We start from the raw sequence: 71,797 nt of genomic DNA on the forward strand, positions 1-71,797 counted from the left end.
TCCCCTACGCTGTTCCCACCCATCTTGCCCAGCAGCGAAACCCCTGGAATAGACTACATGCAACACCCACACTAGCAAGCATCAGAAGAGAAGTCTGGTATGCAGAACCTGAGGTAAAAATATTAATCTGATACTGTTGTTTTCCAACTTGCTTTCTCCTCCCCCTCCCAACCTTCACTCTTTGACTCCCATCATTCTTTCCCTCAAAATGGATCACAAACATGAATACTGAGAACATTCCACTTGTTGCAAGGTTCTTGCCTTTAACTCAGTGGGAATTCCTTCGTTCACTTTTGCATTGTCAGTTTTGCATTTGAAGGGCCAATTCTTAAACAGCTTACATACGTAATTCCATTGTTTATTTATAGCAGGCTGCTGCCAGTTTCTGCTTTTAAAATGTCAAGATTGATTCCCATTCCCTCTTTAAATCTTGTATCTAGGTTTGCAGAGACAGTCTGGATTTTAACCTGAGCTCTCTGTACAATCACCATGAAGACCTACTTAAAGACAAGAGCAAGGTAGTTCTCCATAGAGAGACCCTCTTTGATGAGCACAGGTAAGCATAAACCATTGATCTTCTAGATTTCAGCAAACAGCCTGAGTTTCGACAGAATTTATCTTAATCTCAGGTACCCGAAGGTGCAACACTTGTAGCTATGAGGCCAAGAGTGGGATGTGATTCAATATGCCACATGGCCACAAGCTTGGAAGCAATTGTTACCATATTTTCCTTAGAACCTACTGTTGTTACCATGTTTTCCTGAAAACCATATAATCTGCAGATGAGCCATATTTTCACGTTTCTCCTCAGATAACATTTGCACTGTTGTCTAGCTAGAATATATAACACAAGAATATAATGCAAGATGCGCTTCTACTTTGGTTGGGATTGCATGGATTATCTTGCTTGTTAAAACCTCCAACAGGAGTTTTGAAGTAATAGTTAAGTGCAAATTGTTAAGCAAGCAGCTTTCTGCTATGCATTGATGTCTCAGTCCATTGGATATTACTTGGGGTTCTACCTACTCAGCACCCTACAATGTCCAAGTATCAATATCACAGCCAACATGTGCACTTTACATTACTTGATTTCTTAAAGATACCAAAAGCTGTACCCCAATGCACAGAAAAATAAGGATTGTCTCTGACCAGGAGTTTATTTTATTTATTACATTTCTATACCGCCCAATAGCCGGAGCTCTCTGGGCAGTTCACAAAAAATAATATTTTCTTACATGGTTACACATGTCTCTCCTCTTATTTTTGAGTACTGCAGAGTATTGAAGGGTTTAGAGCCTATGAAGGAACACATTGTGCCTCCCATTCAGCATGCTACTCCCAAACGACACTTTGTCAGACACTGGGTCAACCCAGTAAAAGAGTCGATCCACAGCATTGAGGGAGCCATTGGTAAGCATTATTATTATTATATTTATTTATTTGTATCCTGCCTTTAGCCCAATACTGGGCCTCAAGGTGGCTTTACAAAATTTAAAACATATACGTTTTAAACCTATTTATTGTAAATGTACAATAATTTAAAAAATTGCAATATTAAAACATTAAACGTTTAAAATACACAACAATTTTACAAGTCCTTAACTTACATGGAGGACCATATTATTCTCCAAAGGCCTGCCGGAACAAACAAGTTTTTGCCTGCTTCCGAAAGCACATCAAGGAGGGAGCCAGCCTAGCTTCCCCAGGAAGAGAGTTCCAAAGCACTGGAGCAGCCACCGAGAAGGCCCTCTCCCATGTTCCCACCAAGCACGCCTGTGAAGATGGTGGGACTGAAAGAAGGGCTTCTCCAGAAGATCTCAAAGCATGGGCAGGTTCATAAGGGAGAATACGGTCTTTCAGATAACCTGGACCCGAGCCATAATAGGCACCCATTCCTATTGAAGAGGGACTAGCATAGGAGCTAGGGTTAGCTCCTGGTGCCCTCCAGATGTTTTGGCATAGTACTTCCATAGGCCCAGGATAATTTGGCCCATGGACAGGGATTGTGGAAGACATCAGATTGCCTATCCCTGACAAACTTTCCACAGGTGATGAACCCTAGCGTTTAGGGAAACAATTTTCCAGCACCAGACCTTATCAGGTTAGCACTTCTCTTGAATATCAGACTTCTCTATCAAATAGAGATTATCACATGCCCTTCATCCTAGTCCTGTGATAAAGCCTTATGCATTCAGAATGGATAGGCTTTTAATAACAAGGTGATATAACATTCCTTTATAGACGCCTAATATTCATAATCATAAGAACCATGCTGGATTAGACCAAGGGTCAATCTAGTCCATTATACTGTTCACACAGTGGCCAACCAGCTGCTCACAGGAAACCCATAAACAGGACAATTGTGCAACTGTACCCTTGCACAATTGCTTGCTCAGATAGCTTGTTCAATTGAAACATCCATTGAAATAATGGTGTGGCTCACACCTAAGAAACTATGATTGGTGAACAATTGGCAGTACTTGGAATGTAATGCTGTTGGGCAATTTTACATAAATGCTTTTTTAAGAGCAATTTTTACAATCCAAGCAGGTTTACTTAGACGTAACCTACTATTTTATGCCTACTCTATTATTTCTTTATTCCCTAAATACAGCCATTTTCTTCATTGTTGTGAAAAATGGGCAGTAAGTTTTATGAATTCTCTTACAACTCATTTTTATTGTTAATCTAGAAATGTTTCCAATGGATGGTTTTCTTAAATTGGTATGAGGCACTTAGAGCTCTGATTGAGAAATGTCTCAGTACCTGAATATTCAATAACAGTTGATGCCATGACTTTGTCTTTCACAGAGTCTCCACACACTGCAGCCACCAACAGTGGATACTCCCGCAAAGAGAATGGAGGGATCTTCTATCATTAAGGATTTTGCACAAACATCCTGCTGCTTTAATCCTTTCAGCTTGCATTCACTTACACCTTTCACTCTTTGTTGTTTGCTTTGCTTTTAGATCCTTCATTAAACCATCCAGCGTCAATAAATTCCAGTAAGAGCAAAGCTATACTGTACCCCAGTGCTTAAAGAAATGAGCTGTTTCTTGCCTATGGGCCAAGCCCAACATTTATCAGGCCTCATAAGTTCAGGGTTTTGGTTAGGGATTGATTCAGTCTGGGCTGAGGTTTGAAGAGACCATTTCAATTGAATCATCTATTCCCATTTAATTAAACTCTAATCTTACCTAAACCAATCTAATTTTGAACAAGCCTATCTACAGTAAAGTAGTTAAATAAAGGCCACATTTGTGGCTTACCTCAGTGAAATGTCCACCCAGTACTTTCTGAATATTTATTGTAATTTCCTGAAAAACCTGTTTTTGCTGTTCTGTATCAAAACAGAGATGTGAACTTCATTCCTACAGAACCTCACAAAGAGAGCACAAAGGGTTGGATCCAGGATCTGCCTTCCAGGAGAGGAATGGCTCCATTCGTAGAATGTTCATCCACCCAATTTGGGGGGGGGGGATTTTCCCTTTACCCCACACCACGACTCACCCCATTCAGCATGGTCCTCCAACCCTCTGAGTAGTATTTCCAGGAGGTTGGAGGGGCTGCTGTGGGGAGGAAGGAGTGGGGAAGTCCATTTCTGCCAGCACATTTGATCCAATGTGCATCTGAATCCAACCCAGTGTTTTCAGAAACTATGTAGTGTGTATGTGTTTGCCTTATACATTCAACTAAAAACTTGTGCAGCAGGAAGCAAGCATTATCCATGTTCTAGTCTGACAAGGGAACATACATACACACCAAAATTTAAAACACTTAGCTTACTGTAAATAGCAAATAACCCTTTCCATATTGCACATAATTCAGTGCATTTTTGTCCTTTGTCCTACAATTTTAAGACTGGCAGTTTCTGAAAATCCCAAAGATGACTCCTGAATTCCTAGTTCCTTGAGCACTATACTTAAGTGGAACACTTGACGGCAAAAGTTCCCACAAGAACAAAGAGCTCAGAGCCTCGGAAGATTGTAACCATTATATCAGGTTCACTGCCAAAAGGAACGTCAACCAGGAACAAGGATGAGCTGGATGCCAAGACAAACATAATTCTTGACATAAAATAAAACTTCTGCAAGAACAAAAAACAACACTGATCTGATCAACTGCCTAATTAACACAATAGCTATGTGCAGAATAGTACAATAGAACCAGTCTGCAGCCAAACTAAACCCTGGCTGATTCATATCAATCTGAAATTCAGCTCTGCCATCACTGCTTCCTGGCACCTATCACCATTACTGCACCAATTAGCCTTCCTCAACCTGGAGCTTTCCAGATGTTTGACTACTGACTGCCATCCTCCCAACTAATGGCCATGCTGGTTGGGGAGTATGGGCATTGCAGTCCAATACATTGGAAAGCACCTGGTTGGGGAACTAGGGAGCTCCAATACCTCTTTGACTCTTCCATGCCTGTCCACTTCCTTCCTATTCTCTGACTTCTCCTTTAAACCCCATGTCTCCACTACTTACCTCAAGTCCCTGCTTTTCAGGTCCTTGTCTACTTTGTCCCACTTCCTTCAGCCATCCTGTATCTTGATCAGCTGCCTCAGTAGTATTCCTTTCACCTCTACCAATAGAACTCCTTCTGACCTTATGCTGTAAACATTATTTAGAGCAGCCCCACCCTACTCTGAGCAGCCCCTTGTCTCAATTGTTTTCTGTTCCCCACTCCCAAATCTCATGCTTCAGCTAATCAGTGTCAGAGGCTTCATTGCGACAAGTTCACCTAGCAGGATTTTTCTAGGTGCTACTCTGGATCCAACCTATGGAAAAATTGCAGCCCCAAAGCAGATAAAATTGACTCAAATCTCAGCTTTCATTTATTTATCTATTGAATTTCTGGCAGTCATGGTTAGAGTGATAAAGATGAGCATACAATGCAGTGCAGTCCTTAAAATCTGAAATCAAACCAATCAGACAATTGACTAAAATCCAATTGTGAATATATTAATCTGTACTAGACTTAGAAAACGCCTGACTTTAAAGTTACAATTTTGAAACAAGCCAGAATATGTAATGTAGCTCATTCCTAGCTGGCCTGCATAAATACTAGCTTAAGTATAAGGGAGGCTTCTCCACTCACCCTAATGGAAATTGTTTTGAAAAGGAGAGTTTCAGGGTGAATCAAATATTAGCCATGCTGTCACTTAGACTTAACTGTACCTTCTCCTGAAGATAAAAATACTAGCCAGATTTATCTTCCATATATGGCAAGCTGAGTTCTTTAAACAATACCATCTGGCCCCAGGACCTATGAAAACAATTTGCAAACTCTCTAGTGAGATTGTCTAAATTCAGTTTATGTAGACCTCCTGTTAACAAAAACTGCACTTTAAACAAGCAGCATAATCTCATGTTTAATGAGAGGTAGGGGTGTTAACAGCTCTAAAAGCTTTTGCTCACTAATCCCAGAGGCTGGCTAGTTTCACTCTGGTTTAAAAAAGAAAAAAGAGGACACTCAGCACATGAGCAGAGATTCCAATATTACCACTTTGTCCAGAACAGGGAAACACAGATGTGACAGGAAGGAGGAATCATAATTGGGTCTTGCTCTATTTCAATAATTGAGTTTGAGATTTTGGAAACAGCCACTTTTTGTGATTTTAACACTTCAGGGAGGCACTTTTGTTTGCTACACAGCACTCACCATGTGATGGCAATATTCCAAGCAGCAGACCTGAGATATCAACCTGGCTCTAAAATTAGGTAGCTCCACACAAGGAACAGCACATGAACACTTATGTTCCTGGAGAGGTAGCATTGTTAGTCTATAGCAGCAAAAACAAAGAGGCTTGTAGAATCTTGAAAACTAGAATTATTGGGTCATCCACTTTCACGAACTAGTCTAGTTTCCTCAATTCATTAAATCTGATGAAGTGAACTCTAGTCCATAAATGTTTATGACATACTCAAGTTTTATTAGCTTTTACAGAAAAGCCCCTCCCCCCACCCACCCCCAAAAACAATAACAGCCCAGGGACACTGCTTAAGTTAAATCAGAAGTCGACTTTTGCAGAAGATGGGGAGGGGATGAGGGCTACTACCACAAAGGAATAGTTGGGGGGGGGGGGGGGGGGAGACAGGACAGAAACGAAGGAAGACCAGGGCTCCTCTTCACGCACGAGGTGCTGCGTTAAAGTCGGATCAGAATCGCCTCGATACACATTGGCCAAGAGGAGGAGAAATCCCAGCCTCCAGCCTCATCTATCTGATCAATTCATCATCTCCGACTAAACTGCCGCCTGCTCGGTAAACCTGCTTCACTGTACAGCGCCCCCAAGGGCTTCACAGGAAGGGGGTCTTCTCATTTCAGGCCGGGAAGGCGGCGACACCGCGGCCCGATCAAATAAGATCAACGTGTAACAGAAAATAAGTGTTGCAGCACAGGGACCCACTCACGCACCCCTCACAAAGCCTTACGTAACATGCACACACGACACGCGCCCCAAGCATCCCACACAGCCACTGAGAACCACCACCACCACCCTCCTCCATCCTCTCGCCCTGGCTACTAACGGAAGAACCAAGCAAGCTACGCCCTCTTTTCTACTCCTTCCCATTGCATTATGGGAAATCTCGTTCTCGTGGCCACTGCTCGCGTTATCCGTAGCTCCCGGTCTCTTCGAGTTACCCATAGCAACGTGGGCGTGTGCTGTTTAGACGCACGGGCAGGCTTCGTTTCCGGGTTCCCTCCGGAAGCCATTTTTGGGAGCTTTTCCGGCGTGGGGGGAGGGGTTAGTGGGGGGAGAGTGAGTGTCACTCATATGGAGGAAATTCAGGATGTTAACGTAACTGTGACTTGAACAGCGTGTGTTTTCGCCCTTCCCCCCGCACCCGCCAACAACTACTACAACAAAGGGAGTTCTTTTCACAGACTACCGGGGTGGGGGAGAACAGAACAGTTTGTTAAAGCAATCGAGAGGGAGGAATGAACTGCACTGAGCAGGGGGTTGGACTCGATGGCCTTATAGACCCCTTCCATCTCTACTATTCTATGAGCATTTCGGAATTCCAGTGGTGGAAGACAAGCCAGCGAGCCTCAGGTGCTCTTGCGTGCAGTTGTACTTAGAGAGTCTGGAACACCTTTTTTTAAAGAGATGTCCCGTCCCCCCCCCCCCCACCGCCCCATTCTTCCTTACCTCGAAGATATAAACCAAAGTCGATGGAGAAGCAAATTACACAAATCGCCCCGGGCCCCACACAAAATAAGGATAAATTGGAAGAGGTTTTCACGGAAGAAGCTAGTTGCGATCCATTGCCATTCTTTCTAATTTAGCTCTTATTTCGTGTGGATTTGGAACGAATGAGATTGACCTTGGCTGTAATCTGATACGTTTTGCTTTGGCTGGAAAGCAAACCAGCCTCGGTTCTCCCCTCTAACCAATAACAACAACAATGGACGATATCGAAGGGCTGTCGGAAGCCCACCTCTCTCAGGATTATCATACCCCACTCAGCAAATTGATAATGATAATTATGGTATGTATTTGTATGCCAGTTTTTAAATATATTTTTAAAAATTCATACACAAGACATCCTGCCTTTGTTTCCAGTACGTGCATATGAGAACGAGAGAGATGTTGCTGCCAAATCATAGTTATAATGAAGTCCTGGGTTCTTTACCATCAGCTTTAAACAGCTGTTTCTTTTGTCTTGTTAATAAAAGGAGGGAGATTCAGTAAAAGTAATCAGGAAGAAGGTCCCATGAAGTTCAAAGGGTTGATTCCCCAGTAAATGGACAAAGGACTGCAGCTTGAGTCTCTTCTTTTGCTTGACAAGTATTAGCAGCTCCAGTCATTTTCACAGCTGTTTCTGCAGTCTCAACTCAAAATGAGGGATGGAAAGGTGAACACTGCTGTGCTAAGAATTGAGGGGATTTTAAGTGACTGTGAACCACCCACAGATCTTTGGCTATTGGGTGGTATAGAAATATAAATCAATGTTTTAATAGCATGCACGGAAATTCTTAATTTGCTACATTATAAATTTTAAATTTACAGGTTAAGCATGCTCTTTTACTGCTTCTACGGTAGGAGATTACCGCCTACAATTTAAAGAGAAGACCATTCAAAGGAGGTGGACTTAGAACTTAGAAGTGTCATTAAAAATAAAGTACACAAACATAAATCTTTACCTTTAAAGTCTGTACACTTTCCAAAATATACAAGTTATGATCTTTAAATGTGACTTAAACATTTGAACATCTATTAACTTATGTAACAGCGTATGTCCTCATTGCTTTCTCCTACACATTCACATCCAAAAACTGTGGCTATGTTTGGATTGTTTGCAAGTCTTACTTATGAGCTAAGCAGTACAGAACATGCAGCATTTCATCTACTCTTAGACATTTGTAAGAGGTGGTAAGATTTAATTACTCCAAGGGAGATGTGAATATATCACCAAACAACATTTTGTTTCCTTTGTGATTCAGACTTTTCCCCATGAAGAGTAAGGAGCACATAATCAATTCTCTGAACTGTGTGAGGATTTTACTCTTCCACTAGCTATCTTATCATATTCAGTCACTCATTTTTATGATAATGTAGCCCCCAATCTTAAAAGTGCATTAATCAAAGAGAAGAGTTAATGAAAGGAAATCGCCCCTCCCTTGCTGTTCATTACTACATTTTTGGGGACTTGGAGAAATTCCCTTTAAAACACCAGGAATGAAAACCCTTTCCCCTTCCACACTGTGTCAAACTTTGGAAAAGCATTATCCATTCCTATTTGCCACAAAACTTGTGATGTTTTCATTGTGCAGACTATAATATGGATTTTAAAAATCTGCACATAAAAACAATAGTTGATTACGTTCAAGCTCTACTAGAAGCACAGAGGATGGCTGCTATTACAAAAGCGACCCCCTTGGTCTCAAACAATGCTTGGTCATAGGAGAATTTCCTCTTGACATCTGTGCAGGGTTCTGTGTGAAATCCACTAAGAGATATTGTCCTCTGAAGCAAAAGAAATATGCTTTCTTTAGCATCTTTGTTCAAACACTGTCCATCTGAGGTGCTGGGATTCATTTTATAAAGAGAACATAAAAAGCCATAACAATACAGGATATTGCCACTGCTGCATGGAGTCTGGTTCCAATCACTGCCGCTGCAAAATCAAAAGACATTTATCAGTTATAACTGTATAGCTTAGCCATTACAAGTCATAATTTTGTGAGAATTAGACAAAACACTAGATCTGCTTTATTGCTACATACATTAAGAGTGCAATACAAACACCCTAAATATTGATAGGTGGGTGGGATAAGAGTAGGGGGCACTCCACCATAGGTGGACGGAAAGCTGACATGGCCACTCCATTTGTCTAGATGGGCCCAATCTAGGACAGTCAGCTACACTAGCCTTGAAGCAGACATAGTCAATCCCTGCTCAATTGCTGTCAACTGACACCCCTACACACACACACACACTTCTGACATGGCCAGCATAAACTGACAGGGATGTAGTAGGAGATATGCCTTGTCACTTTCTATCAGCCCTACTTAAGATAGCTCTGTAAAACAGAGGTGTCAATCTCAAATAGGCGGGAGATTCAAGTCCTCCACCAAGCAGTTGCCCAGGGCCCATTTTTGTAATTGTTAACATAAAAATATGAATTCTGTCTGAGTTCATTATCAAACCTGAAGATCTACTTCAGTCACTAGAAGTTGGAAAAATGTTATTGCAGATTTAGCAATTTGTTTGCTCTTATTTATAGAAAGAATCAGAGATCAAGCTGTATTATGCATATTTATTTTTTATTATTATTTATTTACATAGCACCTTCAATGTACTATATAAATTTGTTTTGCTGTGTCCTAGAAATCCCAGGAAAAAGTGGTCCCACCCTTTAAAAATCAGCTATCAAAACTCATCAATGACCACTAGGGTGGCATATAGTAGCAGACATTAACGACTTAGACCTTTACCTTACAAAAGGCATTTGTTTCCTAGCCCTAAATATAATGAAATGGTTTTGTGGAGGAGGGGTGTTATAGGTCACATTGGAGGTCCCTTAACAGCACTCGTGTTTGACATCCATATACTAAAGAATAAAGAAGCTACAGAGTAATGATCAGCAGCAAAAGTTACATGACAGAATACAAAACTTAGTACAGAGATCTTTGCTCCTCCTGTCATTTGGAACTAGCAGGCTCTCAAACAATTCTCCAGAGTGCTTCATTTACAAATTTCACTGAACAGGGCAGAACTATAGATTATCTTGACAGACTTGGAACTCAATGGACAAACCAAAGGCTTATTTACACATTGACTATTTATTTATTTATTACATTTTTATACCACCCAATAGCCGAAGCTCTCTGGGCGGTTCACACAAATTAAAACCATGAAAAGCATAAAAACAACCAACAATTTAAAAACATGAATACAAAATACAATATAAAATATATAATATATAAATTTAAAAAACATTTAAATTAAAAAATCCTATTTTTAAATTTATTTGATAAAAAAATCATTGATTTTTCTCCACCCTGATGAAAATAATCCTTGCAGGATTGTCATTAGCTTGGGTATACAGAGACAGCTGGAGTTTAGCAATGACTGTAAATTCACAGTTGCTTGAGATAAAGAACTAACATCCCAATCCTATGGGGCGTTTGCTTAACAACACAGATTTTAGGGGTCTACTCTTAAGGCATGCTTGGCTCTACATAGAAATGATAGGAATGGACTGGATTTAAAGGTCCAAACTGGCAAACTTCTCACATATAAGTAAGGGCTGCCAATTCAGGATAAGTCAGTCCACCAACGCTCTTGTGAAATGACTGATTAGATTAACTAACTAGAAGTGATTTGTCCAAAGTCACAATAAAACAGGTAGCAGCTAAGTGAACTTAACTCAGTTCTTCCCAACTGTCAGGTCCATTTCACAAAATCATATCAAGGAGCTCGCAAGCATCACTAGCTGATGCTATGAATGATTCTATGACCTCCTGAGAAGGCAAAGAATTACTGGAAGCTGGTGGTGCCAACATTAGCAGGGTGGTGAATCTGCTCCCGGTTTCAGCCAGGACTTCTCGGATAACCCCTTTAGAGTTCTGACTAGCTCTGATTGAAACTCGGAGCGGATGCACCACCCCGCTGACGCCGGAGCCACCAGCCTCCACTGTCCCGAGCGTTCTCCTCTGCTCAGACCTGCCGCTCGGGGCGAGATTCTTACCTTTGTAGAACACCCCCCAGACCCCTCTCTTCTCCGAGAGCAGCCAGGTTTTCAGCCGAGGTACCTTCCGGAAGTAGGCGCAGGTACACACGAAGAGCAAGCCGAAGACCAACAGCCCGTCCAGGGAATACACTGTAAGGAGAGAGAGTCACTGCCGACTGTAGTCACGAACTCCCTCTGCTTGAGGTAGGGTGACCATATGAAAAGGACAGGGCTCTTGTATCTTTAACAGTTGTATTCCAAAAGGAATTTTAGCTGGTGTTATTTGTATGCATGCAACACCTGGTGAAATTCCCTCTTCGTCACAACACTTAAAGCTGTAGGAGTATAGCTAGAGTGACCAGATACAAAAGAGGGCTGGGCTCCTGCAGCTTTAACTGTTGTGATGATGAGGGAATTTCACCAGGTGCTGCAGGCATACAAATGACACCTGCTGAAAATCCCTTTTCTGTTCAACTGTTAAAGATACATGAGCCCTGTCCTCCTTTTCATTTGGTCACCCTACTGGAGGGCGACTGAGAATGAAGAGAACCGGGGCTGAAATGGGGTCGGAAGGGAGCCCCAGACGGGCTTCGGCCCCTTGACCCGAGGGCACCGCCCTGCTTGGGGGAGGGTAAGTAGCTAGCCGACTGCGTGAGGAACCGGGCCACGGAGCCCCAGCAAACAGGAGAGCCCTGCCCGTCAGGCAGCCCTACGTGAGGGAAGCAAGCCTCCCGCTTCCATCCCCCCACCCCCAACTCACCGTTAGCCATGACGGCAGCCCGCAAAGCCCAGACGAGGCCCCGTCACCGCATCTCCCGGAATGGACGGCCAGCGCGGCACCGGAACCACCAGGTGCCGCTAATCAAGCTCCGACGGGAAAGTGCTCTCTAGGCTTGCTTGGGCCTAGAAGAGCGCGCTTGCGCAGCAATGCTTCAGACAGTACTAGCCGAAGATCGACCGACGCGATGGGATTGGCGAGCCCCGACGGCTCTTGGGACTGAGGGCTGGATTCCTCGGCAATTTGGGGAGGAAACGTAGTTGTCTCTTGTTAAAAGTGGCAACGACGTCATCTGCTCTTAGATGTAGAAAGCGCCCGGGACTTTTCCGTTGCAGTGATTTGGCAGCTGCATATTTATTTATTTATTTATTTATTTATTTATTTATTAATTACATGTCTATACCGCCCAATAGCCGGAGCTCTCTGGGCGGTTCACAAAAATTAAAACCATTCAAAGTATAAAACAACAGTATAAAACCATAATATAAAATACAATATAAAAGCATAAATATATATAGTAGAAATTGGCAGAGGTTCAGGTGCTTTGAAACTCATGTCTTCTTGTGGGATGGGGGAAAATGAATGGATCCCGGTGTGTGTGTGTGTGTGTGTGCGTGTGTGTGTCTGTCTGTGTGTGTGTGTGTGTGTGTGTCTGTGTGTGTGTGTGTGTGTCTGTGTGTGTGTGTGTGTGTCTGTGTCTGTGTGTGTGTGTGTGTGTGTTTAAAATGCATTGCAAATGATCCTGCAGTAGGACAGGAGAAGAAAATTGCCCAATACCTACCCCTCCAATTACTGATGCTGTTGTTGAAGTTGTGCATATTTACTGTTTTATACTGTATGCTTTTATCTGTATGCCGCCCTGAGACCTTAATGATATGGGGCGGGATATAAATATTTTAAATAAATATATAAATAACAACCTTGCAATATAGTCCAGTGTTATAGATTGGAGCAGGGAGTTACAACTACCATGTATTTATGATCTAACCATTTCAGATAGGGCTGCAGTTGGTAATATGGCTTACATTTTAAAAGCTCAATCTTGGTAGGTGAATTAGAAACTGGGTAAAAGTTGGATCCATTAAATCAAACGCAGATCCTCATGATTTAATATGGTTTTTAAAGGGGATACCCCAAACCACCACCCACAGAGCATATCTACCTCCACAGACTAAACCATGAAAATCATGGATCCCGCACTCGGTGTTGCCACAGCGCAAAAAAGATGAATCCAAGGCTCATGATAAGCACAATCCCCCAAACCACAATCAAATCACAAAGTACATCTATGTCCATGGTCTGAAGCATGAAATCACAGATTCAGTGCTCCTCTATGCCTCAGAGCCATGTTTTTGTGTGATAAAAAAATTGATTTTTATGGCTCAGTCCATGGAGGTAGATATGGTCTGTGATTTTACTGTGGCTTTGGCACTATCCTTTGTAAAATCCTATGAAATCAAGAGGATGTCTTTGATTTCATGGATCCAGCTTGTACTTTCTCCCAACAAAATATGCCACAGCTACAGGTATCCACTACAGTACCACACCATATAGAGATATGGTCAAGGTGCAAAGACTTCCATTTCCCACTGAATCCCCAAATCTCTTAGTTGTACACAGATGCGCCACACTTTAGGCAGCAATCTTATGCATGTTTAGACAGAAAAAAAGGGCTTGCATGTGCTGTGTGTTGTAGGCCTTTTTTCTGACTAAACATGTGTGGGAATGCACCTGAAGCCCCTGTAATAGAGTTTGAAGAGCTCGGGCCCCCGTCTTTGTGGCAGTGCTTTGGCACCATAAGGTGCCTTGCTCCCACACTTCCTTCCTTCCCTGGAATCTACTTCCACTCACTGACAAGGAAAGCTGCCATCTTCCAATCTGTTGCCAATATTGCATACAAAAAAATAAAATAAAAATTCCTGGTCAAAAAATGAAAAATAAAAGGTTGCTGCTGGTAGTGATTTCGTGTCTTCGATGTATGTGGTGGAGCTGAGCTGCCATCTGGTTGAAATGGAAGGCTCATTTAGGGAAGGGCAAACCACTGGAATTAAAACAAGAAAAAGCCCATTAGTCTGACAGCTTGATCCTACACACGTTTCCTTGGAAAGGAGTCCATGCTTTAAATAAAACTCTTGCAAGGTAGGATGCAATCCTGTGCCCACTGGAGTAAGTCCAACTGAACTCAGTAGTGTTAAGTATATGAAAAGAAATACTTGCTTAGTCATTAAAATTGTGTGTGTATGGCTATCTCAGGGTTAAACAGAGAAAGTATATCTGTGGGCAATTACCTTGAGATAGAGGCTGTTCTGGGAACCTTGCCAAGATTCTAAGTTAGCCTCATCACAGCTGTATGTAATGTAGATAAGAATTGTGTAGATCTGTATATAGTTTCTCACTTGTGTAAAATGGAACTGATCACTGCTTACTGATCACTGCTCTACGATCACTGCTCTCTGTGTATGCCTCAGTGTGCTGATCTGAACTGATCTGAATTGGACTGCACAGAAGCCTGAAGGAAATAAACCAGCTCTGCTGTGTAAGACCTGCGTGATGTGTGTTTGTTTCTGAGCACAAACAGAGTTCCAGAAGGAGAAAAGTTCTGGCACAATAACCCAACAAAGGTTATGGGCCCAGTCCAGTCCAGGCAAGTCTACGCCAGCCTAACCCAGGCAGAAGAACCAGAACTTGATGGGAACGGTGCAGTATCAGAACCAGGAGTCTGCTAAAACAGAAAACTGTTGATGGAGGAAGACATCAAGCTAAAGCCAGTGCTGCAAAGTGAGGAAGAATCTCAGTCGGCTGACTCTGAGGAGGACTCTGAGCAGGAGGACGGTGAGATACAAATTCCTAAAGCAGAGGAAATGGCAGGAGCTAATATGTCTGGTTTGCATCAATTGTTAGAAAAGCTGAATGACTCTAACTATGCATTATGGTCTTACAAAATGCAAATGTATCTGATTCAGGCTGAACTGTGGTATGTAGTCACAGAGGATCCACCAGATAGAGCAGATCCACAGAATGCTAAATGGTTTAAGGACGATGCAAAAGCAATGGCAGTTATTGCATTAGCTGTGGAAGACTCTCAAATTTCCTTCATTCAGTTTTTGAATACATCAAAAGAGTGCTGGAATGCGCTACAAGCTGTATATCAAAGAGAAACAGCGGGCAGTAAAGTAATTCTAACCCGGAAACTGTATGGAATGAAGCTGAAACTAGGGGAGTCTATGTCAAACCATTTGAAAAGCATGAGAGAAATCTTCAATCAACTCAGGGCACGAGGGATGGAGTTTACAACTATACACCAAGTCTATGTGATTTTGTCAAGTCTTGATTCATCGTACGACGCGGTTGTCACCATGATGGAAAGTCAAGAGGAGAAAAATTTAACCCTCGAGTATGTAGCTGGAAAACTACTGGAAACCTATGAAAGAAGACAAGCTTCAAAACAACAGAGCCTTAAACTTCCTGTGGCTGAATTTCAACAAAGCCATAAATCTTCTGATGTGGTGGCTGCATTAAAGGCAAGGAAATGCTTTAACTGTGGTTCCACAGGACACTTAAGGCGGGATTGCAACAACAAGAAGAAAAAGCAGTCAACAGCAAAGTGGAGAGAAGAAAACAACATGAATGAAGCTGAATCAACAAAGAAGTGTCTTCTAGCAAGAGTCAAAGAGACAATGAATCCTTGGTTTTTGGACTCTGGGGCTTCAATAAGTATGGCAAAAGACAAACTTTCATTTGTAACCTTGGAAACTTCTACTTCAGAGCAAAAGTGTGTTACCCTTGCAAATGGAACAAAAATCCAGATTTGTGGTGTGGGTAATGTATATTTTGATTGTCTGGGAGTTGAACTACAAAGTGTTTTATATGTACCAGAATTGGAAACAAACCTTCTAAGTGTGTTTCAGTTAACAGAAATGGGGTATGAGGTTTGTTTTACTGAAGAAAATTGTACTATAAAACAGGGAAACAAGGTGTGTGTGCAGGGAATAATGAAAGAATCTTTGTATGTGATTAATACTTGTACAGAAAATGAAGTTGTAGCCAGCAAAGTCACAACAAAAACAATAGCCAATTGCAAACCACACCAAGAGTGTATCCATTTAACTCATAAAAGGTTTGGTCATGCTAACTATAAAACAATTTCTAAGATTCCAGAATTGTGTGAAGGGGTGAAAATCAAACCATGTTCTAACTATGTAGAATGTAATGTATGCAGTGAAACCAAGTGTCATAAGTCAAACATTCCAAAACATAGTGAGAGAACAACAAAAAGAATTTTTGAATTAATACATGCAGATCTTGCAGGTCCTTTTGAGACAAGTCAAGGAGGAAACAGATTTTTCTTGTCTATTGTTGATGATTACAGTAGATTTGGATTTGTGTATGTGTTAAAACAGAAGAGTGAAACTTTTGGAAAGTTTAAAGCCTTTGTTAAGTGGAGTAAAAATAGATTTAAAGAACCTATAGCTAATCTAAGAACGGACCGGGGAGGTGAATTTCTTAGCAACCAATTAAAAAAATTCCTCAGTGATGAGGGTATACAACATGACCTTACTGCTCCATATTCACCATTTCAAAATGGAGTTGCAGAAAGGAAAAACAGAACCTTGCAGAACATGTTAAGAGCTCTATTGAAAGAGTCAGGATTGTCTAATCTGTTCTGGGCAGAAGCTTTGTCCACCTCAAATTATTTGTTAAACAGGCTTTACCACTCTGTACATGAAAAAACCCCATATGAAATGTTTTACAAAAGAAAACCTAGAGTGTCACATATAAGGGTTTTTGGAAGTAAATGTTTTGCTCATGTTCAGAAAGAAAACAGACCAGGAAAGCTAGCTCAAAGAGGTTTGGAATGTAAACTGTTGGGATATGATACACAAACAAAAGGCTACCGTTTGTGGTCTCCATATCACAAAAGTGTAATTGTAAGCAGAGATGTAGTTTTTCATGAACAAATGCAGGAAACAAAACAGTATGTAAGTTTGCCTGTAGAACAGAAAGCTGTAGAAACAGAAGAAATTCCTGAACAATCTCAGCAAGAGAGGGAGGGGGAAGAAACTGTAGAGGAGGAAACTATGCCTGTAACTATGCCAAGACGATCAGAAAGGGAACGCAAAGCTCCAATTCGTTACTCAGATGAATACCAAAGCAAACAGGTTTCTCATAGAGCTTTACTAATAGCCTATGAACCTACTTCATTTGAGGAAATTCAGGAAATGGAACCTACAGAAGCTCAGGGCTGGCATGAAGCAATGTCAGAGGAAATCAGAGCAATGGAAAAAAATGAAACGTGGGAGCTAGTACCTTTACCTGAAGGTCGTAAAGCCATTACCTGTAAATGGGTATTCAAAGTAAAACAAAATGAGAAAGGACAGGTGGAAGGTTCAATGGTAAAACACAAAGAGATGCTTTAAAGCTAGGTCTCAGATTGTAACACAATTTAAACAACATGCGCAAGAGGAGGACTGTTAAGTATATGAAAAGAAATACTTGCTTAGTCATTAAAATTGTGTGTGTATGGCTATCTCAGGGTTAAACAGAGAAAGTATATCTGTGGGCAATTACCTTGAGATAGAGGCTGTTCTGGGAACCTTGCCAAGATTCTAAGTTAGCCTCATCACAGCTGTATGTAATGTAGATAAGAATTGTGTAGATCTGTATATAGTTTCTCACTTGTGTAAAATGGAACTGATCACTGCTTACTGATCACTGCTCTACGATCACTGCTCTCTGTGTATGCCTCAGTGTGCTGATCTGAACTGATCTGAATTGGACTGCACAGAAGCCTGAAGGAAATAAACCAGCTCTGCTGTGTAAGACCTGCGTGATGTGTGTTTGTTTCTGAGCACAAACAGAGTTCCAGAAGGAGAAAAGTTCTGGCACAATAACCCAACAAGTAGAACTTACTTTTGAATCAATATGCATAGAATCGGGTTTTATGTATGGATATGGTTGTGGACTGTAGCGTTCTAGTCTCAGGGCCAAAAGAGACATTTAAATCTTGACTAACAACTACATCTTCCCTCCAACCCATATTTTATTCTATAATAGACACAGGGCCCTGATCTGGATCAGAACCCTAGTGTGGGGAGTAGGGGGCTTTTAAGATCCATACTGGGGGCCTTGCACCTACTCTATTGTAAAAATGGGGGAAGGCATAGGTGCTAGACACACATTTACGGCTTCTCTACATGAGGCATTTATCATGCACTCACCATTCCTTACTCATGGTTGTTTACGGGTTCTTTAGACAATGTCATCTAACCAGAATTGAGATCCAAGCACTACATGAGGAGAGTTTCCTTTCCTGCTTTTCTGTTACATAACTTCAAGGTGGCATAGTGGTATAGTGCAAATACACAAAAGGAAATCATGCTTTCTTTCACTTTCACAATTAAATTCTGCATTTTCCCTGCTCTAAAAAACAACACACTTGCTGAAAGTGTTGGCTGACACAGAAATGAAACTGGAGAATCACACTGTCATCTAAAGAACTCGGGAATGACCGTGAGTGCATGATAAATGCCTCATGTAGAAAAGACCTTCTACTTCTGGAGCACACTGTCTGTCGCACAAAACAACTTGTGCAGTGCAATCCTATAAGTGTCTACTCAGAAATAAATCCCAAAGAGTTACTCTCGGGTAAGTGTGCATAGTTGGAGCACCCAACCTTTTCAGCCTCGGGGGCTGCATGTGTTGCTTTCTCAGGGGTCAGGGCCATGCACACACATACATATCCAAGCATTCTTTATGAGGATCTCTGGTGGAAGGAATAAAGGTAGCACTTCATTCAGCAGCAGTCACGGAATCCTTGTAGGGGGTGGCACTCCCTGGTGTAAAGGGCTGCAGCCTTAGGTTACAATGTCAGACCCATTCAACTCAATGGGACTTGCTTCAGAGTAGACATGTAAAGGAATGCCCTGTAAATGTAACAAGTCCCCCCCCCTTTCTGGCCTTGAGAATGTTGGACTGTAGGTCATGGATGGGCAACTTGTAGATGTTTTGGCCTACGAATCCCATGATCCTTCACTATTGTTTATGCTAACCTCACCATTGTTTATGGCTGAGTTTTGAACCCTGACACTTACAAAATACAATATAGCAGAACATAAAATCTATAAATAACATTATCATTAATTTCCTATGCTAGAGGCATGTCCCCATCACCATGGCTTCTTCCATGAGTGGGCAGCATATGGGTGATGGCAACACAGTCCATGTTTGGTAGGCACTGGTGTGGTTTCCAGGGCCATCATAGTTTCGCATTCTCTGTCTCTGAAATTGAGCCTTCCCTCCCTCCCTCCCTGATCACAGCATGCATTAGACATACTGGGTGTTCCCCTGTGGTCCTAGCATAAGTGGTGATCTATTTATTTATTTATTGCAGTTCTATACTGCCAAATAGCCAAAGCTCTCTAAGCGGTTCACAAAAATTAAAACCACGAAGACAATTCAATGTATTTTTTTTTAAAAAAAGTATAAAATCACAGTATAAAAGTACAATATAAAAACCACAACCAGGATAAAACCAAGCAGCAATGCAGAGATTAATACAGATTTAAAATACAGATTTAAGTCAGCAAAGTTAAAAAACTAAGATGATAAACTGGGAAAATAAAAAGCTGTTCACATGGCTTTGAAAAGAGTATAATGTAGGTGCCAGGTGAACCTCTCTAGGGAGCTCATTCCACAGCCAGGTGCCCTCCTCCTGCCTCACTTCCTTTGGCAGTGGCTCTCGGAAAAGAACCCCTGAGGATGATCTTAGGGTTCAGGCGTTTCTTCAGATAACCTGGCCCCAGGCCATTTAGGGCTTTAAATGTTAATACCAGCACTTTGAATCGGGCCCAGACTTGGAATGGCAGCCAATGAAGCTGGAAAAGGACTGGTGTGATGGGTCTCGTTGGCCAGTCCCTGTAAACAAATGTATATGCAGGATTGCATTGTTAGGATGGCAGCTCAAATAACTTTATTTGATGTGTAATGTTCCAAAGGGTAGTTAACTAAATCATCCAGGTTCTGCTGAACCTGAGTCATCCTAAGCAGTGTTTCAGAGCTCCAGACTTGGAAAATGACATCCTCTGCTTAATCAGTCCAAGGTTCTTAAAGGAACATGTCACATGACACCTGCCTTTCTGCCTCCTTACATCCAACCACACACCCAGGGATTAGTCTAAGGGCTTTAATAGGTTTTGTGAAGAGCCTGCTAAAAGAAGCAGGGTCCATCCACAATCACATTACTGTCTCCTCTGCAAAGAAAAACAAACAGGGGAACTTGTTTCATGCTGAAGTACAGAGATCTGTGGCACAGGTGTTTTCTAAAAGAAACTGTTCTTGCAACTTTGGATGCCCTGTAAGTACTTCAGAGACAACATTCTACAGCTTTAAAGGAAAGAAAAGAAGAAGGGAGAAAAAAAGGTTCCTCCAGTTCACGGCCATGGGGGGCTCCCAATCAAAACGGGTGAGTTGCTTTATGATGAGATCTCTTTGGTCAGTCCAGCACATTTCGCTGTCTATGCTCTCTGTGTGCTGAGGTGCTTCCAGATGAGGCTTTTTACCTGCCTCTCATTCATGGAATTTTACAGGGGTTCTAGAATGGTGTTTTCTTTCATTGGCAACCTGCCCATGTTTTTGCATGGCTCCTTCAGTCTTTCTTTTTTACCATAAAAATTCCATGAAGGTTGTTAATGGAATAGCTTCACAATTTGGATTGGCACTGGTAGCAGCTGTTCATCAGGAAGCATTCTACACGACATGAGACATGTGACTGTGACAATTTCTCAAGAGACTGGGGTTTGATGGTTGAGTTGTTGTTGTTGTTGTTGTTGTTGTTGTTGTTATTCATTCATTCTTTTTCTATGCTGCCGCATAGCCTAAGCTCTCTGGGTAGTTCACAAAACTTAAAAATCATTAAAATATATTATACAACGAGCAAAAAAGTCATTTATGTAAAAACATATAAGATGATCCAGGACCTGACTAAAGACTCATTATATGCTGTCAAATACCTGAGAAAAAGAGGGCAGTTTTAACCTGGCACCGAAAAGATAACAACATTGGCGCCAGGCAGGCTTCATCAAGGAGATCATCATCAATTTCATTTCATTTCTATACCATCCAATAGCCAAAGTTCTCTGGGAGGTTCACAAAAACTACAAACCACAAATACAAGATAATAAAAACATAGCATAACATTTTTAACATACAAATTTTAAAACAATTTAAACAGCTAAAACAATTTCAATTAAGATAAAGATCTGATAAAGACAGCTGACAAATCCCAATTGTGGAATATTCTTCTGGAGATGCTTGAACACTTCACCCTGAGTTTTTCTGAGTTGTACTATAAAATCTTTGTATTTGGGGCCACATGATTTTAACTTGATTGGGGCTAGGCTAATGTAGTGGATGTTTTTCTTTTTTTAACATGAATGTTTAATTATTTAAATAATGTTGTTAGTGGAAAATACTATTGCCTACCTGAAGCATCCAGGACAGGGCAGTTTGAATGAATAAAATACATACCAGTCTTGTTCCAAACAGCACCAGTCTCACAGAAATCAGTGTTAAGGCCTTTTAATGTTCTGAGTGATACCTGTGTGGTGGTTAGTTGCAGAGAAACAAGATGTCCTCATTCAAAGAAGTATTTTTGTGTTGAAATTACAGTAGTGAAAAGATCACACGGAGCTCCTGGATGGTGTCCATGCTATCAGGGATCCAGGGACATGTATATGTTCCCCCTCTTTCTGAGCCATTTTGTGAATATATATATATATATATATATATATATATATATATATATATATGCTTAAATAGAAGCTGAATGCTTCCCCACTAGAATACCAAAGCATGGGAGCATACATTTTCTTGGGGGGGGCGGGGAATGTAAGGATAAACAAGGCTACTGTCTCTCAGCATCAATTTTCCTCTACTTTTCCTTCCTTCCTTGATCTCTCTGCCCCTTTGTACACTGTAGCTCCCTCTGTAAGCCACACATTTGTATTACATTTTTACTAAAAAGTGGCAGACTCCCACACGCACTGGTTGATCAGCAATATTATGCCACCCACAACAAGGCTAAAACCTCCATTGCCTCTGAACTATGTAAATGCTGTTGTGGAATCTCCTACATCAGGGGTGTCGAACCTCTTTCAGCCCAAGGGCCGAATTCCATTTCGGAGAAGCTGGGGGGGACGTTCCAGAGGTGGGTGAGGCCAAAAGCAAAAGGGGTGGAACCAAAATACAAACGATATAAGCATATTTTAGCTTAAAGCTCTTACTGCTAGTAAGCTATAGGAGAGGAATTTTAACCTTTTAGAATGCTGCAGGGGGTGAGAGAACTAAGACACTGCCACATGATCAGTGTTCAGGAAAAAAGGGGGCAGGGCCATTGGGGAACTATCCAGAGGACCAGATTGTAACCTCATATGAGTCAGATGTTTGGGTGACCACATGAAAAGGAGGTCAGGGCTCCTGATTCTTTAACAGTTGCATAGAAAAGGGAATTTCAGCAGGTGTCATTTGTACGCCTGCAGCCCCTGGAGAAATTCCTTTTTCATCACAACAGTTACAGCTGCAGGAGCCCTGCTGTCTTTTGTATCTGGTCACACTAGGCAGGGCTCCTGCAGATTTAAACTGTTGTGATGAAGAGGGAATTTCCCCAGGTGCTGCATGCATATAAATGACACCTGCTGAAATTTCATTTTCTATACAACTGTTAAAGATACAGGAGCCCTGTCCTCCTTTCCATATGGTCACTCTATCAGATGTGGCCCTTAGGTCTGAGGCTCTGCACCCCTGTTCTACCTGTTAGGAAATGGTGTGTGTAGTATTTCTCAAGGGTACAAAATGCTTGATCATGCTCAGTGACTGCAGATGCATGTGATGTCACATAAGAGCTCTACATTAACAGTGGCCTCCCTTCTACACAGGGCTATTATGGCTCAGAAGGTGATGGTCTCAGATGCTGCACCTGCCCTGTCACAGGCAAAAGAAACAAACAGAACTTGCCCCCGCAAAACAGTCTCCTGCGGCGATAAACTCCTGGATTATACTTAATCCAGCTTCTATGTCTAGTCATCATTTTCACTCTTACATTGATCCAGTGAACCAATCCCCTTTCCCCTATGTCCTTTCCATAGCAGCCCAAGCACAGCTAAGCCCAGGGGTTCGAGAACGCCTGCCAGAAAGGCTGCTTTTAGCACCGGGGATGTTTACGCAACAGAGGAAGCAAGAGGAAGCTTTTGCTTTCGCAGTTCCTATCTCATTTGCCTTGGTGCGTAGAAAAGCAACATGAATCAACATTTCATATCCAATGGTGGGGAGAGGTTGTATCGAGAGGCAAAAAGCATGCCGAAAAAGCTGCATGCACCTCCCTGACCTTAACAAGAATAGAGATGGTGCTTTGAATGATGGCTTTAAAACCATTTAGGATGCAATCCTAGGCACGTTTAGACAGAAAAAAGTCCTACAACACCCAGCTACCCTCAGGTTCAGTAGTGGATGCTGTCCATCACCAGGGTTGAGGAAAGGTTCATCTGCCAGTCCAGTTATTATATTATTATATTTATTTGTATCCCGCCTTTTGACCAATATTGGGCTTCTGTACATGGAAGAGTATAGGTACGTGAACTTGCTCTCCACCTCAGGCTACAAAATATCTTGGGCCAGCCCTGGATATGTGTGTCAGCGATGCTCCGCTTTATTCCCAACTCCATATAAGAACACATCAGAAATGTATGCTGGTTTCGGCTGTGCCCTCAAAAATCTGTGTGAAGGCACATTAAAGCAGCACTCATTTGCCTGGGTCATCGAGCTCTCCGCCACCCACCTCAGTGCATTCGTAGCCTCTCCCCACCGTCCATGAAATGTGCAGGCAGAGGGTGGGCCTTGCCAGCATCACAATATTTTTGCATTTGTTTCCTTTGGATGAGGGACACAGCCTCAGCCTGACAGATGATGGGCTAATCAGCAGTGGATTAAAAGGGGAATCTGCTCGGAGATGGAAAATCTAATCTTTCAAAGCTCCACAGAGTGTCAGAGAGAGCCAGAATAGCCTCACCATGTTGAGAAGATGTTGTGAATGATCAGGGCAAAATAGAAGAGATGGGAGAAAGAATATCATTGTGGGAAGTTATATGGCATAGACTAGCTAGCTTAGTGATGTGTACTGTCTGTGAATTTTCCTATCAGTTGCCAGGCCAGTATAAAAGTTTGATTTGCAAAAGAAACAAGACCCATGTGTAGTAGATGGGGTGGGGAAGCTCCAGGGCCGTTATTATCTGGACCCTTTTCAATACCAGCCATATGAATAAATATTATTCTAGGTTCTTGCTTATTCGGGTCACCTGGAAGGTATGCTTTATCCAACGATAGAAATAAGGTATATATTTTCTGTCTGGCTCCTTTCATTTGCTGATTTAAATACTCCAAAATCGAAGGGAAGTCATGACATAGGCCACAGCTAGACCTAAGGTTTATCCTGGGATCATCCAGGGTTCGCCCCTGCCTGAGCACTGGATCCCCTGTGTGTCACCTAGATGAACAGGTTTGACCCCTGGACGATCCAGGGATAAACCTTAGGTCTAGCTATGGCCATAAAGTCTTCATGCAGTGGCTAGTGAAAGAGCTGATAATGATTAGGCCCTTGAGCCATGCCTTAAGAGTGATGAACCAAGAACGAACTCCTATTCTTTCACTTTCCTCTACTTACATTACTTTTACTGTATTTTATAATAAACACCTGAAAGTGCATTGTTGGTGCCCTGCTGTATATTCACATGACATGACAGGTGCTTCCAGATGAGACCTTTATGGTGCCATCATCTTGCTACATTCATGGAATTTTATGGGGGGTGGGTGGGTTTCCAGATGACGACATCTTCAATACATTATTCTCCTGGGGGCCTAATCTACACCAAGCAGGATATTACACTATGAAAGTGGTATGAAAGCAGTATATAAAAGGCAGGAGCCATACTACTGCTTTATAGCAGTATTGAAGTGCACTGACAACTGTTGGGGCCCATTGACACAGACCATATACCGCTTTCATACTGCTATATCCTGCTTGGTGGTGAAATGCTTGTCTCTTCCCTAATGTCAGCCTTTTTTTGTTTTTGTTTTAGGGTGAATACAGAACTCAGAAGAGCAGCTTAAGCCCAGGTAAGAATATTCTACATCTAAGTAAACAAACAAACAATGCCCTCCCCCCAAAAAAAAAGTAGGGAAAAGGTTTGTAAACATTGGTAAAGGTACACAAGGATGGAGATCTGGGAGTGGGTGGGTGGAGGCTCATCTTCTTAGGAATAGAAAGCAGGTTGCCTTACTCTTCCTCATGGAATTTCCTCATTGCCTCTGGCTGTGAACATCAGAGAAGGATGGTCCTGATTTCTTTTTCTTCCATGCAAGAAATCCTTGGAAAGGCATGTGACTATTAGAACTCACACCAAGTTCCGTTTTGAATTTCATAGAGCCTTTTTATATGTTATAGATGGGGAACACGAGCTGGACTAGGTAAGTGAGCCTTCCCCAATCTGCCCCCTTCCAATTTTTGGACTACAAGTCCTATCATTCCCAGCACAGCTGGGACTGATGGGAGTTGTAGCCCAAAATATATGAAAGGCAACAGGTTGAGGAAGACTGAGATAGGCTTTTGGTCAGATCCAGCATGGCTTGTCTTACATTTTTAAAATAAGTGTGCCCAAACACACTTCTTTTTTAGCATGATCTTACCACAAGCTCTGTTCCCAGCACTATTTTGTTCCTCCATGACAGAAGATGGAGGAAATAATTTTGCTAGAGAGTAGTGGTGGCATAGCCAGTCTGCTGTTCATCACCACCTTTTTTAAAAAAATGTAACAAGAGGTATGGGCTTGGACAAGGAACAGAGAGCACCCAAACCCCAAATAATTAAAAAGTAAGAACAACAAGAGCTTTTTATTTCAAAAAACAGGGATAGGTAAACGCTCCAGTGCTGAGTTTCAGAAAGAACTGTCAGGGGGGCAGCAGCAGAGTTATGTTGGTCCTGCTCCTCACAAACATCACAAATAATATCCCAGCAATCCCCATGACACTAATAAAGCCCCACTCAATACAGCGGCAGAACAGCAATAGATGCATTACCTAGAGATAGTATCACATTTTTTCCAGGTAACAAATATTACACCTTACATTGGTCTGCAAAACAAGAAAGACATGTTTAAACATTTTAAATAAATATGTGAAATATAAATGTTATAAAGGCATAAATATTACAAAGGCATTTAAAGGGTTTAGTACTGAATAGCGAGGATTCAACACGCAACACAGAGGGATGATTGATCTTGCTGCCTGATGGGCAATTCCTGCTGTTCTGCAAAATGTAACACTGCACTGAATCATAACAACCTGCCATCCCTTAAAGCAGGGGTTGGCAGCCTGGTGTCCTCCATATATTCTGGAATTTCCATCAGCTCACAACAAACGTGCTGGATGGCGGTGATGGGAGTTGTGGTCCAAAACATCTTGAGGGAACCAGCAGGTTGACTAACCTGCCCTAAAGACTATCCCAGCTTTCCCCATCCCAGTGCCTCCCAGATGTGTTGGATTACAATTCCCATCATCCCTAGTTGTAGTCCAAGACATCTGCAGGGCATTAAGTTGGGGAAGGGTGGACTGTCCAAGAACAGCTCACTCTTCTGAGCTTTTCTACACTAGGCATTTATTGTGTGCTCATGATTCTTTACACACAGTTGTTGACAACCTCTTTAGACGATTTTGTAATCTTTCAGTTTCGCTTCTGTGTTTTTTTAGAGCATGGGAAATGGAGTATTATTTCTGAAAGCAAAATAAAAGGTATTGTCTTACTTGTATAATTGAGATATTCTGCTATAGCACTGTGCCACCTAGAAGTTATGTAGCAGGAAAGGGAAAGCTCTTTGCATAGTGCCTGGATCTCAGTTCTGTGACAAAACTGAAAGTAGATACAGTGATTAATAGCCTTGTGTAGAAAAGCTCTCTATCCCAGGGAAATGCAAGACATTTACCTTGAGATTTCCCCCCCACGTCACTCTGAGTGAACATTGACAGTCTCCTTACAACACAAGGACATAGAAAAATGAATTTATTTTATTTTCCCTCTTTATATTTATTTATAACGTTTGCACTCATTCAGATTCAGGATTAAAAAGGGATTTGAATCCAGTTCTGCTTGGTCCAAGTCCAATTGTCTATCCGCCTCTCCTTTGCTTTGAACTTGGTTGTCCTTGTCTCCACTTATAATGGAGTTTAGAATGTTTTGCAATGCAGAATTTTGCTTATATAAAATAAATGTGCCCTTCTTGTGGCAAAATAGAGGTAACAACTATGGATTTCAAGTACTGAACATGTTCAGTGGCTGACATGTGTGGTTTTCACCACACGAGGGCGTGTTTATATAATAATTAACTGTGGAAGAGTTAACACTACAGACATCATGATAGGCCATCTGTGGCTGACCTGCTATGATAAAGGAAAAACCTGCCTTAAATCTCAAAAATGGAAGATCATTTGAGCCCCCTTGCATGGCAATTGCTTTGTGATCACCCAAGTCATTCAGGAAACTCAGGTGTTGAGGGAGCTCTACACAGCAATAAGCCTATCCAAGTCATTCCATCTCCATAAACATTTAGAAAACTCTCCAAAGTTTGCTGTTGTTCAAATAGTTTAGGGCAGCATTCCAGTTGCATTGGACTAAAAGTCCCATCATCATGGGCACTTGCTATGCTGGTTGAGGATTATGGGAGCTTTCATCAAAAGATCAGGAGGATTCTACATCTGGGGTAGGCTGTTTTAAGGTCTTGGAGAAACTCTGCACAGGAGCTTTGTAGGCACTTGTCGTAAGAAAGTAAAGTGAAGAATTCTAAGGAACTTTCTGTTTGCTGAAAAACACTGGCCCCTGAGCTGTATTGCAGAAGGCCTTTGTCATCATATCATTACATTCCAGATGGGGACAGCAGGAGCTTTGAGCATGGCACCTACCAGACATCTGAAAGCCATAGAAGCTTCATTGAGCCCAAGAAACTGCCAAACCCAGTGAAGGAGTCCAGGCACCACCGGGACTTGCACCGGGAGCTTCTTTTCACTCATAGGAGGTGAGCGGCTCTATAATCCAGGGTTTGCCTAGTAAGGGAGTTGGCTCTTCTGTTCAACATGAAAAATCAGAGGGGAAGGATCCCCACAGGGAACCACTACTAAAGACACAAGACCTCCAATTGTATGAAAATGAGAACACAATCTCTCTACCCTTTATAGTACAGAATAAGGACTATGTTCCCAGTTTCATACAATTGCGGCCACATGTCTTTGGTTTGTGATTTCAGTGCTACAGCCATCCTGAGGAAATGGCATACAATGGACACACACACCTTACCACCCTCCAACCCCTTGGTATAAAGTCTTTTGGCTTGGATATAGGCCAATGTGATATCTCTGAAAAATACCTAAACCTACCACCCTGCATGGTAGCATGGGATTTCCATTGAGCCAAATGAGAAAAGGAGGGCTATAGAGTTTGGCCTGACACAAAGGAAAGAAATCACCTGAAACTTCCCATCAGCTTAATGGAGCACTGGGTAAAAAGGGCTTGGAGAATGGAGACTAAATTTCCCAGGAAAAATAAGAAAACTGAGTTGAGGGCCCAAACACAGCATCATTCATTTCTGTTATCAAAAGAGTTCTGGGTTTTTACAAAACCTGTTGCCAAACTAAAAAGGGGAAGCGAGAAATGGCAGGAGTTTTGGACAGGGAAAAACAAAGTAAGAAAAGTAATGAAAAAGAACCACAGACTTTTCCTTTTGTTCCTTTCTATAGGGGACTGCTTCCAGAACACAAGCCGGAGCTTCAAAGAGTACTAGAAGCCAGGAGAATCAAGCAGCTGAAGCAGCAAGAAGAAATCCAGAAGCCCTTGACAGATCTAGAAGAAGAGCTGAGAAAACGGCAGCAGAAACTTGACCAGGTCTGCTCCATCCATTCCTCATTAGCTCCTCTAGTCCATATCTATCACAGCAACAACTTGTCCCTCTTTATTCACCTCATAACATAACTCTCCCTCATTCTACTACCAGAGGTGCATATTCATCCTTAACAGCCCCCCCAAAAGATCAAGGATGACTATGCCATGATAGCAACTCTCCCCCCTCTCCATAATTATATTTACTGGTTCTTTCTCCCATCACTATTCATTTCCTAATATGGACCTCAGTACAGCCAGCACTAGGGTCCCTGTCTTTGGACCTCGCTATGATATAACGACAAGTTCATTGTTTGGCAGGGTTTATTACTAAGGTTACAGTGTTCTGACATAATAGAACACAAGGGTACTCCCACAGCCAGGTGGCGGTGCATATTACTTCTTCCTGTAGCTACCAACGTTTTTTACTGCTTTACTTGCACAGTGCTGTGACGCTGCTGGGTCAAGATCAGAGTGATTAGGGAAGTAAAGGGAGGCCCGGCTAAACAAGGGAGCGTTGGTTTACCTTATGTTTGAGGAATCCAGGTGGGCAGGCACGGCAACAGTCACAGTGTAGGAGAGGTTGTGGTGCCTGCCAGTTGGCAGTTATGAGGGGCCACTGCTGGTTTTCAATGCCACAATGGAATCAAAGGCAGATTCCTAGTATAAGGCAAAACTCTACAAAGGTGGTGCTTTATTGACAGAGAGGGAGCATCTGGTGGAGTCTGAGTATAAGAAAGAAATAACCTCAAACTCAATTACTCCTAAAAAAAAATTACTATTACAAATGAAAGAGGTCAGCTTTATTTATTTATTTATTTATTTAATTTATTATTTCATTTATATCCCACCTTTTTTCATCCAAGGAACCCAAGGCAGTGTACATAATCCTCTTCTTCCTCTCCATTTCTATCCTCACAACAACCCTGTGAGGTAGATTGGGCTGAGAGTCTCTGACTGGCCCACAGTCACCCAGCGGGTTTCCATGGCTGAGTGGGAACTAGAACCCAGATCTCCCAACTCCCAGTCCAACACTCTAGCCACTACACCACACTGGCTCACTCATTCATGGCTATATATTAAATGTACGCAACTTAACAAATATCTGAATATAAGAGCATGTTGGTGCTAAAGGAAACCAACATAGGTTTTTTTTTTTTAAGTTCAATAAGGAGTTGAAGAAGCATCTCCAAAGATTAACCAGTTTAAGAAAATGGCTGAGAGAACTTTATCATATCGAACATTATTATTCTAGTCCAAAGGGGACCTGCAACAAAATATTGCAGTGTAGAGTGCTCCTCTTTAGAGTTCCAGCCAATTATGCCCCTTTCCAGGGTACTCCATTACATTTCCTGTTGATAGTTTTCTGCTTCCCCTCCCCCACCCAACAGTCAACTGGCATTTCATGTCCACTGAGCATGCTCAGTCCCAACCCCTCAGGGGTATTTGCCTAAATATCGTTTGTATTTCTGCAAACCTTTGGGTTCCCCAAAGCCTGTTGAAACCTTTGCCTTGTGCGTCAAAAGTGCAGTTTTGACTACAAAGGGATTCACACTAAAAGAATGAGTTTGCTGTTAGTATATAGAAAATTATCACAGCTAATGATCTCCTAACAAAGCCAGTAATCACCATCTCACATCCACTCATCAAAGCCAAATGGCCTGGATGGTAGAAATCACACATAGCAATAGCAAGGCTCTTGTGGGAGGCAGAGCCATCACAAGGAAAATCCTACCTGGGCTCCTTTTTGTAATTTACAGAAACTGAAGATAAAATCTGTACTCTGCTACTGACCTATGCTCCCTCACCTGTCTGACCAGGCGTCTTTGATTATTTATTCTCAACACTTATATCTTGCTTCCCCAGCGCAGATGAGCTATGCAAAGCTGCTTACAACTAAAACATGAATCGAACTCAATAACAGAAAGCAAACAATAAGCAATGCAACAAATAAACATTTCAAAAACAAAGGAGAAAGCCAAGGGGCAAAAAGTGGATCAGAAATCCGCATAACCCCCAATAGGTGGGTTTGGATGACATGGCAACTTCCCTCAATTGAGACTACATATTTAAAGTAACTTCCGGTACCACCAGTGTTAAATAACCCATAATGGGTTGTCATGCCTTGTGATCTGGGATGTGAGAGGGATGTTCCTATCACAGCACCATGTTGTGGAACCCCCTGCCCCAAGATCTTAGATCTTCCAATTTCCTTGTTTTTCTGCCAGCCTTTGAAGACTTTTCTCTTTCAGCAAGACTGCTATTATGTTTCTGTTTAAGTTATTATCTGTTTGTTTGACTCTCCCGGTTCTTTTTTCGACTGTGTTCAATCTCGTGATGTCTTTGTTATTTAGTTAGTAATTTTAATGATTGGATTATTATTGTTTTTACTTTCGTTGTTGTGCTTGTATCTTGCTAGCTGCACTGGGCATCTCCATTGGAGGCGGAAAGTGGAAGAAACATTTTAGCACAAATAGATAAATAAATAAATGTTAGCATAAATAATCGAGGTTGGAATCAAGGGGCCACTTCTTTCAAGAAAGTTGAAGTTTATTTGAAAGAAGGGCTGCTGATCGGAATGTAAACATTCATCTCACTTTTGCAGGTCTTTCAGAGTTTTGTACAGTTTCAAAAACATGCAAAGTCTACCTAACCAGAAGTGACAGGGAGTAGAACAAAAGCAATTTGTGTGTCAGTCCTGGGAAGCAATGCCACCCTCTAAGCATTTTCAGCTCATTTAAGTTCCAGCATGAAAAACGGCAATGTAACTCAATAATTTGCGAGACTGTAAGCTCCATCTGAGGAGCATTTTATTGTACACTCGTTACTGGGCATTCATGGAGTTTGCTCAGGTCCCTGACATGATGTCCTCTGCCTCCCACACGCCTTCCACCCCTTCTGGCCTTCCTCGCGCCACAAAAAAGCCCTCATTAAGTCCAATGTTTTTTTTAAACTCGGAATTGCTGCTCTCTCTTGCTGTGTGCAGGAGAAGCAGCGCCATTAGAACAGCGGACTCAATGGGCTTCGTGCTCGTTCTGTACTTCCTCTTTTGAAAGAGGAAGTAACTGGAGAACAAAAACACCGGGGGGGGGGGGGGAGAAGCGAAGGTAGGGAGCGTATTAACCCCTGGTGTGATGGAGCTCTGTGGCTTGGAGGAGGATTGCAGCCTAAGGATTGTGTGGGATTTCTGCTCTTGCTAGACTTAACATTTTCCCCCCTTTCCTTTGCAGTACGAGCGAGAGCTGGCCCTGAAAGCAGAGCAAGAGGGAAGGCCTGAGTTCATCCTTGTCAAAGAGAGCCTGAAGAAGATTAAGCTGACTACCGAAACAGGCATAAGGCAGACATGAGAGGTGAGCTGCAACTGCCGTTTCTGTCAGAATGGCTCCCTGCCTGAAGATCATCGAGAGCAATTCAACGTGGGACAAGAACATCGGCCTCTTGCTTGCCTGCAGAGCCAATGCTCAAGCTAACCACAGGGAGAGGGAAGCAGGATGAAGTCCGAAGCAAGGACTATCCATTTGATAAGCAGCTTTTGGACACAGGCATGACTGTTGAGGACACAGTCATACAGGGAGGGATGGACAGATTGGAACCTGCTCTATAGGCTGAGCCTGGTGGGCATGACTGTCTTTTTATTTATATATATTTCATTTCGCTGTTCAACATGGCATTTTTATGAAGAAAATATTGCCATTTTTGAGTGCACTGCAAGTTTTACTAGGCTCCCAACCCCAGCTGGACCCCTCTTTTCTTTTTTTGGGAGGGGGGCAGGAAATTTGCTAATAATTTGTGCACTAGCTCCAGCAATACTAGCTTCCCCCAAACCGTAGATACATGAGACTTAAATTCACCATTAAAGCTAACTTTTGCATGGAGTTCCATGGAGGACCTTGTGGAGAGGTGCATGCTTGCTAGGGCTGGGCACTCTGCTCTGAAAATCCAAAGCTTTGACGAAGTGTTGATGAAGCTTCGAGTTTTTGAAGTGGAGAGGGGACAGTTTAAAAGCCATTGAATACCTGTGAGCAGAGAGGAACCCTGTTGAAGCTCCACTTTGTTTTCGGATAACTGCTCCATTGTAGTCCATGGAAAATAGCTAAATTGCTTACATTGTTATTTTTAAAGATAAAGAGATGAATCTTGGCGCAATGATAGCTCTTAAGTAGCTGGGCAGAGGGTAGGGTTGTATTAATTTACTCCTTTGGTGCTGTGTTAATTCACCCCAATTTATATCCAAAACTGCACATTTGTGGGATCTTTTATCCTTTACTTTGCTGATGTACAACTGTGCATCTTCAGTTTATAAAAATAGAGATCTGCCTGTTTCCTCTAATGGGGCAAAATTGGGGTGGGGGTGCTCTCTGCACGGCTACTTAAGAGCTATCATGGTGCCAAGTTTCATCTCTTTATCTTTAAAAATGACGGAGATGTAAGCATTTTTGTTACTTTCCATAGATTACAATGGAGCGGTTATCTGAAAGCGGAGCAACGCTTCGATGGATAATCCAACGAAGTGGAGCAAGGGAGCTGCTCCGAAAATCGAAGCAGAGAAGCTGATCACTGGACCTCCACTTCGAATTTCGGAGTGGAGCAGATCCACTCCACACACCCCAATGCTTTCTACCAAGACAATATGTTTAGACTTGCTATCTCTCTTTTCTCTCTCCTCCTCTCTTTTTAAGGTCTCCAATCCAGGACAAAGCATTAAGGATCATGAAGCATTCAAGCAGTGGCCAGATTAACTTGGAATGGGTTGGGATGGTGGGAAAGTGATGCCTACTTCATAAGATTAGCATATGTCATCATCTTCAGGATTTGCCAAGCGTGGTTCATTTACAGCTATGGATTTCTAGTCTGTCCATAAACAGAACCAAGTAACGCTAACATTAAATTATGTTTAGCACCTGTGTGAGTCTTTTGGTCCTCTAGATGCTTTGGAAACCCCTTAATCTGAAATCACCTTCCTATTCAAGCATCTGAAAGCAGTTTAAAACAAGCAAACAGAATTGTTCTATACAAATAAGAGAAATTATGATATCTCTTTGACCAAAGGTGGATAAATAAGAAATTAAAGGTGAAATCCTATGCATGTTTAGACAGAAAAAGATCCTACAACACCCAGCATCCTACAGTATTGCTGGAGAATGCTGTGAGTTGTAGGACTTTTTCCTGTCTAAACATCCATAGAACTGCACACTTAGGCTGCAATCCTATACCCATTTATCTGGGCATATGTTCCACCGAACTCCGTGGGACTTACTTCTTAGAAGATATGTATAGAATTATGCTGTTGTTTTCAGGGGGATAAGTTCAGATCTGCAGCGATCTCCCTTACTGTGTGTTCACACACACCCTCTCCTTTGTTTGCTCTAGTTATTTGATTTTATGTATTTTTATTATGTATTTTAATGTAATTGTACCTATTTTTGTATCATTTGCCAGTTCTGGGATACAACATTTTAAAAATAAATAACGTATTTGGGTTTTTTTTAAAGTATAATTACAGAATTGGTAGAACTCAAAAGAACTTATTAAACTATGGAATTCGCTGTCACAAGATGTAGTGATAGCCACCAATTTGGGTGATTTTAAAAGGGATTATGGATGATAATGCCCTTATTGATTACTAGTTATGATGGCTATATATGCTACCTCCGGTGTCAGAGGCAGTATGTCTATATATACCAGTTGTGGGGAAGATGAGCAGAAAGGTGCTATCCTACATATGTGTTTCCAACAGGCAGGTGGTTGGTCACTGTATGAACTGAATGGCTGGACCATGCCAGCATTGCCACCGACACAACCAATGGACTCACAGTGGGACACCCCCCACCCCAGAACACTCCCTCAGAACATGCAGAACAATGCCAACGCACCCTCACTCCATCAGCCCCAGTAGGGGAACCAGCATTGACTCTGCTATTACATGTCCTCACACATCTGTACCGCCAGGGGTTCAAATCCCCATATGTTCCTCACAACCTCTGTTTTGGACCACAGCACACAAAGAAGAAGAGGGAGCACCACACAGCACTCAACAAAAGCTCCTTGGGTACGGAAGCTGCAAAGGGTCATACGCAGGGTTCAAGTCCCACACAGTGAGGAAAAGACTCTTTTTTCAAGCAAACAAGACGAAGTGCTGGGACATACAAGGCCCCATCACATCTATGTAGAAATGTGTGGCTCCCATCGCTTCTGTCGTCACTTCCTGAAAACAGGAAGTAACAAGGCCCATTCAGTCCAGCAAGAGAGAGCAGCAACCAGACTTTTTCTGGGGGGGGGGGGGAAGGGTTGCGGTGCAAAGAAGGCCAGAAGGGGCGGAAGATGTGCGAGAGGCAGACGACGTTATGTGAGCAATCCGTGAGCACCCAGTAACAAGCGTGCAGTAAAACACTCGTCGGATGGAGCTTGCAATGAGGCCAGCCGCAATCACACACAGACTGCAGCAGCCTCTGGTGGCTCACGGCACTGGGTTTGTTTGGACAAACATAGTTTAAACTAAACACAGTTTGTCCTGGATTCGATGACACAAAAATTGTGGTTAGTTTAAAATGGAAGCAGAAGTTTCTGATCTTCTCATGGCCATGTCAAATGAGGAGAGGGCAAAGGGGAGCACACAAGCCAACAGGTCATACACATAATTCTACTCTACGTCATTATGGACAAACTCTTCCAAAATGTCATTAGTTCATTCTTTTGCACAGCACTGAGACACCTTCATGTGATCTAAGGTGGGTTTTTTGTAATGTTTAGTTCTTAAAATTTGCCTGCAGACATTTTGGAAATAAACAGGTTAATTTAACAGAACAAACAACAAAGTATTTAACTAAGATGGACAAACAGAACCTGATGGTGTGATAACAGACATACAAGAAAATCTCTGATACTTGATTATACTTAGCTTGTGGAATTGGTAAACATACTGGTGTGAAGTCAAGGCTGGTTAAAATGTTTACCTTATTTGGAATTAGTAGTCATAACCACAATGAAACGGCTAACGTGAGGTTGCCGTTCATGAAGAGATCCTCTATTTGTCTTGGTTGTACGAGATACTGCTAGAATCTGGTTTCAGCATAAATTTCACCTACTGCTCTCCTCATTATTCTTCATTTATACAGCACTCTTTTGGACCAGTTCAGAAACTCACATTTCCAAGCATCCAATATGTGGGGATGGGGAGAGGGCATGTACAGCTGTCCATGTACAGGAGGCAGCATGAAGGCCTACACCACACATTATTTCATGTATGGTGGGGAAAGAAAGGATATGCGCACACATTACATCCCCAGCGTGGACAGAATTGTGAACCAGTCCTTTAGTTGTGGAAAGATAAAGACATCAAAATTGGCACAGTAATAGATATTAAGGAGAGCTTTAAGCACACCAAATTTGAATCGGATTGGGTCATCTGTTGATTTTTATGATTTTTTGCATTTCCCCCCTTAAACCCATTTCCTGGTATGCAAAGGATCTTGGGAGCGCTGCCACCCAGGATGTGATTTAGCTAACAACAATGGCGACAGCTTAGCGCTGTAGGGGATAATTCGAGGAAAAAAGGTACATGGGATGAAGCTAATAGAAGCATAATGAGCTTGGGATTCCATCGTTATATGAGCAGGGAAGATTGTATGTGGAAGAACTTTTATTGACTTCTCCAGTGCCTCCTCCCTCATCTTTCGTTGATACTATTTATTTTTAAAAGGTTTGTGGTCTGAGTCATGAACTGGAAAGATATATAGGTGAATGCTCTTCTCACAACTCAGCCTCAGGCTTAGTGTAATGCACTAGAAAGCAATAAGATGACAAGTAGAAACTGGTATTTAATTTAATAGTGCAACTGCAGTGTTTGCTGTGGCTGCTGTTACTGATCATAGGAAGCATAAAGCTTTCGTTTTGTTACCAGAAACCATTCTGATAACATTGAATGTGTATCTTATCATCCATCTTGCTAGACTGACCATACAGAGATGCAAAGCAGGGAAATATGCGGGGTAATTTCAGCAGCTACAGCTATTCTGACTCAGGAATGAAAAGCTGCATCTGACAAAATTTCCGTTTACACGTAACTGTTAAAGGTACGGCAGCCCTGTCCATCTTTGCATCTAGTTACTTTACATCTTGCACATTTGTTATGTTTGTTGCCTGTTATTTATTGATTAATTCACTGATTCATTCATCCATTCAATACTATTTATTTATATTTTATAGATTCTTTTATGTATTTCCTTTCTTTTAAAAAATAAAACATTATTATTATTATTATTATTTATTTATTTATTTATTTATTTATATAGCACCATCAATGTACATGGTGCTGTACAGAGTAAAACAGTAAATAGCAAGACCCTGCCGCATAGGCTCACATTCTAATAAAACCATAATAAAACAATAAGGAGGAGAAGAGAAAGCAAACAGGCACAGGGTAGGGTAAACAGGCACTGGGTAGGGTAAAACTAACAGTATAAAGTCAGAACAAAATCAAGTTTTAAAAGCTTTAGGAAAAAGAAAAGTTTTTAGCTGAGCTTTAAAAGCTGCGGTTGAACTTGTAGTTCTCAAATGTTCTGGTAGAGCGTTCCAGGCATAAGGGGCAGCAGAAGAAAATGGACGAAGCCGAGCAAGGGAAGTAGAGACCCTTGGGCAGGCGAGAAACAACTTTAAAAATTGAATTAAGAGTTAATTAACTGCTAATGTAAATATAAATTTGAAGGAAGGGGGGGGACAGCAAACATGAAAAGGAATCAAAGCTGCTAAAGAGTCCTGGAAATTTAATGTATAAATACCCTTGTAAAATGCCGGACATGTTTAGGAATAAGTTTTCTTTAGGGGCACAAAAATGCAGTTTTCCTATTAAGGCAATATATCTCAAAAAAGGTATTTAGAAAACTGTATTCTTGTGCTCCTAAAGAAGACATTTACCAAAATGCATCAGTTTTTTTTATAAGTGACTTTTAGTATTTTATAAAGTAAATTTTCCAGTACCATTTTGAAGATTTGCCCCCCCCCTTTTTGCTACTAGTATGTACATTTTAATTTTCTATGTTAAAACACTTATCTACATAAACTTAACTGGAATATTTAGCAGCAAATAGAAAGGATCCTGTTGAAGAATTATGTTTTTCCCCTAGTGATTGTAGAGAACATTTGCAGTTTAATAGTTTGGGAGTTCAGATAAAGACCACACTGCAAATAAATCATCAGCCCTGAGAGGCAATTTTGACATTAGTATTATGTGAAAGGACAATTTCCTTTCATGTAATTATCATGGTCATTATCCAGTTATATATATATATATATATATATATATATGTTCAAAAACATTAAAATTCTGCAACGAGAAAAGAAATTGTCACCATGCAACACTATCAGAAATGCATATACGCTTCAGCCACACTCCAGAATGCTGATATACACTTTCTGCGTTCTTATAGGGCTTCTAAAATTAGGTCTATCTCAGCATTCTAATGGTTGCTTGGTACCTTCATGAAAACAAGAGGAAGTTACTACAAGTCTTTAAAACAACAACAAGAAAACCACTCCTTTAAACTACAACACCCAGCCTGTTAGATCAAACGTGCGTTGGAAAACCCTTGCAACAGTTGTGCTGAAGAGTCTTTGGTGAGCCTTTGGCTAGAGATGGAAGCTGCTCAGTTGGAGACTGGATCAGTGATAACCGAAAGCTGGAATAGTGGCTCTGAATCATCCATTACAGACTACTATGACTCAAACATTACAAATGATGACACCTGCATCTTGAAAGAAATGCCATTTGCCTACATCTTTATCCCCACCTTCTACATCATTACTTTCCTGGTTGGTTTCTTTGGGAACCTGTTGGTGATCCTGCTGATGGCACGAAAACAAGGCAGCAAGAGGTTGGTGGACACCTTTGTCCTCAACCTGGCCATAGCTGACCTGGTCTTTGTCTGTACTTTGCCTTTCTGGGCTGTATCAGAGGCTCTCAGCTACTGGTGCTTTAGTGAAGGGTTATGCAAGTTCAGTAGCTATGCTCTCTCTGTGAACCGTTACTCTAGCATGTTGTTCCTGACGGGCATGAGCGTGGAACGTTTTCTTGTGATTTCCAAGCACTGGGATTCAAAGTCCATCGGAACTAAGAAGAGCACAGGCATAAGCTGTGGTTGCATCTGGCTGGTCTCCCTTCTGTTGGGAATACCATCTCTGGTCTACAGAAAGCTGATCCTTGTGGGAAAAAACAAATCTTTATGTCAGGACGAGGAGCCCTCTCCCACCTTCAATTTGGTTATACTTGCCTTGACTTTCCTGCTGCCTTTGGGAATTATCTTGTTCTGTTATTGCTCCATTTCCTCCAAGCTTCGGGGCCATGTCAGCTTAGGCAAGAGGAGAAACAATGCTCTTAAAATCATCTTCGCCATCATTGGAGCATTCATCTGTTCTTGGCTGCCCTTCAACACCATCAAGGCATACTTCATCTTCATCATAACGCAGGACATTGGTCTCTCTTGCCAAGCGTTGATGGCTCTCAAGTGGGCGCTGCCCATCAGTGTTTGCCTGGCTTTCACAAACAGCTGCATTAACCCTGTCATCTATGTCTTTATGGATCAGCATTTCCAACAGCAGGTGTGGAAGAACTTCCCCTCTTTTTGTAGAAAAAGGGAAAATATGCAAAGCTCTGCTCTCTCTTTTTCATCTACAGAGTCAAGCCTCCTGTTTGCCAGTAGGAAGAAGCTCAAACCAGCCCTATCTACCCAGATAGGAGACCCAAATAGTAGAGGGACAGGTTTATAAGTCTCCAAGAGTGGTCTACTACTGCCCTGGACTGCTGGGACTACTCAGCAGGATGGCCAAGCTATGGTGATGATGGAAAGAAGGTCCAGAAGCTTGTATTAAGTTTACCTGAAAATGGGTATATTTTGACTATCTGATGTAAATTACAGTAATATCAAAATGACATATTTTATTATGCATTATATGTACACTTGAATATGCTTATATAAGATTGGCCTTTGATATCTTTGGCATGATAAGCATGGAGGTTTAACACATGCAAGGCTTTATAAAGCTGTTTCAACTGGCTTAAATGAATTTGACTATGAGTGATTTGAGTTGCAATTAGAATCATGTATGAAAAGTGCTGAAAAGTGAATGCTATTGATATATGTCTAGCTATAAGCACCCTTCTGCCTGCTCTCTCCCCCCCCCCCCATTAAGATTTCATGTTGCTTTGCAAATCTGATGAATGGCTTATTGAAAATATGTTTAAATTAGTATAGAAGGAAAATGATAAGTAATCATGTAATTCTGTAACAAATATTCTTTAAAGCAGTCAGCTAAGCAGACAAAAAACAAAAACCACAAACCCTGTATGTATAATTAAAGATAAAGCTTCGGCTATTGGGAGGCATAGAAATGTAATAAATAAATAAATACTACTCTGTTGCTGTTATGAATCAGTTCAAAAATTAGTCTTTCAGACAATTTTCTTTCCCTTATGTCTGGGTTTCTGTATAGTAAACTTACTTAATCTTGATTAAAAATTGAAATATAAAAAATTATCCAGGTGTGATCTGATTTTTAGTCCTTAAAGAAAACATGAAAACTCTATAAATATATAACAGTGAATTCAAACTCAGCTTTCACATAACATTTCTGGCTTTAATTAATACTGCCAATTGCCAAAGAGCTTTCTCATCACCCTATGCTTCAGAAATGGTTGATTTTCCTTCTCTTTGTCCTCATCCTTTTATATTTTTGGGGGGTAGTGTAGTGGATAGGAATGTGGGTTTTGAGCGATGTGCCCAAAAGTTTCTAGCTTAAATTTCACAACTACATACTCATAAGTCCCATTGAACGCAATGAGGCTTTTCTGATTAGACATAGAATTCCACAGTAGGGTTCCTTAGGCAAAACCTACAGCCAATCAATATGCACCCCTCCCCCGCCCCATATCATTGTGATGCCTGGCTAATGTATGCCCCAAACTATCCTCCTCATGGTATTAATGACCTTATATTCTGAATTTCTTAAGACTACTTTTACCATGGATTTATACCTCTCTCTCTCTCTCTCTCTCTCTCTCTCTCTCTCTCTCTCTCACTCACTCACACACACACACACACACACACACACACACACACACATATATATATATATATATATATATATATATATATATATTCTGGGTGTGCTAACTTTGTGGTATTGTTTTAGCTTGCTCCCATGAGACTGGCTTCTACTATTTACTGGCTGTCAACAATGGGGGTAGCAGTCAGCCTTTGTGCAGAGTTTCCCTATTTCCCTCCCATTGAAGGGCTTCCATACATCTCCTCCTCCTCCTCTCTGCGTTACCCAGTGAAATGGAGAGTGAAATCAATGCTGCTGCTTCCCTTCACGCACTCCTGACAACTTTGAAAAATAAATAAATGAAATTTGGAATGCCCTTTCAATCTTTCCCAATTATCTCCATCTTTTCATTTCTGAGAAAGCGATGACATTTAGAACTTCTTTTTGTCAGCAACAACACCAAAAATAGGGGGGAGAGTTGTAAGACTTTTTTGTAGGACGTTCTTCTCTCTAAACATACATAGGACTGTGTCCTAAGTTATTCAGAAATTAAATAAAGTATGCTTAAAAGAAAACATTTGGAATAAAGTTTTAGTCTGGTGACACAGGCTGTACCATTAATAAACATTTCCTGTACATTTTGCAAGCTGGTACAAGCTGGAAAGATAAAGACAGAGAGATATTAAGAGAATTGCAGATGTGGTGGAGATACCACTTTTTTTTTATGACACACATATTCTATCATTATGAGTGTAGTAAGGTCATTTAGAATGTAATCCTATGCATGTTTAGACAGAAAAAAATCCTACAAATCCCAGTATTCCCCACCTACTATGGCTAGCTGGGGGATGCTGGAGTTGTAGGACTTTTTTCTGTCTAAACATGCATAGGATTGCTCTCTAAAGTGCATATATACATGTTCCATAAAAATATGAAGTGAAGCATTTTGGCAACTGGCAAATATTTCCGCAGGCAGTTTGATATTTACAGCTTTAGTTTCATTTTACATATTGTGATTTTCAAGTTTGTTAAAGCTCAAAATCATAGCTGAGAAGTGTCCTGCTACAAAATGTTGCAGAGTATCCTCATCTCCTCTTCAGGGTTCCAGTCAGCTAGCTAGCTACAGCTGCCTCCAGGATACTATTAGCTATAAAGGGTTCAAACAGTCTAATTAATTTTCCCCACCCCGGTTTTCTTTTCCAAATGATACCCAACATACTATGGCTCCTGGACATCCTAAGTTTTTTAACTTATTGTAATGTTTTGTCCCTACGCAAACCTCAGCGTTCTCCTAAGCAGGACAATACCTCTTTCTTGTTACTCAATAGCCCCATTTCAGTTGGCACTCACCTACTACATTTGCTATGAGAGGAGTGATGATTAGTCCAATTCACAATTATTTAACTCAACCACGCGCCATAACAAAATATAAATTATAAAAAGAGAAACTAAGCAACCACAGTAACTCTAACATCAGGCAAAAAATAAAATAATAAATAAGTAAAATTCAGGATTGTCACCAACAACCTGTAAGACATCATAGGAGAAAATCCATGTTACAATCTATCACACTGGTATGAAAAACACACACCCAATATTGATGCCATTGTGTTACAGCTAGAGAAATGATTTCTACTTTTTGCTACTAATTTTAAAAAGGAAGGAACACACAGCTCCAGCTGACAGCTCCCTGGGACTGCCGATTTTGGCCTCATTTAGCGGCCAAAGAACCAAGGGCCACTGGGAGGCTGCACTCCCTGCCTCTCAGGAAAAACATCACGGCAAGGCGGAGACCAACCTGGCCCTACACATCAGCCAAGGATGGAGCAGCTGGAGGGAGGGAGCTTCACCCCTCCCTGCCAGAAGGAAAATTTATGTGAACTGGTGCATGAATTTGTGCTTTTTTCCTCCTCCTGCCCAACCCCTTTTCCTTTTGTGTTGTGTCTTTTAGATTGCAAACAAGAGGGCAGGGATTAAGAACATAAGATTGTCCATTATTAATCTTTGTAAGCTGCCTCAGGAGCCTTTTTTGGCTGAAGAGTGGGTAAAAGTCCTACAAATAAATAAAAATACACAAAAAGCCATTCCACGATAGACTTAAAAAACAAACAAACACAAGACACGTTTTTGCTACATATGTGACGTAGTCGAAACAAGAGTTGACTAATCATGAAATTCAGTGTTACAAAGAGGGACTTTGATTTACAGCTTCATCGTAAGCAGTGCTAGTATGAGATTTAGCAACAGGTACAGCAGCAGTATGACAAAACACAATTCAGATATAAAGACCAAAAATGTTAGGAAGCCTTTTGCTGTGCATTTTATTCTCCTGGACATAATAGCTGTTCTAAAGAAAATAAATTCAGGAAGTCAAACTAACATCTGTACGCATAAGTTTGGCTTTGATCAGAGATAACGGCTTTTTTGCATATCTAGATATCTCTTTAAATGAAAACATCATGTCCTCTCCCTACCTGCCTTAGCACTGTGACTATCCCATCTTGCTTCTATCCATACCTGCATCTGATGAAGTAGGTTTTACCTGTGAAAGCTCATGCAGAAACTTAAACTATTATTCTCAAAAGTGCCTCTTTGTTCTTCTGCTGATCAGTATATTAATTTTTGTGACATTTTCCACACATCCAGACAAAACACATAATTAAACTGCCAGTAATGCTGTACCAATATCACAAGCATATTTGCCAGCACAAATATTTGCATATTTGCCAGCACAATTTTTTTTTAGGATTATGCATATTAAGACTATCAAAATAAAGTGTTCCTCAAGCATTAATTTTAAAAACATTGGACCAATTGAAATTCAGCTGTGACTCTTACCAATGTGCCTACCCTTGGAGACTTTCCAAGTATCACAAGCTGTGATTAGTCTTCCCAGGTCTACTGATGCTTCAGTTCTTAGACTCAGGGGTGGGATCTGTTGGGTCAGGGTGGGGGCAAAGCCTGGAGACACTCAAATGATTTTTTTAGGGGTCTGAAGCACCTCATAGCTGATCTCCAGTCCTCGGCAGGATTATTATCCTCTTTCCCATGTGTTTTCATATAGATTTAGAATCCTGTATTGGTGACCATTTCTCAGCAACTTTCTTGCAGAGAGAGAAGAATACTAGAATAATATGCTGGTTTAAACTTTAGAATGGGGAAATACTTTGCCACTTTCCTTCTGACTCCTCACCAAGAAATTCAACTTCCGCCCCCTCCCCCGAGTCCTTGAGAAAGTAATTAAAATTAAACCTGAAACTTCAGGTCAATCCACAAGATTTGGCAATCCAAATAGTGACAGAACCAAAAACTAAGCCTTTATTTTCAAAACCTCAAGAAAATGCACTGAGGACAAAATGATCCAGAAAAACTGCTGATTGAACCAGGGCAGCAGAAAGAAATACCGTTTTATTCCTGTACTCATAATGATGCCATGACTTTAGTGAGTTTAAAACATGAAACTCTGCACATGCTCAGAGTCTTTTTTTAAAATCAGGATTAGAAAACAGCTGTGTGTGGGGTTTTAAAAGACTTTATTTGGAGAGGTGGAATATTAATGGTGTGTTTCACAATTGAAATAATACAACATGGCCATGTAAAGGATGTCCCCTATAAGACAATTAGGTCCAGGGTCTAAAATTACCTCGCTGCACCACTGAATTCAGTAGTTTGCCTAAAATCCATTAACATGGTGCTACAATCAATTCCAGCTTTGATGCCTGTTTGCTACAGGAAGCAAGCAAGCAACAACAAAATGTTTGGAAACAAAACAAAACTGTTTAATGTGAAACCACTACAAACGTAAAAGAACTTCTTGAAGTGTTAGCCAAATAACAATTCAGAGCAAAGGTATTTATAACAGAAAATATATTTCAGAAATACCAAGCAATATTGGATGTAGATGGGGTCTAAGGTAATATGAGGGAAATAGTGTTTTTCAAAGGAATCCCAAATTCTGACATTTATTGAGGAGTTATTGGCAGGTTTACTGTTTAATGAATGTAATATATATATACCTTGAATTAGTTCTCAGGATTAGGGGGATTAGGAAATGTGGGAAGCCATCAGGGGGTTGGACTCGATGGCCTTGTAGGCCCCTTCCAACTCTGCTATTCTGATTCCATTGTGGTGTCTAAAGACAAAAATAATGCAATCAGCAAGTCAATTACAGATCACTACACTATTATGATCAATAGTCATATCCAATGTTTCTAAAAAGAGCAAGACATAAAAAAACAGCAGAAGGATCAGAATCAAACAGCAGGGAAATCAAACAGAAACTTATGGTACCGGAAAGATCAAATGATTTATTGTGACCATACGTGAAACAGGGAGACCGGGTAGGGGGAAGCAAATGTACCCAACTATTGCTAGGCCCCTGGGGTTACTTAAAAGAAAGGCACTTCTCACATATACATTATAAATGAATAATAAACTGAAAATTAAAGTAAGGCTCCAATCCTAAACATGCTTTCTTGAAAGTTACCTTCCTCAAAATAAATGGGATTTACTTTAGAGAAGATACGTGCGTCGAGCATTAAGTGAAATATACTATTTCTCCTTCAGAAAACTAACAAGTGGGACAAAACTCCCAACCCCAAAATACTATGTACCATCTGTGCCCTTTGCCTCTCTCTGCAGGGCACACCCAATGTATTTTTTCCTCTGTGAAACTTCTGTGGACTACAGCCTACTTCCTCAGAGGGCTCTAATCCACAAAACCATATGCCACAATAAAACCTTTTAAGATGCCACACGTTTTGTTTTTGCTGTAACAAATACAGTTACTCCTCTGCTATTATCAGGGCCATAGATTTCTAACCTGGCCCGAGGGGGTGGGGGAACGTCCCCAACACGAATGAGAAAGTCGTGAAAAAGGGGCCGGAAAACAAGTCATTTTTAATTCCGAGAGGCGAAAATCTCTGGCCAGATATTATCATGATGTGCTTTTTGCTCTCTAGTTTAGGCCTCGCGAAGGATATTAGGGCAAATCCAGACATGTCTCCTCAGAAGTATGCCCTATTGAGGACGGTGGAGTTTACTCGCAGGTAAATGCATAGAGGATTGCGGCGTTACTCAATGAGCACAGCTGTGAGGGTGAAATAACTCACCCGCCTTATATCTTTAACCGTGTTTTCACGTTAGACTACGATGAGGATCGATTTCCGCTTAGGAAGTGATTCCTCCGATCCCTTGTTCTTCCCCTCGGCAGGCGCCGGCGTGTTAACAATAATTGCGCTCCAGACGCCGAGGAGGAAAGCCAGCGCTTCCTCCCGCTCTGTGCGCCGGCTAGGGTGAGAGAGCAGATCTGTACGTCTGCGGGGACCGGACTGGGAAAGTCCCCGAGAGAAAGAGTCGGGCTCCTTTTCTCCGGGGCCTTCCCAGCCCCAGTCCGGTCCCAAGCCTAGGCCGACCCCAACCCCCGCTGCACCGCGTGCGATTGTGCCGACACGGGGCCGGGTGGTGAATCGCGCCCTAAGGCTGCAATCTTAGCGAATCCTTCTGAATAGATGTGTGTAGGATTGAGCTGTAAAAGGTGCAAAAGGCCAATTCTAGTAACGTTTATTCCGAAGTAAGTGCTTTTAATTTTAAGAGGACTTAGATGGCTCTTGCGGGCTTTTCTTACGTTTTTGAGACTGCAGAAGTAACGTGGAAGTACAGAGAGATAACTTTCAATAATATAAATACGACTTTGGTTTGTATCTTAGGTATTTTTCATTGTATAGGTAAGGAATCATTGAGTGAGCTCTCAAGGGTGCAATCTTATGCCTGTTTAGACAGAAAAAAGGAATTGTAGGACTTTTTCTGCCTAAACATTTATTTATTTATTTATTTATTACATTTAAATCCTGCCTTCTTTCCTCCAAGGAACTCATGGCGGCATATATAACCGCCCCCTCCTGCATTTTATCCTCACAAAAACAGCCCCGTGAAATAAGTTAGGCAGAGAGCCTGTGACTGGCCCAAAATCACCCAGTGAGCTTCCATTGTTGAGTGGGGAGGAGAACTCAGATCTCCCGACTCTCTCCAACACTCTTGCCACTACACCACATTTCTGTAGCTCTAAACAATGCAAAGGATTGCACCCTAACTTATTTTATTTATTAATTTATTGCATTTCTATACCGCCCAGTAGCTGAAGCTCTCTGGGCGATTCACAAAAATTAAGACCATTCAAAGTATAAAACAGCAGTATAAAACCATAATATAAAATACAATATAAACACACAACCGGGATAAAATCTCAGCAGCAGTGCAGATTTATTTGTATAGGAATTAATGAATAAGTTAGTTCCTCCGAATTACCAATATTAAAGCAGTAAGTTCTCCACAATCCCTAGCCACATTCAGACATAAAGGCTTGTAGATTTATCACGCAACATCTTATTCCAGAAATAATTTTCCAAATTTTAAATTTCAAGACACAACCCTGTTCCAAAGCATGCCAATTGTATTGTGTCAGCCCAGTAGATGAAGTGGAAGGGAAATTCCAGAATTTGATACAAATTCCATACACCAGCAATTTATGACACTCTTGGAAGATATGCCCTGTGCTTTTGTGTAGGATGGTCCTGAGAGTCTTCTGAGTGACTGCCAGGCGGATATTTTCTCATGAGATGCCAGGGTAGAAGTCAGTGTAGTTTGAAGTTTGCTAAACCTGAGAACCAGTTGAAGTCTAGCGAATCTGAGAACCAGCAGAAAAGTTCTTCTGAAATGAATCAACACTGATCTCTTAAGACTTCAAAAACTGCAAAATAATCTGTATGGGTCAAATCCACCGGGCATATATATGATCGTGCAGTTACTGAATTCCGAAATGACTTCATTGATTCATTTCAACTACATCCCAGCAACATCATCAGATAATGTAAAACACCTAGGGGTTATACTTCAAATTGAAATGGCTCACGATCCAGGTTCCCTCAGAGACCTTTACATGTAGGGCTGGGTAGGGTGGGGTGGGATGCTAAGTCGTCACATTAAGGATGCAGCTCATGGCACAAGCTGCCTCCCCTCCACCACACTGGGTTGTCAAGTTGCAAGCCAGAGGAAAGGACAAGAAGCAATCAGTTTAAGAACATAAGAGCCATGCTGGATCAGACTAGTCCATCTAGTCCAGCACTCTGTTCACAAAGTGGTTAACCAGCTGTCGATCAGGAATGCACAAACAGGACACAAGTGCAACAGCACCTTGCTGCCCGTGTTCCCCAGCAACTGGTGTATATAGGCTTACTGTCTCTGATACTGGTAGTAAATAGCCATCAGGACTAGTAGCTGTTGGTAGCCTTCTCCTCCAAGAATGTATCCACCCCCCTTTTAAAGCCATCCAAATTGCTGGCCATCACCACATCTTGTGATAGTGAATTCCATAGTTTAACTATGCACTATGTAAAGAAGTCCTTCCTTTTATCTGTCCCGATTCTTCCATCAATCACCTTCATGGGATGATCCCAGGTTCTAGCATTATGAGAGAGGGAACAAAATGTCTCCCTATCCACATTCGCCACACCTTGCATTACTTTATACACCTCTATCAAGTCTCCCCTTACCCTCTTTTTTTCCAAGCTAAACAATCCCAACAGTTGTAACCTTCCCAGTGATAAGTTCACTTGCCCTTTTCTGCACTCTTTCCAGCTCTGCAATATCCCTTTTAGGTGACCAGAACTGTACACAGTATTCTAAGTATGCTCGCACCATAGCTTTGTATAAAAGCAGTATGATACTGACAGTTTTATTCTCAATTCCTTTTCTAATAATGGCTAACCTGGAGTGTGCCATCTTGACAGCGGCTGCACACTGGGTTGACATTTTCATCGAGCTGTCCACCACAATCCCAAGATCTTTTTCTTGGTCAGTCACCGCTAGCTCAGATCCCATCAGGTTATACTTGAAGATGGGTTTTTTTGCGCTTGCTAATATTGAACTGCATTTGCCATTTGGATGCCCATTGTCCCAGTCTGGAGATATTCTTTTGGAGGTCCTCACAATCCCTTTCTGTTTTAACCACCTTAAATAATTTAGTGCCATATAATTTAGTGCCACTTCACTGCTTACTCCTAATTCTACATCATTTATGAACAAGTTGAAACACATTGGTCCCAATACAGACCCATGTGGGACCCCACTATTTATTCCCCTCCATTAGGAGAATGTACCATTTATTCCTACTCTGCTTTCTGTTCCAAGTAGACAATGTACACCAATGCCCGATGTTTGTAGACTCAGAACAGTAAGAGATGTGCAGAATAATCCTATGCTAGCCTACTCGATAGTAACTCCCACAAGTTCAAAGGGATTTCCTCCCAGAAAATGTGGTTAGGATTGCAGCCTTAGAGCCCTATCCTATGTGCGTTTACTCAGAAGTAATTCCCAATGTGTTCGATTAGTGTAGTTTTAAATATGCATGGATAGGATTGCAGTCTTACTGAACAATACGTGTCTAATTAGAAGTAAATCCCACTGATTACTTACTCTCAGATTTAGGATTATAGCCTTAAGCTCTCTGATTTTAAGAACTTGAGAATTGAAGGACTTAAGAATTCCTTCTCCTCCCTTCGGGTCTATCTTACACCTCACCTTAAATTGAAAAAGATCACTTTACCTTGCCACACAGTTTTTAAACATATATTCGATTTCCCTGAGGTTCTGATTTTCAGCTAATGCCAAACTTGAACTGCCTTAGGTAAAACTTCCCTTGCTTGTGGCTGTAGAAAGAAAAGGCATGGCTCCTATTGGGCAAGCAGTGCTGTTTGTTTCAATTCCCAGCACCTATTCTGAAAACCAATGAAAGCAAGGAAGCAGCCAGAAATGGTCACAGACCTGCATCTTTCTATGTGTTGGGATAGCCGTACAGAATTGTGTGAGAGTCTGATATCAGAGTCCTGGATGGAGGTGGGGGGAATTCTGAGAGCTTCACTATGAAAAGGAGGACAGGGCTCCTGTATCTTTAACAGTTGCATAGAAAAGGGAATTTCAGCAGGGGTCATTTGTATATATGGAGAACCTGGTGAAATTCCCTCTTTATCACAACAGTTAAAGCTGCAGGAGCTATACTAGAGTGACCAGATTTAAAAGAGGGCAGGGCATCTGCAGCTTTAACTGTTGTGATGAAGAGGAAATTTCACCAGGTTTTCCATATATACAAATGACCCCTGCTGAAACTCCCTTTTCAATACAACTGTTAAAGATACAGTACAGGAGCCCTGTCCTCCTTTTCATATAGTCACCCTAATCACAGGGCTGTTTCACACATTGTTATTTTCATGGGCACTTGTTACAAACCTGGTCATCCTCGCATGGTGTTTCCACAACATAATGTCTTTTTTAAATGTTTGTGCTTCAAATGTTAATTTTTATGTATTCACAATGTGTGTCATGTCACGTACACCCATTCAAATAATAACTTGACGTGGCCTTTAGATTTATGTCTGACAAAATCCTGCCAGGTTTTCAGAATTACACTGGCTGCTTCCCCACATGAGTTTTTCGAAAGAGGCTGCACCCTAAGTATTAGCTTAGACTGCCACCTAATGGCACCATGAACAAGACCTAATGCTGATTCTTGTTATATAATGTGCATGTGTGGAGAGAGGGGATGTGATCCACGTGGGAATCATGGAGCCAATATTGTGGCTGTAATCCACAGAGGGGAATTTGGCAAGCAATATCCACAAAACAAGACCTGACAGAAGGTTAGAAAAGTAAGCTGTGGAGACAAGGTTGCATCGAATTGGAAAAAGTTTCTACATGTTCGCAAGCCATGCTTTGCACATGTACAGAGGCTTCTGGTAATTTGGAATTGTGTTAATGATACATTATCTGGAAGGCATTTTTGGACTAGCCATATATCAGGACAGCAGCTCTGGAATGTAAATGTGAGAATGTGGATGTGAAAAGGATTTAAGAGCCCAAATTGGAAGTTTCAGTGGAACCCAGAGAAATGTCTTAAGGCTGCAATCCTAAACACACTTAGGGCACATCCTATGCATGTTTAGACAGAAAAAAGTCCTGCAATTCCCAGCATTCCCTAGCCAGCCATGCTCAAAAGGAGGTCATTCTTTGCATGAACAAATTCATATCCAGTATGGAAACTGTTATGTTCTGAATTTGATGCAAAATGCTACTACTCTTTTTGGATGGTAAGCTAACAACCCAGAGGATGCTCTCATGTGGCCTTGTCCCAAGACATGCAGCATGAGATGCAGTGAGAGCTTTTATTGGAATAAACGGTCAGTTTAAATATTGCAAGCTCTTTTTCCAACAACATGTTCTCAAAGAAGGCATTATGTTTTGAGAGCAAAATTAAAGAAAACCAGAGGTTGTTTTCTGTCAGCTGATAGGAGCAGAAGGATGACACCAGAGTGGATTCTGGCTACAGCCCTGAGAACTGCATGATTTATAGTCCAGTGGGTCTTTGGACATGCAGCTCCTCATACCGCATGGTAAACAATTTTTATTTTTAATTTGGAAGCATTTGTAATATGTAAAACTCCCATCTCTTAGCTTTTACAAAGTAAGTTTCCTTGGAGTGGAAAACACCAGGGACTGGCCCAAGACATTTTGCAGCCTGAGGTGAAAAACAAGATGGCACACTCCCTCATTCCAGGTACAAAAGCCAGCCAGACTGGCAGCTGAATCTTACTTCAATATAGTAACAAGGCATCCCCCTGCGCTGCACCTGAGGGTATGAGGCTAGGTTAGAGGATGCAGGGAAAGCTGCATGGCACACACAGTTCTGTCCAAAACTAGGGATGTCTGTCGCTGGGGAATCTGGTTCTTTTCTTTTTAAAATTGCTGGAATTCCGTGGCATGGACCACTCAATTTATGTTTGCAAGATGAGCTGCGGGCTGTTCCCCGAACGCCAGGAATGGTTTTACATTATTTTTTTTTGGCATGTTCCACAATTTGCGGAAATTTCTGAACAATTTGTGCAAATTATGGCCAAATTTGCGCAAATGGCTCAGAAATGTCCGCAAATTGCAGAATGTGCAGGGGTAAAATGTGCAAAACGCCTGGAAAATCTGTGAATTGCTCAACACACTGCAGATCAAACCGAGTAGAGCAGCGAGAACCGAAACAAACTCTGCAGGTGTGAACCTAGGAAAACCTGTCAAACTATACCCCCAAAATGGATTTCTCCAATATCCTGATCCTCAACGCCTCCCCACCACTTCCTGCTGCACTCTGCCTCATGGTAGGGTCAGTCCTGAGAAGCACTAGAGACTTCTGATGTCTTAATTAATGACCTGATTATTTATAAACCTGTAGGTTTAGCCATCATTATGGTAGTGCAAGAGCAACTGCATATCTAGGTATTGCTAATCCTAAAGCAACATTAGTCCAGTGATCCAAGATCCCAACCCACTTCTCTTTCTCTCTAAATGTGGTCTGCCCCTCCACTGTCCCCCACAAATCAACAGATGGTGGCAGATGTACACAATTGGCTTCTCAGCACAACCCTGGAAGTCACCAGCGATGCTCATAACTACCATGTGTTGAAGTAGTTGTGGGAATAGACCCTTTACACTATGATTCCAACTATAACACACGAGATGAAAATGCTGCAGTTCCTTGCCAGAACAAATGGTCAGATGAAAGCCACTAAAACTCACCCTCTTACAGTCTTGGATACACCATCCTTTTGCCCTGAGTCTCCACCATTGTAACATGAATGTTGGAGGGTTACAGAATGATGCAGGCAGACTGTGTCTGTTCCCCCCCTTTAATTGTGGCTTCACCAATACAAGCAGTACTCAGATGACCCAAGAGGCAAAGTTCCTACTGCCTACTCTGCCAGCCGTTTAAAGAGGATGTGGTCAGCTAAGCAAAAGCTCACATTCGGTTTCTGACTCATCTCGTGCACCTTGTGGGCACCTACGAGAGGATTTTCTCATGGGATACACAGACAGGGCAACCTAGATGTACCCTGATGCCTCAACCACATGCTCTCACTACTGCTGTGAGTGAAAACGGCAAATGTTTGATGACGGATGTGGCCAGATTGTAGATCCCTCTCATTTCACCAACAGAACCAAGGCATTTAGAATCTGGAAGAGATTCCAGAATGGCTATGGCTATGGAACATCAGCAGATGTGAGTTTTGCTTATTCCACCCATCACTATGCTTGACATTAGTAGTGATAACCAGCAGACAGTACCTGGGAGACAGTTGGTGCATGGGTGTTGGGATCAGAAAACAACAATTGTACCTCTTGAGTCTGCAGAGTGAAGGAAGAAGGGGCATCATTGCTCTCCTATGTCCTAGCAGCACACTGTGTGACAATGGCACTGCGAATTTCCCTGGAAGGAATTTTCACTCCTGCCATGTAATCCTAGCGATGCCACTTTACAGCAGTGATGCTATAGGGTTTTGTGGGAATTGGTAGGTAAAACGGTGCTGTATAGATGCCCCCGCTCCCTGCCAGGCACCCTCCGGTTCCTCTTGACTTGTCCTGGCTGTGAATACTTCCAGGTCAGGTCTGATCAACAACCAGACTCTGGCCTTGTTTCTTTGGCACCCCAGCCTTCATTTATTTATTGCATTTTTATACCGCCCAATAGCTGAAGCTATTGAATTAAAACCATTCAAAGTATAAAACAACAGTATAAAAACATGATATAAAATACAATATAAAAGCAGAACCAGGATAAAATCAGCATCAGTGCAGAAATACAAATTTAAAATACAAATTTAAAACAGCAAAGTTAAAATTAAATTTATAGACTGAGAGAATAAAAAGGTCTTCACCTGGCGTCTGAAAGAATATAGCGTAGGTGCCAGGCGAACCTCCTTAGGGAGTTCATTCCACAGCCGGGGTGCCACAGCAGAGTAGACCCTCCTCCTGGTAGCCACCTGCCTCACTTCCTTTGACAGGGGCTCATGGAGAAGGACCCCTGAAGATGACCTTTGGGTCCGGGCAGGTACATATGGGAGAAGGCGTTCCTTCAGATAGCCTGGCCCCAAGCCATTTAGGGCTTTAAATGTTAGTACCAGCACTTTAAATTGGGCCCAGACCTAGACCGGCAGCCAATGAAGCTGGAAAAGAACTGGCATGATGTGGTCTTATTGGCCAGTCCCTGTTAGTAAAGGTGCTGCCCTGTTTTATACCAGCTGAAATTTCTGGCAGCCCCTTGTTCCGTGGATTCCTGCTTGTCAGCCTGCCTACTTCTCTGGTGTCGCCCAATTTCCTTCTTAGTTTGTCAGCTTCTTTGCCTTCCCCTCTGCCTCCCTCCCTCTTCATTCCAGCCCGAAGTCCAGATTGTGTCCTTGGTTCGGGCTACAGCTTGCAGCGCTGGCCCTACCATTAAGCAGAGTGAAGCAGCCACCTCAGGCAGCAGGAGTTCAGTGGTGTGGAAGGGGAAGCAGCAGCAGTTTGCTGGCTGTTTCCCTCTGTTGGGGATGTATATTCCAGGCGCCCTGCCCTGCCCTCAGGTGAGGGGAGGATGCTGTCCCATCCCCAGTAATGAAATAGGATTCAAGTACCAATTCAGTCAGCTTATGTAGCTGGAATGGTGGGGAGGGAGAGGTACCATCTTGTCTTTCTTCTCAGGCAGCAAACTGGCTTGGACCAGCCCAGATGGCTTGCAACTGACTATGCATCCATCTTGACCCTCCTGTGAATCTGCCAATGCAAGATACCTCTGCCAGATTCGCTCCTCTCACTGCAGCCTCTCACCCCACTGCACATCACAGGCTTTTCTTGATCCACAAGAGAGACGTTTGGGTTGAACGCAAGACGTCCAGTAAGAAGGAAGGGCGGGGGGTTCCCTTTGTGCAAATTCCGCATTGAATATAACCCCATGTGAACAGTGGTCACCTGGCTGTACAATGACCCTCTATTTTTCCTATGCTTTCATTTGGGTTAGAGAGAGTAGCATGCATTAGTAGTCACGGGTTCCAAATGGAAAAACAAGGTTGATAAATGCAGAATACAAAGAGAAACACAAGATTAGGAGCAGCCAGTCATTGGGGGGGGGGGGATCCGCACGTCGTACCCAGAGCGCTTCTATGCGACCCCAGTGCACCCCGAAAACGATCGTCTAACTTGCCTGTAAAAGAAACGAGGAAGACGCGTCCTTGCCGGTGCCACCCACCTCCCTCCTCGCCGGCCGGCGAGGAGAGATCCACGGAGGGGGCACGACTCCGCTGCTGGCTCCGGCGCCCCTTTCGGAGGGGAAGGTGCTGGCTCCAGGAGACAGGAAGAAGGAATAGGAAAGGGAGAGGCGAGCGGTGTGTTGGTGTGTGGGTCTCCACCTTGAGAGACGCGTCTCTTTTCTAACCCGAGCCGCCGCCGCCATCCCTTCCCCCTCAGCCTTTGGTGGGGGTGGCGGCGGCAGTGGTGGGGTGGGGTGGGGAAGAGAATTGGCAGCTTTTGGTCCTTTGAGGAAGGGAAACAAGCGGGAAATCAGCCGCTCTTCTGTGCCCTCTTCGCTCTCTCGCCGGCGCGCGCTTTCCTTTTCCTTTCCTTTCCTTTCCTCTCCAACCCGCCTTCTTTCGCCGAGCTCTCCTCGCCGGCAAGGATGCCTCTTTCTCGTTTCTTTTACAGGCAAGTTAGACAATCGTTTTCGGGGTGCACTGGGGTCGCATAGAAGCGCTCTGGGTATGACGTGCGGATCCCCCCTGGGACTAGCATCTGTAGGGTCTTGCTTGAGGTGACTCCCAAGTCAGCAAGAGAAAGGAGGAGGTGAGTGAGTCCTGCATTTATGTGTAAACAGCCATAGGACTGGCCTTTTGCACCCGTCTGGCTCTGCTTAAACTGCATTAATTAAATTTGTCAGATTTACAAAATTGAGCAGAGTAAATCTGTAAGTTTGATGTTCTGATAAGCTTGAATAGTTACTTTGCTGGCTTTACATCTAGTTAAATATGCACAAGATTTGACTCAGCTCTTTTAAAACCAGCTTTTGTAAGATGCTGCTGGTGTTGCCAAAATTAAAGGTTTAGAGTTTACAACCACATGAAATGCAACTTGTTGTTCAACAGGCATATATTTGCAACCTGAAGCTTAAAATAAACTTAGCTATGCAAGAAGGTGGTTGTCAGAATTAAGAATTTAAAAACATATACGTTATTAAAATTTGACAAAGCACTGATCTTATAATCTCCATGTTGCTTCCAGATTGCAGAGAAAGATGACTGAGATTGAAATGGATGATGATGATGATGATGATGATGATGATGATGATGATTTTCATTTCTAAACTGTTTCTTTTTAAATCCTAGAATTGTGATATGGATCTTGTGGATTGATTGGTGCATGTGTATATGTTACTACATTTGAAAAGGCAGTTTGGACTAGGTAGCCAGCCTGATCCATGGCTGTGCCAGTCCATTTCGGAATTCTCAAATTACTTCTGCCCTGAACCACATCCAAGAGGAGGCACGGCACCTCTGCAGGCCTTGAACTTGTGTTAGTATTTCTTTAAGATAAACAGAACCCATGCACAAATTCTATGTCTTTGAGGGTCTTGCTTAGCCTCAGAAAAGTAACCTTCTCAATCTATCTATCTGAATATTATTTCTAGGTTACATTTGGGCTTCTTTAAATGAACGATTTATAGCACGCTTGTGACTGGCTGCTTACAGAAATTTGCGGGTCAGTTTGACGATGACATGAGCCTCCTGCATGTCTCCCACGCCTTTTCCCAGTTATTTTGCTAAAAAATAAACCCTGCAAAATCCAATTCTTCTGACAGGTCTTAGGATTTCCTGCTATGTGCTATCAAAGTTGCACTCCAAACCACCCACTAGAGGGCACTGTCCCATTCATCTACGGCAGTGGTTCTCAACCTTCCTAATGCCGCGACCCTTTAATACAGTTCCTCATGTTGTGGTGACCCCAACCATAAAATTATTTTCGTTCTTCTCTACACGATCCATTGTCATGGGATGGTTTACTAATGAAAATAATACATAACAATAGCTTTAATAATACAAAAGATGATACATGACATAGTTCAGTCAATACAGTTTCCTAAACCATCGGAAATATGTGTTTTCCGATGGTCTTAGGCGACCCCTGTGAAAGGGTCATTCGACCCCCAAAGGGGTCCCGACCCACAGGTTGAGAACCGCTGATCTACGGTATATTATCAGGGAAGTTTTAAATTACAGACCACACTGTCGCTGCTCTCCTCCCCATGTAATTCAGCTTGTTTCAAATGTGGAAGAGAAGCCGGAACCAAAGTGATGATAAGCAAATGCGATTTCCCTTTAATCTAAATCATCATCACCCTCAACATTATAGGCCACAGCTAGAGTGGCCATGTGTCTTCATTTACAAAGGGCAGTTCTTTATCTGAAGATGTTCTCCGTTTGGAGAGCTGTCTAGTTCAAGTCTGGTTTGAAGATAAAGAAGGGAGAACTGTAGGAAGCTTGAAGTTGCCCATTGACAGTCAGCACCTGGACAACAGACTGAGCAGGCACACAATCTTCCCCACTATGGTGAGGTGGGTTATATTTCTATTTAAATTACATAGCCAACCTAGTTACGGCACATGCCAAGAACTGAAGACCTGGTAGGAAACATTTGAGGATCTGGAAAGTGAGAATTAGGTACAGCAGTCTTCTGTGAGATTTAAGATCATCTTACAGCCATTTGAGGCAATATCGGGCCAGCATGTGACAAAGGAAAGTGTTTCTTAAGAATTCTTTAGCTCGATAAGGGGAAGCCCACACATTTCACTTTTAGCACCAACCGCTACTAGTCTTGTGACTAAGAATAATTAGGGCAGCAACTGTTCTGGGAGAATGGAGAAACTGCAGGCTGCATCAACCATACCCTTCAACCGTACCTAATTTCTTACCATTTGTACAAGTTGGTAGCGTGTACCAAATTTGTACCTAACACTGAAGCATAGCTTTAAATGACCACCACCTCTCTTGGCTTGCAACTTAGTACAAGGATGGCCCCATCAGGAAGTGGCTCAAAGTTGAATTGAATTTGGGGTGCACTTTTGGCTTGGCAAATTTTTGGAAGCATCTCCAATATGGTACTGAGGACACATATCGTATGAGGGGCCCTGGTAGCTGCCCAAGGATGCCTGTCACTGACACCTGCCCTGATAATGGAACTTCAAGAAGGGTCCCATAGTCACATCTGGATCAGTTTGGGAATGTAGAACAGGAGAAAAGTTGGAATCAAGTGGGATTACACATGGCAAAAGATGCAGCCGTCTATGTCCATCCAGGGCACTAAAATACTATAGCTGCCACACTCTTTCTAATAGGCTGGTTATCCACTTCAACACTGCAATCTTGCCTCCACTTGGATATCGGGGGCCCATTTGCTCAAGAATACAAAGTGATGGAATTTCAGCTTAGCAAGATTCCTAGGGTGACAGGGTCAGCAAGCTGTTGTAGTTCTCTCTGCTTTATGCCTGAGTTTGAGAGAGGAGAGGAGAATCTGGAAGACTTGTCACAGGAAGAAAAACAAATAGGCAGCTCTTCCTTTGTATTCTGGATTAAATTTGGTTTGGGGGCATTTTTCAGTGGCATGAGCGTGTTACACAAAGAGACCCTGTTCACACAACATGCTAAGCCATGGTGGTTAAGCACTTTGAGCTAAACATTATGGCTTAGCGTGTCATATGAACTATGACTTAGTGTGTCATGTGAACCATTTCTAACCATGGTGGCTACATAACCATGGTTTAAACATGCTCACTAACCATTTTCTGCAAAAGGGTTAGTGGCCTAACCATGACTTAGGCCTTTGCTAAACCATGGGTTAGCCCGGGGTGAGCCCCGGGCTCGCCCGTGTGTCCAGATGACGCACAGGGGGTAACCCTCCATTGGCCTGGGATAACCAGCACCACTTTTGGCCCAGTATTTCCCACGGCCTTGGGTTGAGCCCAAGACCGTGGGCGTGTAGACCGGTCCACCACTTTTCCCGGCTACCGCAATTACGAGTAGCTGGGGAAAGTGGTGGACAGGGCACTGCGGCCACTAGGCCAGGGGGGGAGATCGGGGGGGGGGGGAAACGGAACCTTGGGAGATGGGGGGGAATGGAGCCATGGGGATGAGGGGGAAAATGGAGCCATGGGGGAAACGGAGCCATGGGGGATGAGGGGGGAAACGGAGCCATGGGGGATGAGGGGGAAAACAGACCCATGGGGAGATGGGGGGAATCGGAGCCAGGGGGAAGATCAGGGTGGGGGGGGGGAGTGGGGAGAACGATTTTTTTTAAAATAAAACACTTACCTAAGCTAGGGTGACCATATTTGGGAAACCAAAAAAGAGGACACCTAGTGTGTGTGTGGGGAAGCAGCTTTCTGAGTCTTGCAGAAAGTACGTTATTTCCCCGCCACCTTAAAGAACCCGATTGGAGTGGAGGAGGGGAAAGGATTTCATTCTGCACCACCACCATCCACTCCAATTGGGGCCTTTTCTATAATGTCCAGGAATGATCCACTTTCCCCTTTAAGACTTCAATTGGAGCTCGGGGTGGGGGAATGATGTGCTCAAGAAAGCATGTCATTCCCTCCTGCCATGCTAATGGCAGCCTTAAAGGGGAAGGTGTGTCATTCCAGGACATTATTGAAAATGATAGAAAATCCCTCCTGACACCATGGAAAGAACAAAAACCAGGAGAAATCCGGGGAAATCCTGACAGTTGGTCACCCTAACCTAAGCGCATAAGTGCTCATGCACATCCGTCCCCTTTAAGATGAAGATAAAATGGCCGACGCGACGGGGCTTTCCTTTACCCAGTCGCGTCTGACGTGTGGAAAGGAGCGACAGCCTGCGCTACTTCTAGCATGGGCTGGCTCTTCCTCACCACTGGATTTGCAGGTAGGACTAGCAAATTCCTGAGTGTTTTGTTTGAACAGGTCCAAAGAGACCCTGTTCAGATGACATGCTAAGTCATGTGGCTAAGCATTTTGAGCTAAACTTTATGACTTAGTGTGTCATGTGAACTATTCCTAACCATGGTGGCTACACAACCATGGTTTAAACATGCTCACTAACCATTTGCTGCAAAAGCCAAGGCCTAACCATGGCTTAGTATGTTGTCTGAACAGGCTCAGAGACATGTGCATGTGCATCTATTTATGGTAGGGTACCTGTCACATTCATTGAGAACACTTCTGTCATAGTTGTGGTGTGTGCCCATCTAAAATCACCCTATACTGCTGTGTAAACCATCCCAAGAAATATTTGCTATCCGAACAAGATGAATATCTTTTTTTCAGGCATTGGAAAACATTCTGCAGAGGCTACTTATGTTAGCTAACACCCATTGCTGTGACCATTACACAAATCCCTAGTAAGTGACAGACTGTTCTTCAAAAGGCATTATGTCCCACAAATAGGATTAAGACACTGAAAAGGAATGGACTAACGCCAACCAGAGGATCAGTGGCAGAAAAAAAGGGAGAGCAATGCTGCTGATTTTGCAGTATCAGCCACTGTGGTTACATCTCGGCTTTTTTCACGTATGTACTAAAGATCTCTCAGCCTGTTTTGTTATTGTTTTGTGGGTGACATAGTAGCACAGCTTGCAAAGTTGTAATGGCATACTGCTTTTTAAAAAGCATTCCCAGTTGTTTCTCTCATCCGAAAGGCATCAGTATCTACCCGTCCCCACCCCACAGAACTCTTGTTGGCAAGAGCATATCTCCCAAGTAACACCTACACAACAACAACAAAAGAGAGAAGAACTCTGTTTTTGCCCCTACCCCAGTACTGTTTGCACTCGTCTTCCACCCCAGAATGGGATTTGTGTAGAAGCGAACCCACAACTCATGAAAAACAAACAAACAGCATCTTTAAAGCAAACTAAGCTTCATCTCACCAAAGAATAACAGAGTCAGTGAGAAAAGGGACCCCAAGCTGTTCTGCTTTGTACTGGGCTGCATGTTTGTGGGGGAGGGAGTCTCCTTCTGATTCGCAGCTAGACTGAACATCTGCCTTCTGGTGGAGCTATCTGGTTGCCTTTGCTTTTTGCATGTACGATATTTGGTACTCCTAAGAATGGAGGAACCCTGGAAGGTAATTACTGAAGCAATACGTAGGGAAAGTCCACGCAGGTGGGGGAGGTCTGGCTATCTGGACTGTAACTAAATGGAGACACACACGAGTATATTTCTGGTATGTTTCAAGTGTATGCCTAAGTGTGCTGCAAACTTGCATCGCATCTAGTGCACTTGTCAGAGAGCCAGAAAAAACTCGGGATTCCTACCAAGTGTACAACCAACGGCCATCCTTAGTAGTGGCGGTAGCAGCAGTGGTGGGGCTACTATGTACTTTTAATAGTTAAATGTACATAGCTCAGTCCTTTTGTATGTAACTTTTGCTACAATGGTCTGTTGACTACAATAAAATTGTTGTTGAACACAAAATAATATTTCAAAAGGACCTTAAATCTGGAGAAGCATAGCACTTTCACAACAGGGGTTGACACCTTTTATTCAGGCAGGGTTCCTGCAAATGACCAGCAAAGACTCAGAAGATTAACCTTTTCCTGTCATGGGGAATCACTGATGGGAGAAAGCTTCATCTGTGGCAATGCAACAGGCACAAATTCAACAGATGAAGCTTTCGCCTACCATTGAATCCCCTGAGAGGAAAAGGTGGATTTCTGCTTGTTGCATTGTTAGTCTACACTCGGTCCACTGTTAGATATGTGATCTTTAGGCTGCACCCAAGATGCAGCCTAAAGGTCTACCAATTTTCTACCAATGAATGCCAAGTAGCTGCTTGGAGGGTATTAAAATATTCTGTTGCTGGTGAAAAAGATTTACGTTAAAACGTCTCCTTTTATACAAGGCCTGAACTCTTTTTTTCTGGATACGTGGTAGTGTGGAGGTATTTCCCCACCCACCCCCAGCTTAATAGTTTGCCATTATGGCCTAGCTGGCCGAGACTCCTGCTAATCCATCACTAATACGACAGTAATAGCCAGCTACCGCGCACACTTTCCTTATGGACTGTTCTGAGAAAGAAACACCACCCTCTCTCCGATTCTATTCTTTCACACGTTCCCCCCTGGGTCTCACAGCAGAAAAGCAACCAACGGGCTTGGGGGGGGGGGGGAATTGTGTTGCTTGGCTAAAGCTCTGATTCAGCAAATGACTCTTTCCTGCCACTAGGGCTAAGACAATCCCGCCTGGAAACAGGGACCCAGGGGAAAAGCTATTCCCCCCCATCGTCGGAAATTAATATAAAACAATAACATCACAAGGCACAAAGAACCTTGCAGTGCGTGGTGCTTTTATACCACGTTTCACAGTGTCCTGCCCGGGAATTCCACATAGCTGTTTTAAAAGATTGGGACAAGACCTTTCCCCCCTCTTTTCTTTGAAGGATTGGTATGCCCCAGGGACAGATGTCTTCAGATCTTTTAACATTTGGGATGTCGCTAATGCCCAAGTTAAATGAAATACCTCAAGGGTGGTGGTGGAGGAGGAGGAGGAAGAGAATTTAGCAAGAGCACCAGAAGCATGGAAGGAGCGGCCAAATTCTTACTCTCCGGGGAAACTGAGAAACTCAAGTAAAGCGGACCACTTGCTTTTTAATAGGTAAGTGAAAACAGAGCAGAACTTTTTGCGGGTATGTGGAATGCGATCTTCAAGCAATTCAAACTAAGATATGTGCACGCATGTATGTATATGTAACCAAAAAGTTCTTTCTTGAACCTAAGAGAAATAAGCCAAGAGCCTTTCGGAATTAGCTTGATCCTGGAAGTAATGTTTGACTGGTGTTTTCTTTTTTTTAAAAAAAAAAATCTTTTGATTGGCACAAAGAGTTCAAGGAAGGAGCAAACAAAAGCTGGATCTTCAGTGGTTCTGCTGCTGCGGATTAGTGGAGTTCCTACCACTTCCAGAGGTTTAGGATAGAAACAGCTGTCCGGCTGCACAGGAAACTTTTTTGGGTTGCTAATTCTGGAAGGAGATGCAAGACAAATAACTATGAGATGCAAGAGTAGGTGAAGAACTTGTCTGAAATTGCCTCCCCCTTTAGATCAGCTGTTGTGTCTTTGGTTCCTATTGAACCGAAGCAGGGTCAAGACATGGGCCACTGCTCGTTGGGCCCTTTGTTTTAAGCACATGAAAGAAAACAAATGTTTATGGACACAAGAAAATCTTAAGGAAATTATTCTTTCCTTGTTTGCCCTTTGCAGATTTCTGTTTCCAAAGTAAAATAAGTTCCTGAGGGTCAGAACTTCAGCTGATCGCCATGAAAACTTTTGCATTCAGCAGCAAACATATGGGGGTTAAGGCCTGTTACAGGGAAGCACCCCGTGAAGCTGAATTTGATCCACGGCTGGTTGAGTGCCGGAACCAGATCAGATGCCAAGGCTTAGCTTGGGAACAGGTGCAATGTTAAGAATGCCTGTAAACATGTACAAAGTGCCACTTCCTTACCACTGAGTCACTCCAAGAAACCCCCTCATGTATCTAGGAGTAGGCAGGGAAAGACCTCTAGACAGGCCTGAGCTGTCAGAGCCCTCCCAGTAACCACACACCGTATTTCTGTGCCCTTGCATGAAACACGTACTTAATAAAGCTGGGTCAGAGGTGTATTTATTTATTTATTTATTTTATTACATTTATATCCCACCTTTTCCAAGGAACCCAAGGCAGCGTTCATAGTCCTCCTCCTCTCCATTTTATCCTCACAACAACAACCTTGTGAGGTAGGTTGGGCTAAGAGTCTGTGACTGGCCCAAAGGCACCCTGTGGGTTTCCATGGCTGAGTGGGGATTAGAACCCGGATCTTCCGACTTCCAATCAAACACCTTAGCCACTACACCACACTGGCTCTGGTGTAGCATTTGGTCCTTGATTTTTGATTCCTCATACCTGCTAGCATCTGCTTGTTAGCTCTTGCTCTAACATCTGAGAGAGTGGGGACGGGGAAGGTCACTTCAAGGTACTTTCCCATTTTAAAAATGGAGTCGCACAGCAAGCAACTCATCACTAGATGATCTGTTTTGATGCATCTTTCAATGCTATGATTTATTGGCCAGACTATTTGCCTATGTCTGTGGCTTATTGTATGTACTTACAGTTTCTAGGTACAATTAGGGTGACCATATGGAAAGGAGGGCAGGGTTCCTGCAGCTTTAACTGTTGTGATGAAAAGGGAATTTTACCAGGTGCTGCATGCATACAAATGAAACCTGCTGAAATTCCCTTTTCTATACAACTGTACCTGGTACATTCAAAAGAATCCAGAAACCTTGCTACAAAAGAGCCAACTGCCAAATGTAATATAGGCAAGGGGTTATTTCCAGACTGGCTATTTTTTCTGTTCACGGAAGGCACCAGGATCCTGTTGAAGTACCCCACTGTAAGAAGGGGGCAGGGAGGTAATCTTCCCTGATCCTGCCTTACCACTGTAGTCCCATCTGCCATGCTGCTCTGGAGAGCCCCCAGCTCTCCAGAGCAACTTTTGGGAAGGCCTAAAGTAGGGTGACCATATGAAAAGGAGGGCAGGGCTCCTGTATCTTTAACAGTTGCATAGAACTAAGAACTTCAGCAGGTGTTATTTGTATATATGGAGAACCTGGTAAAATTCCTTCTTCATCACACCAGTTAAAGCTGCAGCTGCCCTGCCCTCTTTTAAATCTGGTCACTTTAGTATAGCTCTTGCAGCTTTAACTGGTGTGATGAAGAGGGAATTTCACCAGGTTCTTCATATATACAAATAACACCTGCTGAAGTTCCCTTTTCTATGCAACTATTAAAGATACAGGCGCCCTATCTTCCTTTTCATATGGTCACCCTACCTAAAGTGATACAGAGAGAAGGAGGAATTGCAAAGAATCCTTTCCTCTGCAGTGAGCAGAACTCTGCTACACACTGCTCTGGATCCAACCCAAAGTGTACCATTACATTATTTTATTTCATGTGCCGGTTTATGAAGAGATTTAAGGACCCTAGCAGTGTAGTCCTAAGCTCATTTACTCAGAAGTAAATCTCATGGTGCTCAATGGGGCTTACTTCCTAGTCAGTATGCTCACTAGCTCTGGGTCATGCTATTGCAGCTATAGCTGATCTGGTGGCCTAGGCTCCAGTTGGACATACGGTCTGCTACGTCCTATGGATTACGGGTGGGGAAGTGGGGAAACTGGGGGCTGAAAATTAGTGATTTGCTCAAGGCCCCACAAAGAATCTGTAGTGGAGATGGGACTTAAACCCAGACCTCCCAGAGCATTGTTCATCTCCCTAACCAATGGGAACACAACCCTCCTCACCTCTTTATGTTTTTCATATCCTATCCTAGTTCTTTGTATGATGTACACAGAAGCCTTTGCCAACAAGGCATTTGGTGCATCGGTATTGAGGGAGAGATTTTGTGGCGATGTAGGATATCCCCTTCCATCCAATCACGTGTACAGACTGGGATTCCTCTCTTCCCACCCATCTCCCTCATTGCTAAATGTTCCCACCAGAGATGTTTAAAACAGGGAACAGCAACCCATCAAAGTCCTGGCCAGTGTGCTGTTGGCTTGGGCAGTGGGTGGAATGCTTCAGGTTCCATGCAGGAAGGGAAGTGGGAAAGATACACAACGGGGATGGGCTTTATCTCCCTGGAGCAAAGGAGTGGGCCTCTCCTCCTGGCCTTGATGGGATGATGGATGGCCTGCATGCAGGGGGCACTCAAAGGGCATTTGTCCTTCAGTGTTCTTTCTTTTCGGAGGGCACGTCTGGCAGCTAATGGAGGGAGCGAGATGAATCCCTTCAGTGTTAGGAAGTTCCCCTCCTGTGTGGCAGCCTCAGATGACAGAGTCTGGGAGAAGGGAGATAGGACATGGCTCTTTGGGAGTCAAGCCAAATGGGATGATTGGAGCATTTATGATCAGCTTCCTCCTCGCAGCGTGGCTGGGAAGGCTCTCCGGAAGGCGCAGTGTAACACAGGTTATTTTGTACAGTTGCTTCCTTTGGCAAGGAGCAACTGAAAGAGTGTGTATGTGTGGGAATAGTTGGCCTAGAAGCCAGCCTGGTTCTCAGAGAGGAGGGTACAAAGCTCAAAAGAAAAGGCCGCTGTTTGCAGATCAACAGCTTCTTTATACAGTAGCACCTCCACACAGCGCTCAAATGTGAATGTTCTACATGCATCCTCCAACGCTCAGGGCTCTCTGCTGCATAAAATCTCAGCAAAGAGCCAAAGCAGCACGATAGGCCATGCATTTGTCCCACAGGCCCTGTTGTAATACATAATTCCTAATCGTGACAATTATTACTGTTGCTGAGTGAGTGAGGATACAATCTGGGGCTCCAACAAGCAGTTTCACATTGATAGAGGGAACGCGACAGAAGATGCGCAGAGTTCCTGTCCCCTACCCACAAGCAATCATCAGGTAGACCTGTGCCCACATTGGATTGGGCTGCTCCTCCATTTTAGGCATTTATCTTGCAAGCCTTCTGCCCTATTCACAGAATTTTACAAGGGGGTCTGCATGATATCATCTTCCACATGTAACTTACCTCTGCTTCCATCTTTTTTTCTTTTCATAAAAAAATCGACTAAGAAGGAAACAATGGAACAGCTGCACAAAGCATCTTGAGTGATAGTACTAGGAGCTGGCTGTCTGGAAGCACTGAAGGAGAAATATAATGTGCGAACTGTGGCTCACAGGTGCAGCTGGCTGGCCATTTCTGTACTCATCTTGGGTGTGCTGTTACATTTCACTTCTGTATCAAGGCAAACCCCATGCTTTTAAAATAACTGCAAACTGACGTTTTAAAGTGAGAACAAAAACATAACATAATGATCAACTGAAAATTCTCCATCTCAACTATCCTGCACAACAACTCTCACAGGGCCAAATGACACATTATGTTAAATATGTGGCTGCATTTAATGTATCTGTATTTGTGGGGAAGCCTGGTCAGGACTGGGACCACAGCAGAGAGGGAGGAGGGTTTAAACACACATACAGAGAGAGAGAGAGAGAGAAAGCTATATTTGCTGCAGAAAGGAAACTGCCAGTAAGACCATGGTGTGTGCACGCACTGTGGATATGACCCTAATTGAGGACCCCATGGCTGCTATTAAAAATAATACATGGAGTGTGATCATTTTATGGCTTAGCATGTTGTGTGAACCATGACTTAGTGTGTCATGAGAACCCATTCCTAACCATGGTGTCTACATAACCATGGTTTAAACATGCTCACTCACTATTTGCTGCTAAAGGGTTAACAGCCTAACCATGGTTTAGTGTGTTGTCTGCACAGGCCCAAAGTGTAGTTTGGCCTACAGTTCACTGAGATTCTAGTTTTTAAAAAAACAACAGAAATGAGTGGGTTGTATCCAGTATTAGACCTGCCTAGAGTACATCCACTGAAATGAATGGGCCGTAAGTTAGACCATCGTTGGTTACAACACAATATCATAACTTTGGTATTGACTGTGCAATGGCTCAGAGGAGGGTGAGGTCTGCCCACCCCTGTGCTTCACAATCTCTCTTCATCATGGTGGCAGTAGCGACATGGTCAGTGTTTTCCATTGTCTGAAAGATCAGGTGTAAATAATCTCTCCCATGCAACTTCTTGAATTATGTCTACTTCTATGGTGACACAGACAGCAACTGATACCTTATAAGCAGAAAGCGTGACCACATGCCCAGGAGTAATAAAGAGCACGTATCTTCCATTTCTTTCTTGCTTGCTTCCCAAGGAGAAAAAAAAACGTGGAAGATGCCACATATCAGTGCCCTCTGGTGGCTCCCCTAGGAATAGTATCATTATTAGGGCAATGCGCATTGATTTTAGTATAACAAGATTTAGAACTTTATGCTAAGAGTGCTGGATGAATTCAGTCTTTGCGAATCGCTGTACAAGATAACCAGATCCGCACCTTTCTGACCCATTACCTATTCACCAGATTTCACATTTCTCCAAATGCTGCAATGCAGTTCTCAGCCGTTTGAAAGAAAACACACATACACAGACACACTATATAGAGAGAGAGAGTGAGAGAGAGCGTATTTAACCACACGTTTTGAGAGGAAGTTACCAGATTAAAGCAAAAAAAAAAAAAAAAAAAAATGGAATTATGGGTAAAGCATGTAAAAGTGACAGCGTTGGAAATATACAGATCGGCCCATCCCTACAATTTGCATTGCATATTTATCATCAATTACATATAAAGGCCTGGCTTATTTGTTGCACAACCTTCCCTTTTCTTTCTTTGAGAAGACACAAAGAGATGGTCCAGCACTTCAGAGCAGGAGGTTATCTAAGCTATTTCTAACAGACCTTGACTTGGTTTCATCAGGAGGTGGTTAGAGCCCAGGCATTGTTCCTAAATGCTTCCCGAAGTACCTGGGAAGTGGGAATGGTCAGAGGTGGATAAGGTTATCAATGGGTATTAGACAATCATTTACTCCTGGAGCTCTGTCTTGAGAGTAGAGATGCCACCTTTTCCTGGCAGGGCCCCTTTGCCTGTAATGGCTGCATTACTAGGACACGTTTTCACAGAGTGAAGCAGTTCTCATTACTGAGAAAGCCTTTCCATGTATTGCCTATTTTTCTTCTCCTTCTTTGAGACACAACTATAAAGTAGCCGTGAAGCAAGGTTGCAATGACTGAAAGCACATGCTTACTTGTAATTGCCACCCCTATTAATATCATTATTGGGATTAAATATCAAACACAAAGAAACAGATCAGGGCCATTGAGTAGCTCTTCCTGCAAGAGCAGTTTACTGTGATGTTCTAAAAAGCAAAAATGGTTCTGTTGAAACATTTTTATTGGGCCAGCAACGTTTGTAAAATTGTCAAGCTCGCAGGTAGCAGAGATTTGTTTTTGTGACCTGAATATGTGTTAGATCTGTTCCACAATCCCATGCCACATGATTCCCACCTTGGGGCGATTTAAAAAACACACCATCAACTTGTGCTACGAGAACAAACACTGTATCTTAGGATTCTCTTCTTTCTGCAGGAGCTAGACTCGAGTGACCAGATTTAAAAGAGGGCAGGGCACCTGCAGCTTTAACTGTTGTGATGAAGAGGGAATTTCACCAGGTTCCCCATATATACAAATGACACCTGCTGAAATTCCCTTTTCTATGCAACTGTTAAAGATACAGGAGCCCTGTCCTCCTTTCCATAGGGTCACCCTAAGCAGGATATTACTTTAGGGCAGCGGTTCTCAACCTGTGGGTCGCGACCCCTTTGGGGGTCGAACGACCCTTTCACAGGGGTCGCCTAAGACCATCGGAAAACACATATTTCCGATGGTCATTTATTTGTAATTAGAAATAAATATTTCACACTATATAATTACATATTGTTTTTGTGATTAATCACTATGCTTTAATTATGTTCAATTTGTAACAATGAAACTACATCCTGCATATCAGATATTTACATTACGATTCATAACAGTAGCAAAATTACAGTTATGAAGTAGCAACGAAAATAATTTTATGGTTGGGGGTCACCACAACATGAGGAACTGTATTAAAGGGTTGCGGCATTAGGAAGGTTGAGAACCACTGCTTTAGGGGGAGCGGGGAATAAATTCATTGGAGTCATAGGATCTGGGTGGGTCATGATTTGGGGGAAGGAAAAATTGTTTTTGGGTGATCTCTGGATGGGATACTAGTTTGAGGAGTTAAATCAATTGGAGAAGATCGGGGTGGCAGAGAAAAAAGAGAGTGGGAAGATGGAGGGGAAAAAAGTGAGGACCAAAAGATAGAGTGTGAGAGCACTGGTATTTTAAATAGTTTTGTTGCGCCATTCAGACACCTGCTCCCATCTACATCTATTCACACTCCTGGTGCTTCCTGGAGCAGATGGCTTCACTCTGTTGCATGGCAGGGGTGGCCCTGGGCTTGAGCATTCAATAAAGCATTCAAACTCACTCTGGCAAAAACATGACGGTTCCAACTAATGGCTGATGCAGGACCTTTGTTTCCTCTGTGTACACTCTGCATCTGGGTCAGTAGAGGCAGGTAGCTCCGATGTCAGGGTGTGTGTGAACCTGGTCTGGGTTTCAGTCAGAACCAGTCAGAACTCTAAAGGAGCTCTCCAAGGCGCGTTCTGAAACCTGGAGTGGATTTATCGCTCCACTGATAGCGGAGCCACCAGCCTTCACTGATCCAGGAAATCTTCAAATCAGTGCTAGCAAAAAGGCATACATCATTAGTCTGTCACTGGCTTGGGCAACGGGTGATTAATTGCTGTCTGTTTCTTTGAAAGGATACATAACTTTGACCTATGTTTTCAGAACTACGCGTGGCCACTGACTTCAGAGCCACTGACTTTCTGAATGGAAAACCTTGGACACCATATCAAATTGTGTCCATGTCTGTATGTATCACACACTCACTCACTCACTCACACACACACACACACACACTCCATTTGAGGCATAATACTCCATGGTAAGGAAACAACATTGCAAGGTGCTCAGAGAACTGTACGTTATGGGATGGCATAGAGTTGTCATGAATGCGTAAATATGATATTGAAACCTGCAGCCAATAATTTGATGGCTGGCTGCCTCCACATTTTCTCCGAAGAATTGAAATTCAGGTGTGTGTGCATGAATTAAGCAACGGGGTCTGAAAGACCAGTGGAACAGAGTCTCCTGCTTGTTAAGGAGACATGATAGCACTCTTCAAATACTTCAAAGGTTGTCACACAGAGGAGGGCCAGGATCTCTTCTCGATCCTCCCAAAGTGCAGGACACGGAATAATGGGCTCAAGTTAAAGGAAGCCAGATTCCAGCTGGACATCAGGAAAAACTTCCTGACTGTTAGAGCAGTGCGACAATGGAATCAGTTACCTAGGGAGGTTGTGGGCTCTCCCACACTAGAGGCCTTCAAGAGGAAGCTGGACAAGCATCTGTCGGGGATGCTTTAGGGTGGATTCCTGCATTGAGCAGGGGGTTGGACTCGATGGCCTTGTAGGCCCCTTCCAACTCTGCTATTCTATGATTCTATGATTCCTCTGGAGACAGAAGGTGGTTTTATGCAGGAGGGAACAGTTGTGGAGATTGCTCAGCTGCCAAGTCCAAGACCAGCCTGCAACACTAGGGTGACCATATGGAAAGGAGGACAGGGCTCCTGTATCTTTAACAGTTGTATAGAAAAGGGAATTTCAGCAGGTGTCATTTGTATGCATGCAGCACCTGGTGAAATTCCCTCATCATCACAACAGTTAAAGCTGCAGGAGACCTGCCCTCTTTTGTATCTGGTCAAGAAGGCAGGGCTCCTGCAGGTTTAACTGTTGTGATGAAGAGGGAATTTTCTAAACAACAGTTAAAGATAGAGGGGACCTGTCCTCCTTTTCATTTGGTCACCCTAGCTGCAACACACCAATGTACATCTGCTACCTCTTCTCAGTTCACATAAGTTCTTGACAGAAACTCATAAGTACATAAGGAGAGCTGTGTTGGATCAGACTAAAGGCCTGTCTAGTCTGCTTGCTGTTTCACATCGGGGCCAACCAGATGCCTACAGAAAGTTAACAAGCAGGATATGAATGCAATAGCAGTCTCCTGCTCATGTTCCCCAGCACCTGGTATCCATAGGCATGCTGCCTTTGTTCCTGGAGATAGCATATAGCCTTCAGGAGTAGTAGCTACTGATAGCCTTATGCTCTATGGATTTGTCTAACCTCCTTTAAAGCTGGCTAAGTTGGTGGCTATCACTATGTTAGCAAGAGCGTATTTCATAATTATGCTCTGCGTGAAGAAATACTTCCTTTTGTTTGTCCTGATTTTCTCACCATTCAGTTTCATTGGATGACCTCAGGTTCTAGTATTAGGAAAGGGAGAAAAGATTCTCTGTGTCCAGTTTCTCCATACCATTAATATATCCACCTCTAACATATCCCCCCCTTTTCAGCCCTTTTCTAAT

General features: G+C 42.6%; 4 protein-coding genes and 1 non-coding gene across 6 annotated transcripts in view; 3 read left to right on the forward strand and 2 right to left on the reverse strand.

Annotated features, from left to right (window-relative positions):
* CFAP276 (cilia and flagella associated protein 276) overlaps positions 1-3,265 on the forward strand; it is a 5,444-nt gene extending 2,179 nt beyond the window's left edge. The window contains exons 2-5 of one of the 2 annotated variants that reach the window (XM_063118810.1): positions 1-113; positions 441-556; positions 1,277-1,410; positions 2,812-2,952. The exon at positions 1-113 is cut by the window's left edge and continues 4 nt beyond it. In XM_063118810.1, the coding sequence (XP_062974880.1) occupies positions 1-113; positions 441-556; positions 1,277-1,410; positions 2,812-2,882 (434 nt within the window). In that variant the 3' untranslated portion in view covers positions 2,883-2,952. Of the gene's footprint in view, positions 114-440; positions 557-1,276; positions 1,411-2,811 lie in introns of both variants that reach the window. The other variant, XM_063118803.1, reaches the window with a different exon arrangement.
* A 2,895-nt stretch (positions 3,266-6,160) lies between these two features.
* On the reverse strand, positions 6,161-6,536 carry LOC134413520 (small Cajal body-specific RNA 2). The gene has a single exon (XR_010026526.1). It is a non-coding gene; the product is annotated as a small Cajal body-specific RNA 2 (non-coding RNA).
* A 1,608-nt stretch (positions 6,537-8,144) lies between these two features.
* TMEM167B (transmembrane protein 167B) lies at positions 8,145-12,063 on the reverse strand. The gene is made up of 3 exons (XM_063118822.1): positions 11,948-12,063; positions 11,206-11,337; positions 8,145-9,129 (listed from the first exon to the last, which is right to left on the reverse strand). The coding sequence occupies exons 1-3, from the start codon at positions 11,955-11,957 to the stop codon at positions 9,047-9,049; spliced, it is 225 nt and encodes a 74-aa protein (XP_062974892.1). The 5' UTR covers positions 11,958-12,063; the 3' UTR covers positions 8,145-9,046.
* An 8,339-nt stretch (positions 12,064-20,402) lies between these two features.
* On the forward strand, positions 20,403-33,660 carry LOC134406348 (protein FAM107B-like). Its single transcript, XM_063137753.1, has 6 exons — positions 20,403-20,426; positions 25,093-25,129; positions 27,930-28,077; positions 28,796-28,940; positions 32,165-32,284; positions 33,614-33,660. The coding sequence occupies exons 1-5, from the start codon at positions 20,403-20,405 to the stop codon at positions 32,279-32,281; spliced, it is 471 nt and encodes a 156-aa protein (XP_062993823.1). The 3' UTR covers positions 32,282-32,284; positions 33,614-33,660.
* A 4,904-nt stretch (positions 33,661-38,564) lies between these two features.
* On the forward strand, positions 38,565-39,695 carry GPR25 (G protein-coupled receptor 25). Its single transcript, XM_063118834.1, has one exon. The coding sequence runs from the start codon at positions 38,565-38,567 to the stop codon at positions 39,693-39,695; it is 1,131 nt and encodes a 376-aa protein (XP_062974904.1).
* Positions 39,696-71,797: the final 32,102 nt, after the last annotated feature.

Source organism: Elgaria multicarinata, chromosome 1 (assembly GCF_023053635.1).
Source record: "Elgaria multicarinata webbii isolate HBS135686 ecotype San Diego chromosome 1, rElgMul1.1.pri, whole genome shotgun sequence".
NCBI lineage: Eukaryota > Metazoa > Chordata > Lepidosauria > Squamata > Anguidae > Elgaria > Elgaria multicarinata.

What these genes read in the sequence shown, in the direction of transcription:
- TMEM167B (XM_063118822.1), bottom strand. An exon ending in CTGGGGGGTGTTCTACAAAG is followed by an intron (nt 9,130 to 11,205) that starts GTAAGAATCTCG and finishes TTGATTTTGCAG; the next exon opens with CGGCAGTGATTGGAACCAGA.
- LOC134406348 (XM_063137753.1), top strand. Translation starts at nt 20,403, where the DNA reads ATGGGGGGCTCCCAATCAAAACGG. An exon ending in CTTCTTTTCACTCATAGGAG is followed by an intron (nt 28,078 to 28,795) that starts GTGAGCGGCTCT and finishes TCCTTTCTATAG; the next exon opens with GGGACTGCTTCCAGAACACA. An exon ending in GGCAGCAGAAACTTGACCAG is followed by an intron (nt 28,941 to 32,164) that starts GTCTGCTCCATC and finishes TTTCCTTTGCAG; the next exon opens with TACGAGCGAGAGCTGGCCCT.
- GPR25 (XM_063118834.1), top strand. Translation starts at nt 38,565, where the DNA reads ATGGAAGCTGCTCAGTTGGAGACTGGATCAGTGATAACCGAAAGCTGG.